This window comes from Triticum aestivum, chromosome 6B (genome assembly GCF_018294505.1).
Source record: "Triticum aestivum cultivar Chinese Spring chromosome 6B, IWGSC CS RefSeq v2.1, whole genome shotgun sequence".
NCBI classification, from domain to species: Eukaryota; Viridiplantae; Streptophyta; class Magnoliopsida; order Poales; family Poaceae; genus Triticum; species Triticum aestivum.
Genome location: NC_057810.1, coordinates 31,756,937 through 31,817,905, shown reverse-complemented (window position 1 = coordinate 31,817,905; position 60,969 = coordinate 31,756,937). Strand labels below are relative to the sequence as shown.

General features: G+C 46.7%; 2 protein-coding genes, 1 long non-coding RNA gene and 1 pseudogene across 3 annotated transcripts; 3 read left to right on the top strand and 1 right to left on the bottom strand.

The window, feature by feature from the left end:
- The first annotated feature begins 3,408 nt into the window (after nucleotides 1-3,408).
- Nucleotides 3,409-5,843, top strand: LOC123133289 (uncharacterized). The gene is made up of 3 exons (XR_006465210.1): nucleotides 3,409-3,541; nucleotides 3,656-3,762; nucleotides 5,008-5,843. It is a non-coding gene; the product is annotated as an uncharacterized lncRNA (long non-coding RNA).
- Nucleotides 5,844-22,078: 16,235 nt separating this feature from the next.
- LOC123133288 (2'-deoxymugineic-acid 2'-dioxygenase-like) lies at nucleotides 22,079-23,398 on the bottom strand. The gene has a single exon (XM_044552800.1). It carries the CDS (start codon nucleotides 23,361-23,363, stop codon nucleotides 22,317-22,319), a length of 1,047 nt encoding a protein of 348 aa, XP_044408735.1. The 5' UTR covers nucleotides 23,364-23,398; the 3' UTR covers nucleotides 22,079-22,316.
- Nucleotides 23,399-35,635: 12,237 nt separating this feature from the next.
- On the top strand, nucleotides 35,636-38,212 carry LOC123138713 (2-hydroxyisoflavanone dehydratase-like; annotated as a pseudogene).
- A 5,986-nt stretch (nucleotides 38,213-44,198) lies between these two features.
- On the top strand, nucleotides 44,199-45,599 carry LOC123133287 (2'-deoxymugineic-acid 2'-dioxygenase). Its single transcript, XM_044552798.1, has 2 exons — nucleotides 44,199-44,491; nucleotides 44,626-45,599. Exons 1-2 carry the CDS (start codon nucleotides 44,276-44,278, stop codon nucleotides 45,448-45,450), a joined length of 1,041 nt encoding a protein of 346 aa, XP_044408733.1. The 5' UTR covers nucleotides 44,199-44,275; the 3' UTR covers nucleotides 45,451-45,599.
- The last annotated feature ends 15,370 nt before the right edge of the window (nucleotides 45,600-60,969 follow it).

Here is a 60,969-nt window from a genome sequence, read left to right as displayed (position 1 = left end):
ACTTAGTAATAAACTGGCAAGAATTGCTAGAATAAAATTTAAATTGTTGTAATGAATAGAATAATACATCGATGTATGTGTGGAGTTTCTGGCCTTGTTTGCAATAAATAACTGTTCACATTTCCAGGATCTCAATCTTCCCACTTATAAATAGAGAGCTTCATTATGCTTGTTAATGACTAACACAAGAATTGAACATTTATGGGGCATTTGCACCAGGCAGCATTACAGAAATCAACAAATAATGCACCAGTATCTTCCAGTGAAATATACTGTTTTCTGCTAGTACCTTTGGATTATCCAAAAGACATATTCTCATTCTTTCTTACACAAACATAGAGGTCTGACAAAGAGTATTCTAGAACATTTCATTATGTTTCAAGGGATCCCATGTTTCAAAAATCCAACCAAGGCAGAGCTGCACCTGTCTCTTTCTTTTGTACGGATGGCGCTCAGTAATTCCCCTTTAGTGAGAACAGAGCATCACTCTGTTGGCATGGCACATGCGTGCGCGGCCTGCCCGCCTGTGTTCGAGTTTTGGCTCGCTCGCCTTGTGCTCAAGGATGCCCCTTCTATTAAATATAGCCCCCAAAGGCTAGACGTGGTTAGTCTGGTTTTTTATTATCAAGGAAATCTTAGAAGTACAATGATGGCAAAGTATATTGGATAAGAAAAATGTGCATTCCATTTTCATCTATTTAATACGATGTTCATGAAGTGGTCGGACCCTTCCCCGGACCCTGCGCAAGCGGGAGCTACATGCACCGGGCTGCCCTTTTTTTAATACGATGTTCATGGTGATATATTTGCTCAGATTTGTGTCTGAGTGAATGCATTCTAGGGTGTACTTTTTACTAGACCAAATGCTTAATAGTGGTATAAAATTGACGAAGTTTTCTAATTCTGCAGACTATTCGAAGGATCTTCACTCATATCTCAGATATTGCAAAGATGTTGTTTTTCCTGGGATTGCGTGCTCAGTTGAAGAAGAGCACTTAATAGAGATCTTCCAGGATCTGTACAAAGGACGAGAGGTGATGCACCCAACTTAATGTTGTTGTCAACTCTTATTCCTTTTTTATTCGCAGCATATTTGAACTTCAAATTTGTACAAATGTAGCACCTCTAGGATTATCTACATGTCTTTTGGTGGCGATTGTTGTTGATTTGATGTATAAACCTGTTGCACTGTAGAATGAGAATTCAAAAGCGCACACCACAAATGGAGTGAATAAACGAGGTAGGGATGGGACTTCTGTTGGTGCAAGGTGCTTTTCCGCATCATCATCATCAGGGATACAAAGTATCAAGTCAGAAATGGAAGACCACGGATTTTGTTATATGCCACCAAGGAAGTGGCCAAGATCAGATGGTTACCTTCACTATAGAAGGAAGACAATGACTGGTCGTCTTGTTTGTGCTGGACATGCTGATTATTACCTCTTGATACGCTCATTTGCCAAGCTTGCGGAAGTTGATATTAGGGTTATGCATGCTAGTGTGTTAAAACTTGAGAGGAGACTTGGCTGGATAGAAGAAAGAATTGACAGAAGCTTGGATGCCTTGCAGAATCTACCTGGCTAAGCAAATGGTGTGAAAAGACATGTTTCAGGCTGAAGTTTTTTGATGGATTGCCAGCTTGCCAAGTCTGTAATTGGTGATGGGTTATCGTTCTATTATCAAGAAAAGAGATTATGTTTGTAGTTTGGATCTCATGATCCTGGACCATACGATGAGGATCCAAACAACGGACTCTCTTGCAAGATCTTGCTGACAAAATGACCAGGAACAGTAAACCGTATCTCTACTTGTACTAACAATTCCCATGGAGATGTCCGTAGACAGTTGTTAACTTTGGTGGCAAGCTTTGCCAAGAAGTTATAGTCATCTTCTGCGAGATTTATCAGCTCGATTGTAAAAACTGACCAAGGCAACTATGAAGTTTATTTTAGTTGACAAGTTTTCACCCTTTCTTATTTATGGACTATCCACCTCATCGTTTGTATGTAGGAATATATTGTTGTACCAGAGTTTTTCGCCTCATGTCTATGGAGCCTTGGTTGTTTCTTAGGTTATTGATTTGTTTTGTACTGCTCGATTTAGCTAGGAAAAACTATTCTTAGAAAAAATAATGTTAATTTCTACATGAAATAATTCTTCATTGTTGTTATGTATTCATATCTCCAAGCCATGGTTATTTGGTCAAATTCAAAGCAAAATATCGACTTGCAGATTAATTTGGAAAACTTCCCAAGGCCATTCTTTGCTTGATATGGCCATTTTCTTTATCATTGATTGCAATTTTTTGTACGTAGCTTACCAAGCTGGCCATGATATATGCTAAACTGTTTCTTAACGCATGATTATATGCTAAAATATGTTGCCCCATCATTGAATCCACAAGTATAAAGCACACGAAAAGTCGTTTTCCTCGTTCCCACGAGGGGCTCCAGGTGAAGGGCCCCTGCTCTTTTTTAAGTGAATGTATTTGGTGCACCGTATGCCGTATTGCATTGTAAAATGTTTTAAAAAATCTAAAAACAATTTAGCACATTAAGACAACATCAATGTATGTTGTCACAAAATTCCATATCAGAATTCAAAATATTCTATGAGATACAAAAATGAATTTTTGACATCAATGTCATAACGGACCAAATCCAAAGCCCTTATGTTATGTACTATCTAGTGTTGAAATTGTTATTTTGTAGCTCAAGTAATGTTTTAGTTTTTTAATTTAAAATTTTGCGACAACATACATGAATGTGCTAAATATATTTTTTCAAATTTTTTGAACATTTTAAAACGCTCTACGGGCGCCGGTACCAGATACATTCCCCCCTTTGGTGTGTTTTTTTAGCTTGTTTAGGGTTTGTGTTTTGCTCAAAAGGATGAGGCGGCGGCTACTCCCTGAAAGATGGAATAAGATTCACCCACCCGCAACTAACATCATCAGAGGGCATGGAGGTGTTGCTTTAGCGGGTCTCGCAGGATTCAGTCGGGGTTTCTTTTCGGTGGATCTGTTTGAATCCAGTTCACGTGTCTATAGGTTGGGCCCTTTCAATTAATGCCTTTTTTTCATTGGCAAAGGTTGTTGTTCTGATGCGTTTGTCACTCGAGGCCTTACATGATGACTTCCCAACTATCTATTACAATAAGATTTGCCCCACTCCGACGAGAAAGGGGAGATGGCGGCGGTGTGATTTTGCCTCGCTTCCGTGTTTGTAGTTGTGATTAGGTGGTCTACGGTGACGGATGTAATTTATTTTACTCTTGGTGTCCTTTGTACCGTCATATGAAAAAATCAGAAGACCACCAGGGAAAAAAAGATCCTGTTACGCTGACCCGTGGGCCACAGGACTGTTTTTTTTACTGTTCTTTCTAATCGCCGTCTCCTCCCGCTCAGCTCAGGCGCCAATCCCCCACCAAAACCTTCCTTCCCCACCGCCGCCGCACGTGCGATCCCTCCCGCCGGCGAGAGCTCCCGCACCGGCGACCCGCTCCGCCAGCCTCTCCTCCCGTCACCGTCGCGCCCCCTGAGGTAAGGCTCGCTCACCCGCGCTCTCCCGCATTCCTCCGCCCCGCACGTGCGCACGCGTGAACCCTCGCCGCCGCGGAACCTAACCCTAGCTCGTCCCTCCTCCTCCTCCGCCAGCTCCAGGTCCACGCGAAGGCGTCCCCGACCTCAAGCCGCAGCGCCGCCACCGCCGGGCGCCCGCCGGCCTCGTCTCGACGTCCCTTCAACCACCGATGCATCAGGAGGTAATACCACCTACATGCCTTCCCCTCCCCTTGAGGCTTAGGATTTTTCGCCTGATCCATTTGGTAGGATTCGCCGATCCGATTCCCCTTACCGGTGCTCTGGATTGATGGCTCGATCCAGTCTAGAATGGTGCGGGTGATCGAATTTTCGAGCTCAATTTGTCACGGCAACCAAAGTGTATCCTGTCTGCGTCTGTGCTTTTGTGCATTTCGCGCTGAGAAATGTCGAGCTGTGCGGGGAAGTGGGGGATTCACAGGTTGCTAGCTGAATTATCGACTTCAGATTGATTGGGGGGCTGCACTGCGAGATGTATGGCAAGCACTTGGGGAGAAAGGCTTTACGCGTTGTATCTCCACATGTTGATTGCATAGGAACTGCGTAAGAGTGTCAAGATGTCTTACAAAAGGAACATTCAGCCCTTATTATTCACTACATGCATGTGCAATGAACTGTACCTTGTGATCAGGATTCAGGCATACTGCTATTTGGCACAGCAGCAGCTTCACTTTCAGTATCGGTAGAATCAGATAGAGATTCCAACTTTCCTACACCGCTGAGAACTTGGTTCTTCTTCAAACTGCATCCGGCTGCAGAGTTAAAAATTAGAGCAATGTTAGTACAGAAATAAGACATCTCTAGAAGTAGACGCCAGGTAGCCAACTTCCTGAAAGTTCATAATATTACATTGTCCCAGACCAAATACTTACAGTCAACTGAAGGAATAATCATGGAAAATAATTTGCCAAAAGTGAGATGGTGTGTGAAAAGGTACTCGTGCATAAATAAAAATTGTTTGGACTACAAGAAAACTGACAAATGGCAATATACAGGTTGGATGTCTGACAATAAATATAGAGTATTTATCTTTGCCTCTCTATCCAACTTCTCAATTCTCATCAACTACTCCCTCCGTTCCAAATTACTCGTCGTGGTTTTAGTTCAAATTTTAACTAAAACCACGACGAGTAATTTGGAACGGAGGGAGTATGTGATAACTTAATACTACAAGTGAAGTTGCATCATAACACAAAACAGTTGTAGAAGGGGGAGGGAAACTTTACCAGGTTTCTGCTTTTTGGACGAAGAGGTAATTAGATCATTGACTTTCTTTTCAGCAGTTACAGTCTCAGTTGATTTTGTAAGGTTGTCTACTATTTTCCTTGTTAACATGCTCATCTTTTTGTCATCAATTTGTTTGGTTGACCTAGTAGAGGAATCTGATTTCAGTTATTGTGTTTCTCCAGATATGTTTCCAGGACCGCCACCACCTCTTCTTATGGGATATCCCTCTGTGCCGAGCTCGTCACCCTCAGCTGCACCGTCATCATCCATAGGTGCCAGCATCGCCATCATCGCTATCCGCGCCATGTGCCATCTGCGCCCTCTCTACCAGAGGTGGAGCTGGTGATCTTGGGGTTGCTCTCGCAACCCCCCGTGCTGTTGCAGCAGGGGATGTTCTGCTGCGTCTGTGCCCAAGACTTTACGCCTACCGATACGATCCTGGCCCTTCCAGCATGCTTGCATAAATTCCATGAGCTGTGCATTATCCCATGGATTCGTGGACACACACCTTCTGCGATGCTTCCATCACCATTCCCTGCCCTGACCCTGACAAGACCCACAGCTCAGATCGCTATGACGTCGAGGCACAGACAATGGTTGTGCCAGCTCCGCCTGGAGAGGAGGTGGCAGAGGCTGTGGGGGGCTCTCGTGGGTGGCTGCGCTCTTCAGTGGACAGACTCTCAGGCAGCTGGAGGGGATGCTCCAGCAGTCATGCCACTGCAGTTGTACTACCGGTGTCCTCACGGCGTACCACGGGGAGCTGGAGAGTCAACGACTCTGACAAGGATGACACAGAGGCTGTTGGTGGCTCTCGTGGGTGGCTGCACTCTTATCTGGCTACACTCTCGAGCACCTGGAGTGGACGCTCAGAGAGCCATTCCACTAGAATGGTGTCATCGGTGTCCTCAGGGTGCACAACTGGAAGGCTGAGCCTGGTACTGAGTGGCTGCGGCAGTACTGATTTGTGTTCCAGGAGCTGGGATCCTGAGGCAGCCATGCAGAAGACGTAGTTCTTCGAAATCGATCATGTCAGAAGCCAGGCAAGTTTGTTCTGAAAACTCTTTGCTGCAGCACCAAATACTTGTTTTTAAACCTGCTAGGCAATTGCCCCTTGTGCCAATTCAGTTACCTAAGAAGTGTTTCCAGTTTTATGTCTGGTCTCTTCTCATTTCAAGTTCTGATCCAAGTTCTACTTTCGTCTTTGCAGGCTGAAATGCTGTCATACCCCCTACCAAGAAGTAGAAAAGATGAAAAAAGATAGAGGAAAGTCTGTGTAGGACACACGAAATATATCACGAAAAGAGCATCATATCTCCCCATCAGAAAATAGAGATATCTGACAAAGGGTTCTGTCAACTGTATGCCGTCCACGAAAAATCAAAGGTATATATAGGTGTTATTGTACCTGTTTTCCTCCACATTAACTTGGACTCGACCGTTGTTTGTACCCATCGGCACCGCACGATGATTTTGTGTCATTGCGATGTTGCTATTAGAACACATTAAAATGTTTTTTTTTGTAAATGCTGCTTCAGTGAGTGTACTGTGCAACCAAGTAGTATGTCTCATCCATCCTGTTGATAGCCATTACTTTCCTGGTTGACGCTATGGCTTCGATATGGTAACTTGCGCTCTTCTGTACATGCTGTCGCTATGGTGTGTTTACTGTAAGATCATGATGGATGATAGTTTGTGGTGTTTACTGAAGGGTGAAGGCTTGGTCAAACTTGCTCTTTGGATCTTGCCTATGTTCCGTCTGGTGAGAATTATTGGCCTGGAGCCCAATCGTGTTGCTGGCTTCTGTTCTCAGTCGAGGAACTGCTCTAGGGTTGGTTGCTTCTTGTACTAAGAACATCACAGCTCACTGATGGACCCCTCTATCTAGTACTCCCTCCGTCCGTAAATACTTGTCCTAGAAATGGCGACAAGTATTTACGGACGGAGGGAGTACTGAGAACTTTACGGAAGGGGAGCCTTGGCGCAGTGGTAAAGCTGCTGCCTTGTGACCATGAGGTCATGGGTTCAAGTCCTGGAAACAGCCTCTTATAGAAATGTAGGGAAAGGCTGCGTACTATAGACCTAAAGTAGTCGGACCCTTCCCTGGACCCTGCGCAAGCGGGAGCTACATGCACCAGGTTGCCCTTTAGGGAGTACTGAGAACTGATAAGTAGAGCTAGTCTGCAATTTATAGTTTACATATCAACCTGCGTCTTCACTTGTACCGTTGTACATAAGGCTGGGTTAATTCTAATCTGGTGTTGTGTGTTCATCTTGATGCTTCTCTGTAACCTGACGGACCATTCCAGACCGAAATGCATGTAGATACTATTACATGTATTGCTCTACAATCACAGTATTGTGGACCGAAAGGCATGCAGATGCTGTTAAATTCGGTTTATAATCTGTCATGAAGATGCGTTCTTCTGCTTTGTATCTATTGGCATCGAATTCGGTTTATAGTACAAGCAGAAGTACATGAACGGACACCAATAGATGCGGGTGTCTCGAAGAAGATAATCATAAATTTTACAATCTGTCATGTAAGATGTGTCCTTCTGCTTCGTGTAAACCGAATCAGCGCCCGACGCAGGGCCATCCTGAGGGGGTCCATGGTCAAGGAGGTTATCGTTCTGTATTAGCCTCCTTGGATTCTTGGTCGTTGTGGATATGCACAAGCGACTTGTTCAAGCATAGATATTAATTTGATCCTGCCGTCCAACATACATACATATATACATATGCGTAGCAGGCTGTCCAGATCTAAGCACACGCTCTGCAGGCTGCCCACATCACAAGACTTGTTCCTACCCAACCCATGTATGCATATACATGGCACTATGTATAACTTGTTTGGCTGTGTTCATCATAGTTATACGGGTGTAATGCTTAAACCTTTTAAGTAATAAAGCGCCCCTTCTCGAAAAAAAATATACCACTAGTAGAAAAAGGGTCAAACGTGAAGCACATTAGTGCCGGTTTGTATTAGAGCCGGCACAAATGTATACATTAGTGCCGGTTCCAACGGCTAGCCGGGCCGCTCTCATTAGTACCGGTTCGTGGCTAACCTTTAGCACCGGTTCGTGCCACGAACCGGTACTAATGAGGGTGGTGGCAGGATGTTGTCAGTCTGGGCCCCCTCCAGCACCTTTAGTACCGGTTCGTGCCACGAACCGGTACTATAGGTCCTCCTGCATATAAACCCTTCGTCCAGCTCGCTCTGTTCTTCCCCCTTTTCCCTCTCCTCTGCTCTCTGTTCTTCCTCTTCTCCCCTCGAGCTCATCACACATTTTGCCCAAAATTTGTCAAGATTTGAAGGCCCCCATCCATTCAAGTGATCACAAAGGTTAGCAACTTTGTCCTTTCATCTCTCATTGCTAGATTAGCTCTTGCAATGCTTTATATAGTTATTAATTTGTGAGTTTAGTAATTTGGGAGGAAATATATATATGTGCTACTATTTGATTTATATGCAATTTGAGGTCAAAATAACACTTAGTTTGCATATGTAGGTGTGGTTTACTTAGTGCCTTCTAAATCTCTGTCGTAACCACCGTCGATCGCCCGCACCGTCCCGTCGCCGGCAACACCTTGTGGTGAGCCTCTTGTTCATGAAATTTTATATAAAAAATTGATGTTTGTGTGATTTGGATATAGAGTTACTCGTATAATAATTATCTTACCCGTACGTTGTTTGTTATACATAGTGCCATGGTTTTGATATCCGTCCCCGTCGGCCCTCGTCCATGTTATGATTCGGATGTGGTATATTCTCTTTTAAAACTATTTGTTGCATTTCGTGTTTATGACAAATTATGCCCATCAAGTTGACATAGATATTTTTATCTAGGAGGTATGTGAACCGGAAATTCCAACCGACCCTATTGTCGAGAGGTTAAATTTAGTTGAAAGAGAAAACGACTACTTGAAAGAAAAATTGAAAAGAATTGAGGGGGAGAAGATGGAATTGGAGTTGCATGTTGCCGATGTCGTCGATGATCACAAGATCAAGATGCAGAAAATGCGCTTGAAGATTAGAAAGATTAGAAAATATGCCATCGATAGTGAAGCTTTGTATCATTATGCTGTTGGATCAATTGTTACCTTAGTTGCAATCTTGATCGCATTTGTTGTTGCATTTAAATGCTTTAGCTAGAGAGTTATTTGTTTGTTGCATTTAAGTGTTGTATGAACTTTATGTATGAACTTGTATTAATTTGGTCTCTTCGGTGTTGTGTAATGAAGATGAGCCGGCAATGGATGTACGATGACCGATGCTCTCCCCAGTTCGTTGAGGGCGTGCATACTTTTCTGCTTGCGGCTGAGGCAAACAAGCGGGCGGATGGTTTTATGCCTTGTCCATGTGCTGGCTGTAAGAATGGTCGCAATTACTCTACGTCAAGAACCATTCACGTCCACCTGTTTGAGTCCGGTTTCATGCCCCACTATAATGTTTGGACCAAGCACGGAGAAAGAGGGGTTATGATGGAAGACAATGAAGAAGAAGAGGACGACGACAGCTATCCTGGCCATGGGTCCCCTGAATACGATAATACAACAATGGGGGAAGAAGCTGAGCCGGTAATGCGGGAAGAAACTGGGCCGGCAATGCGGGAAGAAGCTGAAGAAGAGGCATCAGATGAGCCCGTTGATGATCTAGGTCGGACCATTGCCGATGCAAAGAGAAACTGCGCAAGTGATTTGGAGAAGAAGAAGTTGCAGCGCATGTTAGAGGATCACAAAAAATTTGTGTACCCGAATTGCATAGGTGACAAGAAAAAGCTGGGCACCACACTGGAATTGCTGCAATGGAAGGCAGAGAATGGTATATCTGACAAGGGATTTGGAAAGTTGCTGGTAATGATAAAGGATATGCTTCCAAAGGACAACGAATTGCCCGAGAGTACGTACGAAGCAAAGAAGGCTGTCTTCCCTCTAGGGTTAGAGGTGCAGAAGATACATGCATGCCCTAATGATTGCATCCTCTACCGCGGTGAGTACGAGGATTTGAACGCTTGCCCGGTATGTGGTGCATTGCGCTATAAGATCAGCCGCGATGAGCATGGTGATGTCGAGGGCGAGCGCCCCAGGAAGAAGATTCCTGCCAAGGTGATGTGGTATTCTCCTATAATACCACGGTTGAAACGTTTGTTCCAAAACAAAGAGCATGCCAAGGCGATGCGATGGCACAGAGAAGACCGTAAGAAAGACGGAAAGTTGAGAGTACCAGCTGACGGGTCGCAGTGGAGAAAAATCGAAAGAAAGTACGGGAAGGAGTTTGCAGATGACGCAAGGAGCGTATGGTTTGGTCTAAGCGCAGATGGCATTAATCCTTTTGGGGAGCAGAGCAGCAACCATAGCACCTGGCCTGTGACTCTATGTTTGTATAACCTTCCTCCTTGGTTGTACATGAAGCGGAAGTTCATTATGATGCCAGTGCTCATCCAAGGCCCTAAGCAACCCGACAACGACATTGATGTGTACCTAAGGCCATTAGTTGAAGAACTCTTACAACTGTGGAATGGAACAGGTGTACGTGCGTGGGATGAGCACATGGGGGAAGAATTTGACCTAAAGGCGTTGCTGTTCGTGACCATCAATGATTGGCCTGCTCTCAGCAACCTTTCAAGACAGACAAACAAGGGATACCGCGGATGCACGCACTGTTTGGATGATACCGACAGTATATATTTGAATAGTTGTATGAAGAATGTGTACCTGGGACATCGTCGATTTCTTCCGAGAAGGCATCCCGTAAGAAAGAAAGGCAAGCATTTCAAAGGTGAGGCGGATCACCGGACGAAGCCTCGCCACCGTACTGGTGCTGATGTACATGATATGGTCAAGGATTTGAAGGTGATATTTGGAAAGGGTCCTGGCAGACAACCTGTTCCAAAGGACGCTGACGGACGCGCACCCATGTGGAAGAAGAAATCTATATTTTGGGACCTGCCATATTGGAAAGACCTAGAGGTCCACTCCGCAATCGACGTGATGCACGTGACGAAGAATCTTTGCGTGACCCTGCTTGGCTTCTTGGGCGTGTATGGGAAGACAAAAGATACACCTGAGGCACGGGAGGACCAGCAATGTATGCACGGAGAAGACGGCATATATCAGGGTCATGCAAGCTACGCTCTTACCAAAAAAGAGAAGGAAATCTTCTTTGAATGCCTGCTCAGTATTAAGGTACCGTCTGGCTTCTCGTCGAATATAAAGGGAATAATAAATATGGCAGAGAAAAAGTTTCAGAACCTAAAGTCTCATGACTGCCACGTGATTATGACACAACTGCTTCCGGTTGCATTGAGGGGGCTTCTACCGGAAAACGTTCGATTAGCCATTGTGAAGCTATGTGCATTTCTCAATGCAATCTCTCAGAAGGTAATCGATCCAGAAATCATACCAAGGTTACAGAATGATTTGGTGCAATGTCTTGTCAGTTTTGAGTTGGTGTTCCCACCATCCTTCTTCAACATCATGACGCACATCCTAGTTCATCTATGCGAAGAGATTAACATTTTGGGTCCTGTATTTCTACATAATGTGTTCCCCTTTGAGAGGTTCATGGGAGTCTTAAAGAAATATGTTCATAACCGTGCTAGGCCAGAAGGAAGCATCTCCAAGGGCCATCAAAATGAGGAGGTCATTGAGTTTTGTATTGACTTTATTCCTGACCTTAAGCCGATTGGTGTTCCTGAATCGCGGCATAAGGGCAGACTGGATGGAAAAGGCACGCTAGGAGAGGAACAAATAATATGTATGGACGGACATTCTCTCACTGAAGCACACTACACAGTTCTACAGAATTCCGCCTTGGTGGCTCCGTATATGGATGAACACAAGAATTTGCTACGCTCCAAACACCCGGAGCGGTCTGATGACTGGATTACACATGAACAAACCAGGAGTTTCGCCAGCTGGTTGCAGACACGTACCATGCATGACACCTCTATTGAAGATGACCTGTACTTGCTGTCCCAGTTACCATCTTCGAATATAATGACTTTCAAAGGGTACGAGATAAATGGTAATACATTTTACACGATCGCCCAAGATAAGAAGAGCACCAACCAAAACAGTGGTGTCCGTTTTGATGCAGAAACCAAGACGGGAAAGGAAACATATTATGGTTATATACAAGACATATGGGAACTTGACTATCGACGTGGTTTAAAGGTCCCTTTGTTTCGGTGCAAATGGGTCAATATGACACGAGGCGGGGTAACGGAAGACCCGCAGTACGGAATGACAACAGTGGATCTCAACAATCTTGCGTATGCAGACGAACCATTCGTCCTAGCCAATGATGTGGCACAGGTTTTCCATGTGAAGGACATGTCTACCAAGCCAAGAAAAAGAAAAGATAAGGAAGCGAATGCATCGTACGATGAGCCAAAGCGGCACATAGTTCTTTCTGGGAAAAGAAACATCGTGGGAGTGGATGACAAGACAGACAAGTCAGAAGATTATGAAAAGTTTGATGAAATTTCTCCATTCACAGTGAATATTGACCTGAGCATCCTGTTAAATGATGAAGATTTTCCATGGTTACGGCGCAAAGGGACACACGCGAAGAAAAAGTTTCACACCCAAAGATCTGGGATGTGATCGGCTTCACTATCATCACTTTCTTCTGTGTTTCACACCCAGAGGGGAATCTCTGTAATAGTTAGGGTAGTTATGTGTTTTGGCATTTGAAACGCGAAGAAATTTTATGTGCAAACAAATTCTTTCGTGCCTTTACTAATTTTTAAAGTTAAATTATTCACAAACTAGTGATTCACACTAATTTCAAATAATTCAAAATTTAAACTATTCAAATTTGAAAACTACGGGCACTAACAGAAAGTTTGTAATTTTTTGTACCTAAAGCAAAAATATTCACAAAGAAACTCTAAATACACAAAAAAACAACACAAAAATAAATAAAGCAAAAAAAAAGCCCGCCTACTAGGCCAGAGCGGCCTGCATACGACTAGAAACCCAACCTGTTGTTGGGCCAGGATGCAGGCCCGCAAAGGCCAAGTGGGCCCACAGGGCAGCAAAGAACACGTAGGCCCAGTAGGCCTGCTTTGGAGAGGAGCTCGAGAGAGCGATCGCACGGGGGTTTATAAACCAGTGCGGTCGCCCCTTGGCTAGCGAGGTGGGACTAAACTTGCCGCACAGCACTTGCGCCAGCGCACCCCCTTTAGTACCGGGTGGTGGCACAAACCGGTACTAAAGGGGGGCCTTTAGTACCAGTTTGTGCCACCACCCGGTACTAAAGGGGGTCGCTTCCCGCTGCTTGGGCTGGCCAAAACAGACCTTTAGTATCGGTTGGTGGCTCCAACCGGTACTAAAGGTGCCTTCTATATATACAACACTTCGAAAAATTTCATTCTCCCTCTGTTTCTTTCTCTGTTTCTCCATTGAACTGCCCGCCTTGATCGATCGACGCCGTCACCGACCCCGTCGCCGTCGCTGCCCCCGTCCCGTCGCCGCCCCCGTCGCCGTCGCCGCCCCCGTCCCCGTCGCCGTCGCCGCCCCCATCCCCGTCGCCGCCCTCGTCTCCGTCGCCGCCCCGGGCCCGTCGCCGTCGCGCCATCCCTGCGTCGCAGCCCCCGCGCGTCACGCCCGGCCCGTCGCTGCCCCCGGCCGTCGCCTTGCCGTCGCCGTCGCCGCTCTGGGAGCTCTCCCCCTCTAACCCCTCTCCCTCGCCCCCGACGGCCACCATGGGCGCCGCCCCTCCCCGAGCCCATACACACACACACAAGCATGATGAACACACACACACATACACGTATATATGTATGAATGCATGTATATATTAGTATATATGTATTTTGTATGTTTAATTAGTTTAGATTTTTTAGATTATTGTTTTTTCACTAGTATATATGTATGAATGCATGTTAGATGGATATAATTAGTGTTTAATTAGTATGGAATTTTTTATATAATGTTGTTTTTCTGTTTTTAATGGATGTATAGAAATTGTTTTTCTGTTTTTAGTGTTAGATGCTTAATTAGTATGAAATAGTATATAGATTTTTGAAATAGTAGAAATGTTAGAAATTTTAGTTATCAAAATCCAATCATTAAAAAAATATTATTTTTTGCGGGCATATAGCTAGTATTTGTTCTCGATGATGCCCGGGCCGCATCCTCGCCGTCGACCCGTCTGCGACGACGTCCAGCCGGCCCATGTCCGGGACTGGGCTCCGCCGGGCTGGCACTGGGAGGTGCTGCCTGGAGGGGCGCGCCGCTTGATGAGGAACCCGGCCCCGGGTCTCGTCGTCGACCCTGATCTTGTTTGGTGGCATTCGCGTGGGCCAGTTTCGGTGCGGAGGGACCCGGCCCCGCCGGAGGAGGTACGCCGCCGTGTCAGGGAGGAGGACGAGCACGTCCATCGCTACATGGTTGCGTTAGAGGGCGGCAGGTTCTCCAATACCTGGCAGTATCTTCAGGGATCTCACTTCAGCTATGATCCTGTGAGGGTTCCTTCTCTTTGGGTGTCCACCGCCCGCGACGCAGGAACCGCGAGTGTCCAAGATTCTTCTGTAGTATTCGATCTTTAATTAGCTAGCCAGTGATGTACTATTCAATATTATATATTATTCGAGACGATGTATTCAAGATTGTATCTATTATTCTAGACGAAGTATTCGAGATTATATCTATTATTCGAGACGATGTAATATGAATACTAAATTGTTTTATATTTCTTTTGAATTAGTTAAATAAAAGCTATGGCAGACAATATCGACAGAGAGGGAGAACAGACCATGTTCGATATGATACGCGGGCCAGATGATAATCAGAATGAAGAAGATTATGACGGCTCCGAATTTCTAAACAACACCGGAGAGGGTGATATGATATTCGATCGCGACGACCGAATTAATGAAGTCATGAACTACGATTATGACGATGACGAAGAACATGTTGATCCTGAAACAACAAACACCGGCGAGGTATATATATTTATATAAGCAGGTTTCTGGTGATCATCACATGTTTTAAATAACTTGAAGATATATTAACGAATCGATCTTTGTTCTTTCAGCCATCCGGATCGAGCAAATCTTCAGGCAAAAGGACGAAACGAGGCCCGAACAAAAAGTTGAAGGAGGGCGTAAAGTACAATATCGAGGCAGTCAGACCTAATGGCGAACCATTAGCGCCTAAGAAGATTGCAGACAAGTTCATTCGTCAGTGCGGAGTTCTTGTGAAGGACCAACTCCCGATCTCCCTTCAAGAATGGAGAGAGCCAGCAAAAGAAAAAGGACAAAAAGGCAAAGAGGACGCTGCTCCACGTCCAGATGTTACTTTTGTCGACAAGAATCAAAAAGATCTGCTTTGTGATACTCTCATGGAACATTTCACCCTACCAGATCATTTCACAGAAGCAGATGTGCAGAAAGTCAAGGACGCTGCTCTTAGGAAGATGGCGGTTGCATTCAAGAACCACAAGAATCGTGAATGGGACAAGTACGTCAAGGGAGGAAGGAAGACTCCAGTATTCGAGGGAACACTAGAGAACCAACGTGCTCATTGGGACGATTTCGTGAAATTCAAGGATTCGGAATTAGCTAAGGAACGGTCGAGAATAAATAAGAAGAATGCCGAAAAAAAGGATAAGTTCCATAAGCTGGGGCCAGGTGGCTATGCGGTGGCAATGCCTAAGTGGGATAAGTCTGAGAAAGAGATGGAGAATGGAGGTGTCACTCCGGATACTAAGAGCTGGCCCCCAGGTGCAGGACTTGGTTCTATGCGCATGGGGGGGAGTTGGACCCGAAGACAGGCAAAGTTTCGATGAAGGCATGTCTGAACGGAGCCGACGATGCGATACTTGTTGCAATAGAAGAGGCACGATCGGGGGTGTTCCAGCCCAACAGAGAGAACGACGAGCTTACGCGTGCCCTGGGAAATCCTGAACACCGGGAAGAACATGAGGCAAGGGCGCTATTCCGTGGTATGAGGGGTTTTCAGACTGGAACACCGACTACAGAACCCGTGCGAGAAAGAAGATTGCGGAGGATAAAAAGAGGAAGATGGAGGAGGAGTAGAGGAAGCGGGACTATGAACGCCTTCAAGGCCTAGAAGCAAGTCAAGTGGAATTGGCAGTCAAATTCCAGCGGCAGTAGGAGCAGATCGACTCACTTAGCCAGCAAAGGGGGTCTCAGCAGCTGCAGCAGCTAGCGGATGATCCAGCATTGGATAGCACCGTCCCATCCATGCAGAGAAGCAGCGTGGGTTCCGCCCCGGATGATGCAATGCTGGGTAGATACCCCGTGGATGACATCACGGAGAACACTAGCTGCGAGCTACACGTCAAAATGAAGAACATATCCATGAAGGTGGCGGACAGCGTTGCTTTTCCAGTTACCCCCAAAGCAACCTACCATTGCATCCCGATTCCAGAGGGCTATGCTTGTGTCATGGTTGACGAGGTGGTGCAGCCATATTCGGGGCTAGAGCTTGACATTTCTGGAGGTGAGGACGAGCGCTTTCTCGGAGACGCCAACCATCGTATCATCCTATGGAAAAAGGATTGCATCATCTTTCGAAGGCCACCGACCCCGCGTCATCCGACTCCTCGTCGAAGTCCGCCACCGAGTCAGCAGTCTCCCGCTCCTGCAAGTCCACCAAGTCCGGCAAAGTGTCAGGCCACTCCTCCTCCAAGTCCGGCAAAGTGTCAGGCCACTCCTCCTCCTCCAAGTCCGCCACAGCGTCAGACGTCCACTCCTCCTCCAAGTCCGGCACAACCTCAGGCCACTCCTCCTCCAAGTCCGGCACAGCTTCAGGCGGCCACTCCTCCTCGTCCAACTCAGCCCGTCAGCCGGCGTCTCCGCCGCCTCAGCAATCGCAGAAGAGACACCCCGCAGCTATGGTGCGTAGCGGTACGATTCGAGGTAGTACAGGAAGTACAGGCGGAGGCAAGCGATATAAATATGGTCCAAGCCTCACGCATCTTCCGCAGAGGTCTTATGACAGGTCCGAGGAGGAAATCGCAGCCATATCGAAGTCCGAGGTGGAAGCCCATTTTGCACCGAAACCGCCACCGCCGCCAAGGGAGAAAGTGTCTGAGGAAACGATTGACCACTTCATTTGTATGGCTCAACCACCAGCTCCCAAGCCTGTTGACACAGACTATGAGCGCCACATCAGGAAGTTAAATCGAGCACGTCTACGTAAGGAGGCGAGCTCAGGATCGAGCAAACAAGAAGCAGCTGTCAAAAATGCGGGAAAACCATTCCCCAGCTGGAAGAACAGGTGGCGCAATCGATCCCCTCGCTTGTTGTGCCAACAACACGTGAAAGTACGCGCGCCCAATATTATTGTGGGCAAACAGTTTACGTTCCTGAGGTGGGCAATGTGGTAATAACGGAGGACCATATAATGCAGGCTGAAGTTCTCAAAATCACTGTTGGACAACTCCTCGAGATCGAGCCCATGCCTGTGCTTAGAGAGGATGAAATAAAACAGAAATATGTCCGGGGCCAACCTTTGGTCGAGCCAGACAAGGTCAAGAACCTCCCAACGAGAATGTATGAATTGCATCAATGGTACATGAACATTACCAAGATTTCCGATCGATTGTCCCTCATGGTGAATGTCAAGGAGGAGCATTACTTCCATGAGAAAGCTGTGTCCGTTGAGTATTCTGAACTGTTTCAGTTATACAATCAAGACGCACTCGACAAATCTATCGTCAGTTGCTATTGTCTGTAAGTGATTTCTTTCTGTAATTTAAGTCTCAAGCTAGCTGTACTGATCCTTTTGATCAATCATTACCTGTAATTATCCTTACTATATTCTTTTCTGTGGTATTATATGCAGGATGAAGATATATGAAATGAGAAACGGTGGACGCTTTGGCATTGGGTTCATTGACCCAAACACCGTTAATGAATACACATGGAAACTAAATCCACGTTATCAAAAGGACGTAGAGGACAACATGCTAGAGTTCTTGAAGCGCCTCAAATACAATGAAGATATACTATTTTTTTACAACTTCCAGTGAGTCACACTGTCTTGTACTACAAATTCTATGTTTTTTCCTACTAGCTAGCTAATGTTTTTGCTTTACATATGCCCGCTTAATTAAGACATGCAAACGTGTGTGCATGCAGATTTCACTGGGTCTTGTGTATCATTAAAGTTGACGCCGGAACAGTTGAAATACTGGACTCACTACTCAAAGAAAAAACTGATTATAACATCTTGTTTGGGATAGTCAACATGTAATTTCAATCATTATTAACTATATATCTCGGCCTATTTAGTTCGTCATTTTTCATGATATGAACTATTTAATAACCCCTTTATTCATTTTCTTTGTCGGCGGGCAGGGCTTGGGCAAGGTTCATCAGCGTGATCCCAAGAGAATGGAAACAAAAGCTTAAATGGTTTCGACCCAAGGTAAGTAATTAAGCAGTACTAGCTAGCTAGCTAGCTGCCATCTCTTTAATTATCATGCTTGATTAATTATTATCTGATCAAATTCCATTCTCGTAAAGGCCCTCAAGCAGGCGCAGGGGACTGATCTGTGTGCATTCTGCGTTTGCGAGAACATTCGCATGATGGCGTCCGAAAGGGGCAGATCTCAAAGACAGGAATGAGTACGCTTGTCAAAACACTATTCACAATTTTTACACCATTATCGATATCTAGTCACACAACTAATACAAATGCATATTGATCTCCTTTTTAACAGTTCACAGAGGTGCGGGAGAAGCTCCTAGAAACGGAGCGCGTAGAAGCACTTCAAGAGGAAATAACGGGAATTTTGCTCGACCAGGTCATAAATCCGAAGGGAGAATACTATTACCCGCTACCGCCTCCATCGTGCTCCGAAGGCACCAATTAGGCTAATACCACTGGCTCCGAAGGCAACATGCATATGTAGAAGAAATTGTATATAGCTATACATGTGTGTATGTGTGAATTAATTAATATGATAATTTGTGAGACATTGATGATATATATATATATATATATATATATATATATATATATATATGCATGATTGGTTCTACTAGAAATTATCATATTAATTAATTCACACATACACACATGTATAGCTATATATATATGTGCATAACGTGTACAATGTGTAGTATCGTAAAATACCAGCAAACGAAAAAGAATTAAATTGATAACACAAATTTAATTGAAAAATAAAAAATAAAATAAAAACCCACAAACATTTAGTACCGGTTGGTGTTACCAACCGGTACTAAAGGGCTCCCGGCCCCCGGAACTGCCTCGTGCCACGTGGTTGGCCTTTAGCACCGGTTCGTGTTGAACCGGTACTAAAGGGGGGGGGGGGCTTTAGTGACCACACTTTAGTGCGGGTTGTGGAACCGGTACTAAAGGGCCTTACGAATCGGTGCTATTGCCCGGTTCTACACTAGTGTACATGGCACTATGTCAGGATCTCCCTATAAATACTAACCTCCATTGTTGTTTAGAGATCACAGTTCAAGCAGCACAGCAACCATTTCCCAAAGCTTGACAGAGGGCACGTTCCTGCCAGTATCAACACTGCTTGGTAAATTGTTTCAGTGAGGTGAAAACAAAGAGACATGGTGGCCATTCGTGTGCTGCTCCTTGCAGGTGCTCTCTTGGCCTTTGCATGCTCACAGCATGGCGTCGCCGCCTCCGACCCCAGCCTTCTCCAGGACTTCTGCGTCGCTGACAAGACGTCTCAAGGTAATGTCAATGCACACTGACTGATGTACTCTCATGGAATTGTAGTTAACCGATCACTCGTCTCTCACATCTTCGATGAATGCATCCAATCACCGCAGTGCGTGTCAATGGGCTGCCTTGCAAAGCTGCGAACGAAGTCGTCGCCGAGGACTTCTTCTTTTCTGGCATCCATCTGTCCGGCAACACGGCGAACAAGCAGGGCTCCGCGGTGACCGCCGTCAACGTCGCGCAGATTGGCGGCCTTAACACCATGGGCATCTCTGTCGTCCGCATTGACTATGCGCCAAACGGCCTCAACCCTCCTCACAGCCACCCGCGCTCCACCGAGATCTTGACCGTGCTAGAGGGTTGTCTCCACGTCGGCTTCGTCACCTCGAACCCTGACAATAGGCACTTCACCAAGGTTCTCGCCAAGGGAGACGTGTTTGTGTTCCCCAAGGGCCTCGTCCATTACCAGTTCAATAATGGGAATACTCATGCGGTGGCCATCGCGGCGCTGAGCAGCCAGAACCCCGGAGTGATCACGGTAGCCAACGTGGTGTTTGGATCGGAGCCTGCCATCTCAGATGATGTTATCACCAAGGCATTCCAGGTGGAGAAGAACACTGTAGATTGGATTCAAGCACAGTTCTAAAAAGTCTTGTGTTGCGGTGTTTGTTTGTTTGTTTGTTTAATTGTTTGTTGAAGTACTATTTTGTCTTTACCTTCATTCGGATTGCATTGCATTTTCTTTATAGTATTTTAAGTTGAGGTTATTTAATCCTCATGTGTATGTCTTTTTACCCATGTATCATTGATGTGTTGTGGTACACACCTCTATTCGTTTATTGCAAAGGTAAATTATTTGTTAAATTTGTCATTATTTTCCTTTGTTTGGTTTGGTACTTCTTATGTAAACTAATATAAGGCCGCTTAGATCACTACTAGTAAATATCTACTGCCGCTGATTCGTGTACTTTACACTGCCCACATGTAGTTGTGGGACCTCACAAATCCAAGTGCACCATGAGGTCAGCCTGGACAAGTTTGGACCGGCCGCCGGCGGTCCGGACCGGACCGGACCGAGCTTGCCTGCGGTCTGTATTTTCAGGACCGGACCGAAGTGATGCCAGCTCGGTCAAGCTTTTCCGGCTCGTTGGGACCGAGCCAACTTGTCCTTCCAGCTTCTGTTTAGTGCCTATTTAGCTGCAGTTCTGGTCTTAGTTACACACAAAGAGCGCCATGTTCACCACGGAGAGCAGCAGCAGGAACACGTAGTAGTAGTCGAGGTGCGAGTCGTTCAGGTTGTCACCGATCCAGCTCTTGCCGGCGCTCGCCCTGGTGGCCCGGTCGACGAACGTCACGAGCAGGCTGTTGAGGAAGTTCCCGACGCCGAGCCCGCTCGTGTAGAAGGTGGTTCACATGCTCTGCATCCCCTCCGGCGACTGCCCGAGCTGCCCGCGAGGCGGCGCAACACGTCGGGGTCGCCGAGCTGCATGAGGCTGCTGGCGATCTCGGCGCAAAAATGGAATCGCGAGTGGATGGTGATCGCCGGAGACACGACCGGAGGGGAGGGAGACAAACACAGAAGTTGTTCCGGCGCTCGAACACCATGGACGGTGAACTGGCATGGTCGAGAACTCGCGAACGGCTTCAGTGCACGCACGGCAGCGACGGCGAGCGGAAAAAACAGGCTATGGGGCACAGGGAGGAGAGGAAGGAAGGTGAGGGGAAGCTCCTGGACATGATGGTTCACTCAGGGGACGCCGGTGGCCACGACGACGAAGCACGGCGGCGGCGGTGAATGCGCTTTCTCGGTCCGCCGAGCGGTCCCGGTCAAAGACCGGACCGGACCGAGTGCTGAGCGGGCCTAATTTCCTGGACCGGACCGGCCAATTTTGCTAGCGGGCTGGGACCGAGCGGTCCGGTCCTTCTCGGGCCACGAGCGGGCCAAAAAGCCCGATCGCTGCGTCCACCCTGACCATGAGGTGGAGCTTCTTGCTAGAGCTAACCTTGCTGTATGCTGTTCATCATCTGTGTTGCTGAAATAGGCAAACGAATGATGCGAGGTGCAGCTGCCGCCTCCTAGGGTGCTGCATGTGACGAGAACCACAACCAATGGGAGGTTTGGGGCAGGGGCACAATGTGCGCCGGAGAGGGGCCGATAGGAGTGGCGGTAGGGGCACTGGAGGGCGGCAGTGCAACCGGAGTTGGGGAAAGTTGTGGCGGAGCAGCAGGATGGAGGACGAGCAAGCAGAACCTCAATTTCGATCTATTTCATCTAGCTGCGGTGTGCACGTTGTTGATATGATTAGCGCATGAACAGAAAGGAAATATGGAGGATGATCTAGGCAGGCGGTTGGCAAATGAATCAATGGTGTCGGAAGAGGCAAAAACGGCGTTGGCGTCGCGAATAGATCGAGGGGTCGTCGCTCCTTCACCACGATTACGAGGCATCGATCGTAGGGTTTTTTTTGGCATGGTTTTTTTTCGCGGGAGATTTGCGAGTTAACGGAGGTTGGAGGATGACGAAAAAAACCGAGGGTGGGAGAATGACAAAAAAACCCAGCGAAATTAAACCGCGGAGACTATTCATCAAGTCGTCCATTAGGAGTAGAGATGCGACGAATTTACAAATACACTTCTTCTATCCCATAATATGGGACGTTTTTTGACACTACACTGTCTTACATTATGGGAAGGAGGGAGCAGTAGTTAATCAAACAAGTAACAGGCTAATAGCACGTTCATATCGATTCAGTCATTCCCAATCACCATCTGTACCCATCTCCTCTCCTCCCCTCGATGGATCTCATAGCTTGTAGCTGCGCATGAAGTCGCGGAACGCGATGCTCCGGTACCTCGCCGGTCTGCCCTCTCCGAGGAGCTCCTTGGCGGGCCTCACCACGCAGTCCATGGTTGGCATGATGAAGGCCGCCACCGACGTCCTCCCCACGGCGACGTTGGCCACGGCCCGGTGCTCCACGCTCCGGAGCAGCCCGTTGGTGGCGATCTCCAGCTGATGGCCGAAGTTGATGACGAGCGCCTCCGGGATGGGCTCGACGTCGATCCACCCGCCGTCGTACGACACCTGGAGGCCGCACACGTACCCGGGCTGGAGCAGCACGGTGATGAGGTTCCTGTCGCAGTGCGGCGGCAGGCCGAGGGTGACGCCCGGGTCCGGGCACGCCGGGTAGTGGTTGGCGTTGAGGATCACCTCGCCGCCGCTCAGGTCGCCCTCGAAGTAGTCCGGCGGGAGCCCGATCCCCTCGCAGAGGAGGCGGAGGAGCTCCATCCCGACGCTGCGCGCGGGGACGATGAAGTCCTCGAGGGCGGGCTGGAGCGCGGCCGGCTTCTCGGGCCAGCCGGGCTTGGTGCTCTCCACGGGGTAGCAGGCGAGGCGGAGGCAGTGGCGCCAGTAGCTCTGGCCGCCGGACACGCACATGGTGCTGGAGAAGAGCCGGTTGGTTCGCTCCGTGTCCTCCGACTCCGAGTACAAGGCCACCTTGTCCGCCAGGGGAAGGCGGAAGAACTCGCCGCACGCCGTCCCCAGCTCACGCATGGTCCGCTCCGGCACCCCGTGGTTGACCACCTGGAAGAAGCCGAACTCCTTGCCGGCGCGGAGCACGGCCCGGCGGACCTCGTCGCGGCCGCCCGAGAGGTCGATGACGGGCAGCGACACGGGCGGCGCCGGCGGTAGGAGGAACCGCCCCGGGACCGTCTCGTGATCGTGAGACGCCACGCCGAGGACAGCAGCTTCTCCATCGCCACAAACCGTCACTAGCTCCGACTCAGCCCAGGTTGAGCAGAGCTGCACCTGCGATTTCCATGGCCATAAATAGATGAGCAGAGCTGCCATAAATAGATGAGCTGCATGCGCCTGGGGCTGGAAGTGGAACTGAAAGCAACGTCGCACTCCACTGAGATCGCTCCTAGCGCGCGCAGGAAACTATTGCATGGGTGAAAAAAGGCGGCAGCTCGCACGTTAAATTTGACGCACAGCGCCCGGCGCGTCTATAAAATTACAGCGCCCTCTGCAGCTCTCTCGTCGCTCCCTTTACCGCATTCTTTCCTCGCCGCCGACACGCCACCACCGCGCTACCATGCCGCCTCGTCGCCGGGGAGCTTCGGGCTACTGCGGCGTTCGTGTGCGTTCGTCCGGCACCTACTCCGCCGAGATTCGGTCGGGCGGCGTGCGCCTCGGTCTTGGAACCTTCGACATCGCCCAGGTTGGCGCCCGCACGTACGACGCTGCGGCGTGGCGCCATCGGCGGTCCCGTTGGGACATGAACTTCACGGACGTGGCGACGCGGGAGCGGGCATAGGAGTTGGCGCCTCCCCCGCGGCTTATCACCGACGAGGATCGTAGCGAGAACCGAAGGTGGGAGCGCCGTCTCAGCCTGGCCGAGATAGACGAGGAAGCCATGGCGCTGTGGCGCCAACGTTTCCCGCAAGACATCATCAACGAGGAACAATTTTTTGCCGAGAGGAGGGCGGAGAGGGAGGAGAGGAGGGAGGAGCGAGCCGCCTATCACGAGGACAAGCGAACGCGGAAAGGCGGTCGCTAAATTCAACATCGCGCTAGGAGATGCGTCGTCCTGGGTCTCCAGCGACAAGCGGTTCGTTGACGCCTACGCTCAGACGTCGGAGGAGGACATCACCGAGGCAGAGTCCGAGTCGGAGAATGACGAGTAGTAGTAGTTTTTCGTTTTATCTATCTATCGTAGGAGAAGACTATGAACTATCTATGCACTATTTTGTATCGTAGAAGCAGGCTATGTGACGAACTATCTCACATTTGTACTATCGGAACCAAATGTGTATCGAATCGTCGTTCACATAGTATGCGCCAAGGGAAAAAAAGATGAAATATAGTGCGCCTTCTGGAGCGGCTCGGGCGTGTTTTATTACGGCGGTCGCTGGAGCCAGCGCACCGCCGCGCGCGAAAGCTGGCTCACCCGGCGATGTATTCTGATTTTTAACGTGCCACGCGTTAGACGGCTGTTGGAGATGCTCTCAGTCAGAAACCCAAGCACCAGCTGTGAATCAGCAAAGAGGTGGGTTGCGGATTCGAGGCCAATTCTGCAGAGGGGGCAGACCGGGTCATGGGGCATTTGAAAGAAGGAGCGGATTCGAGCCCAATTCTGCAGAGGGGGCGGAACGGATGGATGGATGTGTCATGTCGCGTATATCTTGGTGTCGGTGCAACGCCACGCAACGCAACTTGCACACGATTGCTCTGTCTCCTCCGTGTCGGTCGTCCAAGTAAACCATATATACAAAATGCTCACTTCAGGTCCATGACGTTGCTACGAGTAGAATTATTGCTGCAAACAGAGAAATGTACCCCCCGCAAAAAAAGAAAGAGAGAAATGTAGCTACAAAATCGACTCATAAACATCCTCGTAGAAGAGAGAGTCCACAAATTATTTGTACCTGTCTCAAACAATTGTTCCAATTCAAAAAAGTGGGTGAGGCCTTGTGGTGGGTCCTTGTGGCGGCGGATCTTGGGAACCCTCTCCCGGGGATGTTACAGGACGCGCGTGGCGGCTGGAGCTTCCTTTGGCGTCGATGACGCTGGATGCGGGATCGCGGGGCGGCTATTGACGTTGCGTGGGCGACGATAGCTGCTGGCACGACGGTGGGTGCTCCCTGTACTGCTCGGAATCGGGGCGGCTGACCCTCTTCATCGACGGCGGCAGACTCCAGGGTTGTGTGGGTGACTCGGAGTCTGGATCTCGAGGTGGCGACGGCCTTTCTGAGGCTGATGGCGGTATGGGACGTCCCCTTCATCAACAGATCAGATTTGATGCGGCTCGGCAGGTGACACATGCGTCTCTTTCGGAGTTGTCGTGTAGTGCATGTCGCCGACAGGTGAAGGCATCTGTGGATGCGCTACCGGCAGATGCTACGCACGACGTCTTATACGAAGACGTCAAATCATGTCTGCTACCGGCAGGTGATGCACGGTGGCTCTGGCGGAGGTGCCATGTTTAGCCTGTTGTTCTTGGATCGAAGGTTGTGCGACAGTTGCGGGAGGCAGGTGGTATGCGGCGTCTTTGTCTTCCGTTGTCTTCTCCAGAGGTATCCGGCTTTCGAGGAGTCGTTAGACAGATATGGGTAGATGGTACAGACGGCTTCAACGACGAGTTTATGCACTCTGGTGGAAACACATGATCTCTGATCGGGCTATGTTGACGCGCGGCTGCGTCGTGTCTTTGCTAAAGGTGGTGGATTGAAGCTTGGCTTTGGGGATCAGAATCCGGAGGTTAACCTTGTGGTGGACTGTCATCATCGGCGTACGTGCGGCGATTCCTTCTTGAAGGTGTAGCCTGTGAGTTGTGTATTTTTCGTTTCTGATATCTCTTGTAACATAGGGTTAGTGGCTATCTGAGGGAGTTACCGTCGCGAGGTATACGGCCTTAGGGTTTGTTTTTCGCTTTATCTTCTGGTTGAGATCGTTCGGCTGCTGGATTTTGCTTTATTAATAATATATGGCTGCATGCATCGTTCTGATTCTGATGCAGAAGCCCGGGTTATCCTCCTCCAAAAAAACAAAAAAGTGGGTGAGGCATGGTTTCCATTCACACAGAAAAAAATGCACATTTTTACTAGATTCTTTTGATTTTACTGTTCATCGGGGTGCATTTGACTTCAGATTCATGGACTTTCGTACTCTCTTCTACTTCTTTGCTCATTGAGAGTCGTGGTCAGTTTCCTTAACCACCACTTACATGCAAAGACAAATCAACATCTTTCACACTACCCTCCCCTTCATTTCCTATCTTTTCGTCCGCCCTTTATCTAACAAATTGCCATTACTTCAAAAATCTGTGATCTGAACTTACAACTGTTTTTGGGCACCTTTTTAAACTTTAGGAAATCTATGTAATAGTCATCACATATCGCGAGAAAATGATAGTATATTATATGCCTGATATCCAAATGAACTAAATGGATGGAAGAGATGGCGGAGTATTAAGTAAATGAGTACAAAGCTAATAAGTGCAATCATGTGGAAAAAATCATACATGTATTGAACAATGATTATTTTTCAGAAATGATAAAAATCCGAACTTCAGATTTTTGACCATGGCAAATTAAACATTTTGAAGGCACTTTTAGTTGATGTGAGGATGGCAAGTTTAGTTCGCGTGGATGACAATTTCCTGACAAAAAAACTGGCGAGGGATTTCCATGCTTGCCAACTAAACTTACCATGGTCAACAAATATAAATTGCCACAAAAAAAGTTCGATTTCCCGTGGTCAAATCCCAAATGTTCGGGACTTATTGGTGTCCTCATTTTTTGTCGGCCTACCCCTTCGTCTCTCCTCCCAAGCGAGCATGCGACGAGGGTTCCTGCCTCCTGTCGGCGGCCCGCCAATGTTCCTCGTCTCGGGGCCGCATTGGTCCCGACCCTTGGCGCCGACAGGGCTCCGTTTTTAGATGTTTCATTGAGTTTTGTTAGGATTTGTGTTATGTTCGAGGAGGCGAGACGACAACGGCTCCCTGAAGAAGGAATAAGGTACTCCCTGCCTAGAGCCCATCCAGGTGATGTGTTTAGCATAATCGAAGGGCATGTGGAGGTATGTCTTTGGTGGATCTCGCTGGATTTAGTTAGTGGTTGTCTTTGGTGGATCTGATCGGATCCGCCCTTCGTTTTGTCTATGTTTGTGTGTCTTCAGGTTGGATCCTTCCAATCAACGCTTCTCTTCATCAGTGACGGTTGTTGTTCTGATGTGTTAGTCCTATGTGGTGTTAAGTCTTATCACGACAACTTTCTGACTGTCTATTACAACAAGTTTGGCCTGGCTCCAGCGATGTGAGGGCCGATGATGGCAGTGCATCTTCAGCTCACTTCAGTGCTTGTAGTCGTCGTCAGGTGGTCTACGCATCTGGATGTAATATTTATTATTTTCGGTGTTTGTCGTACTGTCATGATTGAAAATGAATAGATTGGAAGTTTTTCCAAAAAGATTCTTTTTTTAAACCCATCACAATTTTCAGACAAGGCAAACACCATCTTCTCTCTCTCTCTCATGACTGGTCAACCACGCTATCTCTCTCTCTCTCTCTCTTGGATGATAGCAATCTATGGGAAGTTGATCTTGATAATTTTGTCTCTGAGTTGAAAGTGTTGCAGGTAACTTTGCCAGATGGTTTGATGTCGGAACTTGAGATTCTTGAGTTTGTTATGGCTGTAGGTTGCTATCCAAATGTCTCTGTTTCCTATTGGATCCTCTTAACAATGCCTGTGAGTGTAGCCTCAGCTGAAAGAAATTTCTCTAAACTGCAACTACTGAAAAATTATTTGAGGTCAACTATGTTGCAAGATAGATTGAATGACTTGGCTATGTGCTGCATTGAGAAGGATATCTTGGACAATGTTGATCTTGATATTGCCCTTTTAATGACTTTGCATCAAGGAACGTCTGAAAAAACTTTTTCTGAAGCAGTGAAGTATTATTGTTGTAGATGGAGTCAGTCGAATTTGGTTCTTATTTGAGGTAATCATGTCATGTTAGTTCATTTTTGCTATCTTTTTATTACTTCTTTGGTAATATGGCATTGTCCAACAATTATTATAGTCAAATCTCAAACTAAAGGTGTGTGGTTGAAAGTTTAGTCTTAATATCATTCAAATGAAGTTACACACAAAATATGTTTACATATCACGCACACGCATACATATATGGTCTTAGGACATAGGGGCCCATATCGTCGAGTTCGCCTAGGGCCTCCCGAAACCTAGGGCCGGCCATGTGTCGCGTGCTGCCACCTCACCGCCCCACCATTTGGTCGCCACTTCCGCCGCTCGTTGCGCCAGCCCCCGAACAGCAGCGCATTGCCAGATCTTGCTTTACTGACGACTCGAGGGGACGGATGAAACCCTGGATCCAGCATCAGCCAAAGGAGCTCTCCGCGCCTACATTGCTACTAGCGACTGGAAGAGGTGGGTCTGTAAGGTATAAGCTTGATTGTGATGCCATTTGCGAATCATACCTTGCTTCTTGTTCTGAAATACAAATCATACCTTACTTCCAAGCAGGGAGTGTTTTATCTTTGCACGGTTTTCTAATGTTTTGCTGCAGCAGAAGCAAGAGAGGAAAGGATCCAAAGGCCAAGGTCCCGCACCTACAACTTTCTCTTTTCGTCATGGCAGATTTTGTCTATTTAGTTTGTGCTAAGAAAGACATTAGCTGGCCTTGCTTTATCTTTTCTGTGGGCTTTAATACTTTGTTTGGCACATAACAAAATCTAGGGATGGTCACCCACCTAATTACGGATAGAGTAAGCAGGGTCAGTGAATGCCTTTTCCTTCAGAGACAAAAAGGCTGCTGTGGGTCGTTGTTTAGGGTAGGGGCAGGGCAAGGAACCTGGTTCCTCAACTTCCTTTGACATATAATATGTAGCCCCTGGAGACCAAGTTTTTGATGGATCAAAACATCCAAAGGTCTGCCCGGTCTTCTGTTTCGTAGATGCATAGCCAGCCAATTAGAACTGGAGTCCCTCTGCATATACAGGGAGTAAATCTCGCTCGTGTCTCGTGCGGTTAAGGTTAGTTTCTCTTACATGCTTAAGATCTACATAGACTGCAAATTAGGTGCTCCACCGAACCAAAAAATGATGTTCCCTGTCTTATATTCGAATTTTAAAATGTGTCAGTAGTAGCTTGTGCATGTATAATAATAATAATAACTTTTTTGCGGCGTGCATGTATAATAAATATTGAGAGGGCAATACCTGTATGTTTTTTTCCTTCTGAAATTTCGTATTGGGAAAACTGTATTATCAATGGAGCATTTCTCTGAAGCATTGTAGATAATCTTTTTTAGCTTAGACATCAATTTTTCCTAAAATGTAGGCAAATTTTAACATGCTCCCTCTTACCCCCAGAGGGAGCATGTTAAAACTGCTCTAAAATGTATGTAGTAGGTTATAGTGCTGGAACCATCGCGTGTCTTTTTTTCCTCACTTGTGTTCACTCACTGAATTAGACAGGTGGTTTTCGTAGTTTATTTGGCGCCCAGAGGTTACAACAGTGCATATTATGTCAAATGTATCATTTGGTTGGTCTAGCCTACCACAAGAATATTATATAGAGTGCGCTCATGTCAAAACAGGCTCGCGCCCCTCTTTATATTATATAGGTAAAGCAACAACCAAGGTACAAGGCTGAACAATATATACATGGTACCGAGGAGGCCCTCTTACAAGCAGATCCCGGGATAACCAGACATCATAAACACACACGATTACATTGCCGAGAAAGAAAACAATTAAGCTAAAATACAACACCATGACACACCCTAGGTCACCTAAGCTCCACAAGGAGGGGGAACGACGCTAAGCATCGCCGGTGCAGAGCCTGATAACGGACTAATGTCTTCACCTGGACCTATGCCACCGAGAGGAAAACCACGACGACGTCTTCATGTAATCAGCTCAGACAACGCCATGTCCGCAGCCTAAAGCATAGATTCGATACTTACAGAGCTCTGCCTCGGCTCCACAAGCAGAGCTCTGTAAGACTGTAACCGTAGTCCAACTTAAAGGCCACCACCAACCGACCAGTGCCCCGCCTACACGCCCGTGAGAAGAGACCGCCGGACACCACCGCCATCATCATCCGCTGCCCCCAACCCTCACCTCAGGAACCCGTTGGGCGCCAGATCCACCACCACCATAGCTCACCCCTACATGAACCTCCATCAACCATGCCGCCCAAAGCGCTGCCCACTGCACCTGCATGCGCCTATCAGCACACCCGCGCATTGTTCCGCCAAGGCTCCCAGCGCCTGCCCCACGTCATAGCCCCAGGAGGCAGACCTGCGCCAGCCCCTACACGCAGGGAACGAGGGAGCCCCGCTGGCTCCGGTGGAGCTTTGCCTGGCCGAGTTCTCTGGCGGCGGCGGTATAGGGTTTCCTCCCCGCCAGCGCGGGAGGTCAATGCGGTAGGAAGAGGAGGAGGACACCGTCGTGTTGCTGGACCTTCTGCATCTTATCTCAGAGTGCATCGATATACTATGTACTTATGCAAAGATGCTCAAGTGTGTGAACTACGTAGACAAATTCGTAGAAAAATCAAGGAAGTAGAAAATCATAGATACATGTACATATATTCGACGTTTTACTGTGTTGCGTATCATTGTAAGATTTTCTTTGTCATTGTGTGTACTTTTTCAAGGAGTTTGCGTATCTTTAACTAATTTATTTTTGGTATATATGATGATTGCCATGTGGATTTCAGTGGTCGCTGATGGCTGGAGTGGTGCGCCTGTGGAATGATTGGGAGGTCCAAGTCCTAGTGCTTTTTAGCTTTGTGTTGCAAGTGTTCTTGCTCATGTTTGCTAGAACGCGACGGCGGAACATCTCCATCGTCCCAAGGACCCTGCTCTGGCTAGCATACCTGCTGGCTGACTCCATAGAGATATACATCCTTGGCCACATGTCCTTCTGTAGTAAGTCCCATGAGTACCAACAGCTTGCGGCGTTCTGGACGCCGTTCCTGTTGGTGCATCTCGGTGGCCAGGACACTGTCACTGCCTATGCCATGGAAGACAACCATCTATGGCCACGCCACCTACTCTCTCTGGTTGTGCAGGCCTTTGGAGTAGCTTATGTCTTGTACAAGTATACGGCAGGCAGCTGGACCATGGTCACAGGCGGGGTGTTGATATTTGTCGCTGGTATTCTCAAGTATGGGGAGAGAGTATGGGCGCTTAAGTCAGCTAACCTGGAGAACATCAGTAACCTCCTTGAAAGTAGGAAGTTTAGAGAGGCTCAACAACAAGATCAAATAGCGCCTTACCGCCCGCATGAATTGTGGGACCAGGCAGAGGGGTTGGGTTTTGAAGAGGTTCTACAGGGAGCTCATGACCTGCTCCCCATTTGCATGGGTCAGTTCATGGATTATAAGTTCTGGCCGTCCCCATTCCAGAGTAAAGCCATAAGGGTAGTAGTTGATAAGGGATGTGCGTGTGAGTTGATTGAGATGCAGCTGTCTTTGATGCATGATGTTTTGTACACCAAGGCAACCGTGATCCACACATGGCGGGGATGCTTCATCCGTGTTGTTTCATTGGTTGCCATCATCACCACATTCTTCCTCTTTCGATCCAGCAATGGTACAAATGATTTCGGAAGAGTTGATGTCATCGTCACGTACATCTTACTGGGTGGGGCTTTCCTCCTAGAGACAGCATCAGTGTTGAGGGCGATTGGATCAACATGGATGTGTGCATTGTTGCGTGCTGGAAGATGGGATTGGCTCCATAGCATAATCATATCTGCTCGGCGGCATGTCAAGGCAGCAGAAAGAAGTAGAAGATGGTTAGGTTCCATTGGACAGTACAAGTTAATGCTGCTGGAGGTGGATGGGTCAACCGTTCAAGTTACGATTGGACTCGAGCAGCGTAATTTGTTTGTGTGCGGGGACTTGTGGAAGAAGATGCACCCTTCCTTAACTGTGATTTCAGATGCTACTAAGAAGTTGGTGCTAAAAGAGATTCAAAGAATGGTGGAGGCGTGTGCAGGTAAAGAGGAAATCATGATGAGTTACAGTGGCCAGTGCGCGTTGAATCCATGGCATGGATTCTTTGAGGATCCCACCTTGAACACGGGCATTGATTTTGATAATAAAATCTTTACCTGGCATTTTGCCACGGAAATTTTCATCTATACCTGGCATGCAGGTCCCCTTGTGGAGGCAATCAGGGAGCTGTCTAACTACATGTTATTCCTCCTTGTTGAACGGCCTTACATGCTTCCCAGCCCTGTTCGGCCAGGATTGTATGCCACTGCTGAAGTAGGATATGTGGGATTGGGTAAGCCAGGTGCGAAGAATCTCATTGAACGCATCCAAAGAAAGGAGCTTGGCTCTGGAGCTCCGCCTGCCTTAGCCCATGGAGCAGAGCTTGCCAGAAGGCTGCTAGATATGGAGGAGCGGGGCGTGCCGGAGGTGCTGAAGGTGGTACTTGGGGTGTGGGTGGAGATGTTGTGCTATGCGTCCCACCACTGCAGCAGGGATTCCCACGCCAGGCAGCTCAACAGCGGCGGTGAGTTCATTACCGTCGTGTGGCTTCTATCAACTGCCATGTTCAATCGCATGTACTGTGGCGAACCATGGTTTAAGGAGGACGTGGATAAATACTTCAGTCCACTATTCGAGACTAAACCTGGGTGCTTACAGCGACTCGTGGACTGGTACAACAAGTTCAAGCTGTAGTCACAATCTTACAAGGATCATCTTCATTATCATCGTAAATTAAATAAAATGGTTCCCTATTGATTATTTGTATATATATATATATATATATATATATATATATATATATATATATATATATATATATATAAATGTGTGTGTGTATAAGTGAGAATCAGATTGAATTTCGTCCATCCGTAAGTAAAGTGGCACGTTATTCATTGTATGTACTCCCTCCGTTCCTAAATAATTGTCTTTCCAGAGATTTCAACAAGTGACTACATACGAAGCAAAATAAGTGAATCTACACTTTAAAACATGTCTACATACATCCGTATGTTGTATTTCATTTGAGATGGCTAGAAAAACAAATATTTGAGAACGGAGGGAGTATATGTATACCTGATAATCAGATTGAGCAGTAAAAGGAGGCAACACCCTGATGCCACCTGCTTTGTCTCCAAACGTGGTATTAGGACCACCGGATCAGTTTTTGGCGATGTTGGAGCAAGTCCAGGTGAGCCCGAAAACTTCTGGCTGCCAAAGATGACCGTAGTGTTCTGAATGCTAGGTTTTTATGGAGTACGATCTGCCAATTTTGCACACTGTGGACGGCAGTACAGGAGCAACGACAGTCGCAGTACCAGAATTTACGTAGTTGCCGACGGCCTCATCTATGCCGACGGGGGCCGTCGGCATAGATGGACATATCCCGGTGGCCTAGGGCAGGCCGTAGGCGTAGAAAAGCCGTCGGCATATGTCAATCTACGCCGACGGGGGCCGTTGGCATACCGCGGCCGTCGGGACCGCTCGAGATACGCCTACGGTGGCCGTCGGCATAGCCCGGGCCAGGCTACCCGGTCAGCGGCGACCATTTGACGGCGTCGTAACTACGCCGATGGGGGCTAACGGCGGCCGTCGGCATAGATTTGCTGACATCACTGATCCGCGCCGTCTCCACATCATCGATCCGAGGTGAAAGGGGTCCGTGGTGTGGCAGAGGTATGCTGATGGCATAGCCGTCAACGTAGGCCTGGCCCATGGCCTCTGCCACGTCATCAATCCGCGTGCTTCGCCATCTCATCGATCCAGGGCATCGTCGCACCGTGTGCGCAGCTATGCCGACGGCCGCATAGAATTTGTTCAAATTTTCCCTATTTTATTTATAATTTTATTTTTTTCACAACACAAATGTGCCTTATCTAAACAAAGAACATACCCCAATGGTATATCAGTTGCCCCCCTCACGGACGTCGCAGCCGACGTGTCACGGGGGGCGCAAACGGTCGACACGAAGGGAATCTGGTTAGAGGGGGGAATCGGAGTGTAGCTATGCCACCGAAACATCGCACGGGTCCTGATGCATGTGTGAAAGTGTTGTGGCATGCGTAGACGCCCGCTTTGGGTTCCTTGGTTAGGCTCCCCCCTCCACGGACGGCAGTGCCGCCGTCACTTGGAGGGGGGAATCGTGCGAGTACGGTAGAACCGGAGGGAATCTAGTGGTGGGTTGGGTCCAGACCGTGTTCCGCGATGTTTGCTATGGGCTGACCTATCGCAACCAGGTGGAAGAGTCCACTGGTCAAAGCCCGTCCGGCGATAGTCAAAGGGCTAGATCTCCTGGTCAACTGGGATTCGGGGTGGCCTTTGGGGTGTAGCTATGCCACCGAAACATCGCACGGGTCCTGATGCATGTGTGAAAGTGATGTGGCATGCGCAAACGCCCGTCTTGGGGCTCCTTGGTTAGCCCCCCCTCCACGGACGGTAGTGCCGCCGTCACTCGGAGGGGGGAATCGTGCGGGTATGGTAGAGCCAGAGGGAATCTAGTGGTGGGTAGGGTCTAGACCGTGTTCGGGGATGTTGCTATGGGCTGACCTATCACAACCAGGTGGAAGAGTACACTGGTCAAAGCCCATCCGGCGATAGTCAAAGGGCTACATATCCTAGTCAACGGGGATTCGGGGTGGCCTTCGGGGTGTAGCTATGCCACCGAAACATTGCACGGGTCATGTGTGAAAGTGTTGTGGCATGCATAGATGCCCTTCTTGGGCTCCTGGGTGTGGCCCCCCTCCATGGACGGCAATGTCGTCGTCACTTGGACGGGGAAATGGTCGACACGGAGGGAATCTGGTTAGAGGGGGGAATCGTGCGCGTTGGGTCGAGCCGGAGCGAATCTAGTGGCGGGTTGGGTCCACGCCCCACCGACACAAGATTTGGGTCCACGTCGTGTAAAAAACTCTTGATTTTATCGCGCTCCGAGTGTTCAATAATATTTACGCGGTATAGACGCCACGTGGCGCACACCTGTAGTTCCTGGGGCAGGGCTATGCCGACGACCTAGCCAGAAGCCCTTCCCCAGGAACAACAGATGCGCGCCACGTGGCATACGTATGCCGACGGCCTCGCCGTCGGCATAGTTTTGAAACTATGCCGACGGCCAGGCCGTCGGCATACGTATGCCACGTGGCGCGCAGCCGTTGGGCAGCACTTGACGGTGGCGCCGACAACCACCGTTAGGGGGGGGGGCGTTGCCGACGGTCAAGGCCGTCGGCATAGATATACGGACACCGTCGGGGTAGCATCTATGCCGCGGCCTCCCGGGCTACGCCGATGGATATGTTGCCGACGGGGCCCGTCGGCATAGGCCTGTCCCGATGGGAATCAGGGCTATGCCGACAGCCTGGACCGTCGGCATAGTTTTGAAACCAGGCCGTCGGCATACGTATGCCACATGGCGCGCAACCGTTGGGCAGCACTTGACGGTGGCGCCGATAGGCACCGTTAGGGGGGTGCGTTGCCAACGGTCGAGGCCGTCGCATAGATGTATGGACACCGTCGGGGTAGCATCTATGCCGACGGCCTCCCGGGCTACACCGACGGATATGTTGTCGACTGCATAGGCCTGCCCCGACGGGAATCAGGGCTATGCCGACGGCCTGGACCGTCGGCATAGGGGTCGATTCCGGTATTGGTCGATATACAATCGGCCGGACAACTTCAGGACAACTTCAGATGTATCCCGCGTTCTTCATAGGATCAATAAGCATTGATGCTAGGCATGGAGGCTCTGAAGTTTTTTTTCTTTTTTTGGTTTTTATCATTTATCACTAGTTGTGTCTCATTAATCAGTTTTGCCACTAGAAATTTCAACGGCTCAAAAATGCCATTGGTCGTTAGGCTCTTGCTAAAAAATGACACTGGACATCATTACGGTCAGCTCCAAGCCCGTTTACAATGTTATAATCGCCAAAATACACTTGGACCAACATGTCAGCTTTCCCTCTATCTCACTGTGATAAAGTATGGGTCCCACTTGATCCCAACAATGTTTTAATTTTCCTCTAGAATTATTTGCTTGCTTACTCCTGACGAGCGAGGCTCACACTTATCATTAAGTGATAGAGAAAACTGACAAGTGTGTCTAGGGGTATTTTGGTCATACGGCCTGGTCAACGGGGTTGACATGACAATAACGACGCCTAATGGCATTTTCGAGGAAACATCTAATAGAACGATGGCATTTTTGCGGTATCTAGTGACATTTTTGTTAAAGCACCCATGGAACGGAATGGTGGCGTTTTTTAGCAGTTGTAACTTCTGATGACAAAACTAAGTAGTCGGACACAATCAATGACATAAATGATTAAAACCTTTCCTATTTTATTTTTTTGAAATGGCGGGGCTCTGGAGTTGGCGGGCACCTCTCAAGTTTGATCTTTCATTTTTTGGATGGCTGGTGCTCAGAGACATGTGTTGGGCATCTGGTCTCGTACGTCTTCAACATCCGCAGTCTTGCCTGGCTAGCATCCACCTACTCCTTTTCCAGGACAGTTTTGCCTGCGCCGGCGGCGATTCTGGCACTAGGTTGCTGGACAAAAAGCTCTGAGCTCCTTGGTCATGCGCGCATCGTCCCCACGATGAACTCCATGCATGTGGCGGGAGCGGAACCGGACGAGGACAGCATCGCCGTACGTCACGGCGGCTACACCGTATGAAAGTGAAAGGATATGATATCTGAGGTTTGGTAGGTGTGCAAAGAAAGACGAAGATATATGAAGCAACAATAGACAGGTCTCATATGGAAACCCAAGGCACAGATGGAAAGCTACTGGGATACGCGTGCAATAGTCGTCGGTCCCTTTTACTCTTGTCCATCTCTTGATCGGGCAGGGACAACGGCCGGCTTGTACTTTGGCTTGACTGGTCAGCGATGATGGCGTGTCAGCAGGTGAACCGAAGCTTCGGCAGCTGCGATCACGAGGAAGATAGCGTGCGAAGACCATCATCTACTCCAAGTCCTTGAGCTAATCAATGGCGGAGCAGTATTAATTAGGGCCCGTGTCTCATCTCTCGGCCACCGTCTGACGATCCACCTTGCATGCGTGCGATGGATCCAGCTCCAGCAGCCAGCCTTCCGCGTCCACGAGGACGGCCGCGTGGAGCGCTTCTTCGGCACGGACACCACCCAGCCGGGCTTCGACGCGGCCACCGGGGTCACCTCAGGACGTCGTCCTCGACGGCGCCACCGGCGTCTTCGCCCGCCTCTACCTACCGGCTGCGCTCCCCGACGGCCCCGACCGCGGGAAGAGGCTGCCCATCCTCGTCTACTTCCACGGCGGCGGCCTGGTCCTCGGCTCGGCCGCCTCCCAGATGTACCACGGCTACCTCAACTCCCTCGCCTCCCGGGCCGGCATCCTGGCCGTGTCCGTCGACTACCGCCTCGCGCCGGAGCACCCCATCCCGGCCGCCTACGAGGACTCCTGGATGGCGCTCAGCTGGGCCGCGTCGGGGGCCGACCCGTGGCTCTCGGAGCACGGCGACGCCGGCCGCATCTTCCTGGCCGGCGACAGCGGCGGGGCCAACATCGTCCACAACATGGCGATCATGGCCGGCACCCGGAGCACTGATCAGGACGGTTTGCCCGTGGGGGCGGTGGTGGAGCGGGCGATCCTGCTGCACCCCATGTTCGGCGGGAAGGAGCCGGTGGACGGCGAGGCGGCGGACACGGGATATCACATGGAGAAGCTCTGGGCGCTGATATGCCCGGACGGCGACGGTCTAGGGGTGGACGACCCGAGGCTGAACCCGATGGCTCCTGGGGCGCCGAGCTTGCGCGCGCTGGCTGGCCGGAGGCTGCTCGTCTGCTCCGCCGAGAGGGACTTCGCGCGGGCGAGGGCTGCCACGTACTACCGGGCCGTCAAGGGGAGCGGGTGGCCCGGCATGGCCGAGTGGCTGGAGTCCCCCGGGGAGGAGCATGGGTTCTTCCTCCTTCAGCCGGAGCGCGACGAGTCGTCGGCTCTCTTGGATCGTGTGGCCGCCTTCCTCTCCGGCGAATGATCTACACAAGATCGACTTTTGTGGTCAATAATAGATATCTTTTTACCTGTCAAACAGGCCGATGAGAGAAAAAGGGATGTTGTTTGTGATTGTGGCCGATCGGAGGATCTCAGCAGCCATTGATATGCCCTTCTTTGAATATTCAACGACCCACATCTTGTTTCATTCTTCAACAAAGCATCGTACTTTTCTGCAGCAGTGCAAAGCCACGCAATGCACAAAGCCTGCTCTGTCTCTCGTGCAAATCACACAAAATGCTCACTCCACGATATTGCTCGGACTAGGATTAGTTGTGTAAGATGAATAGAGAGGAAGATTGATGGAATCAATGATGTACTGCTTGAGTCTCATGGCCATATACTGGGGTACATGAATATTTTAGAGTACAAGACAAGGTAGAATCAATCCTATCTTATCCTATATTTCATATCTAATCATACTCAACAAATTGTTTTTTAGAGAACATCGTGGACTAACTAAATAAAATAAAACTCTAGCTAACATAATAAGCAAAATAATGATCAATGGAAAAAGAAAAAAAATCCTTTAACTGAGCAACAACATTCAAATACCGATAGACGTGCTTGAAGATCGCTGAACTGAAGGCACAAGTCGCATTTTTAATATCAGAACCCACAACACGAATAGTAGAATGACCAGTCGCTGAAGAATGGTCATGTGCGCTAAAGATAGGCAATCTATAATATCAGCTATGTTCTTTTCTGGTGCCAAATGAACAGCTCGCCGAAGAGCTAAGGCCTTGGTCATCCCCGGCTCGATGTGCGACTATCTGAAATCTGTATGAACCTTCTATTATAGCACAAAGGGAGCTAGCTTAGTTGGTTGCATCTTGAGGTGACGAGTTCGATTTTGCGCGCCAACCACTATTATTTCCGGAAACACTAACGCCCACACGTGTGGGCGTTTGCATCTCGCCCACACGCGTGGATCCGCGTTCGTTTGTAGGTGCACGAATCTTGGCATGTTTGTGGTGCCACGTAGGACTGGGCTGGTGTGTGGGCATTTACCCGGTCGCCCACACGACCGTTTCATCACACGAAGGGGCCGGTGTGTGGGCGTTTGTCAGTTCGCCCACACGCCAGTTTTCATTCTTGCACAAGGACTGGTGTGTGGGCATTTGCCATCTCGCCCACACGCCCGTCTCCTCTCTCCACACCAAGCTGCCAGTTGCCATGTGTTTTGCAGTGTACATGGCAACTGCCCTAGCGTGTTTGTAAGCAGATGACAACTCTTTTTTTTACCCGAACATGTCAGTTGCCATGTGTTTTGCGGGGTACACGGCAACTGCCCTAGTGTGCTTGTAAGCAAATGGCAACTCTCTCTTTTACCCGAACATATTGTTTTGCCATGTCCCTTTGTAGCGCTACACGGCAACTGCCTAGTGTTCGTAGGTGACAACTCCTGAGGTTTTCAAATCATGGCAATTGTAGCAAACCAGACTATACATGGCAACTGCTTAGTGTTAGTAGGTGGCAACCTCTAAAGTTTTTAAATCATGGCAACTATAGTAAACCAGACCATACATGGCAACAACTGCAGTTGTCCTAAATGATATCTGGCACTGGACCTGAGATGGCAACTGCCCAGTGTTAGTAGGTGACAACTCCTGAGGTTTTCAAATCATGACAATTGTAGTAAACCAGACTATATATACATGTCAACTGCTCAGTGTTAGTAGGTGGCAACCTCTAAAGTTTTCAAATCATGACAACTATAGTAAATCAGATCATACATGGCGACAACTGCAGTTGTCCTAAATGGCATCTGGCACTTGACCTGAGATGGCAACTGCCTAGTGTTAGTATGTGACAACTCCTGAGGTTTTCAAATCATGGCAATTGTAGTAAACCAGACTATACATGGCAACTGCTTAGTGTTAGTAGGTGGCAGCCTCTAAAGTTTTCAAATCATGACAACTATAGTAAACCAGACCATACATGGCAACAACTCCAGTTGTCCTAAATGGCATCTGGCACTTGACCTGAGATGGCAGCTGCAGTTGAGCAACCATGGCAACTGTAGTTGTCCGACATGGCAACTGTAGTTCAGTGACATGTCAACTGTAGTTAAACGGACATTGAAGAGAGTCCGGACCATGGCAACTGCGGGGACGCATGGCGACTGTCACGCGGGGGCGTGCGGGACCGTGAGGTAGGTGGCTGAGAGAGGTGTGTGGGCGTTATGCATTTTGCCCACACGTAGGCGTGTGAGAGGGACCGCAAGGGAAAAAAAGAAGCGTGTGGGCGCTAATTGTTTTGCCCACACGTAGGCGTGTAGGCTGGTCCTCTTATACACCACATAAAACGTGTGGGCAGACCCCTTAACGCCCACACGTGTGGCAGTTATCGTCGTCCATTATTTTTGCACTGTTGGGCTGAGTGGGCCAGAAAAATAGGTAGGTTGTTCACCTTCAAGTGGGCTTGGAAAACCAGGACGTGGATTTAAAAGATCAAGCGACTCAATCGAGTCTGAAGTACGACAGAAGAAAAAATCGAATGTACGAAATAGATAAAAATTTAGGAGGAAGAAGCGTTTATCCTTTTTTAATTATTATTATTATTACCACATTATTATTATTATTATTATTATTATTATTATTATTATTATTATTATTATTATTATTATTATTATTATTATTATTATTATTATTATTATTATTATTATTATTATTATCCCACACATCCCTAACAAAATAATCATGACTGAAAACCTCAATGGGTTCATGTGCATCCCATCTATGTTGCCGCTTACCCTCCTTCCCACCCTTGTCGATGGTGGCCTCAGTGCTCAAAATCACAAACTCACTTCAATGTGGCCAATTCTAAGGTGTCTCTCTTTCTCTCCACATAAGATGAGAAATCTGTTTTTTCTCAACCGGGGGTTTTACCGAGTCGTGCATACGTGGTTATAGATGGTTTCTTTCTTCCCAAACTAATTTTGCCGAGGTGTTGATTTCTAACCCCATTTACACAGGTACAAAAGAAAGATGGATCATGCGCTATTTATTAATATTGTCCCCTAAAAAGCATTTAAAAATTGTTTAACTGGTAAAAGAACATCATATTCAGATTGTACACATTTTTTCTAATCAATTTCCATATATAAAATGTCAAAATTGGAGTGAGGGTTTAGAAGATATGAATATTTTAAAAAAGCATTTGAATCATTTAATATTTAAGATGTAAAATAACATCATATTTAGATTCTCGACATTTTTCTAATCACTTTTCATATATGACATGTCAAAATTGGAGTTACGTCTAAAAGATATGGATATTTAAAATAATAATTTGAACTTATTCAATAAAAAATAATTTAGAACTGTGGGTTAATTAACTAAAAGATGGGGGGGGGGGGTCAGAAAAAAAGCGAATCATTTTTTCACTTAAATTTATAACTGCGGGTTAATTTCTCAGAATCTGGGGGACTTGATTTTGGAAAATTGAGGACGACATACGACTGGAAGCAATATGCACTTTATTATTAGGTAGAGACATATATAGGTAATAGAAATGGGGATTGTTTCTTTCTTTATTTTTGTTTTTTGATCCTTTCGTACGTCATGATCGCGTGTACATGCTTTTCTAGGTTTCAATATTGTCTTGGCATAAAAAAAATCATTCATGCAACCTACCTCAAATACAGACTACCAAACATAGTCTTAGCACAACATGTCTCGTCTGATGCAGCCTGCCAAATACAGTCTGATCTTAGCATGCGTCAGTGCATACATTGCTACCAAACAACTGCAATTGCATGTAGTAAGCATGTCTCAAAAGGAAACAACTATGCTAGGGTGGGAATAGCTACCAAACACACCCTAAGAGCATCTATAGTCGGGCACCCCAAACTCCTCTCAAACACCCGGGCAGACGATCCGGTCGTGACCAGCCAAAACAACTTGATCCAGACAGGCGCCTGAAATGCTCGGGCTGACCGCCACCCCTCATGTCTAGCCCAAATGTAGGATGGATATGGTGAGGCCCGAGCGCGCCCGGGCTCGTCGGCAACGTCGGACTGACGATGGGGCCCCATAAGAAAACATCCGGAAACCCGACGGTCCGACGACCATATTCTCCGGTGGGGTGTGAATGCCGTGTGGCGTCGCTCCAGCTCGTCGCCTGAGGGCCAAAGTTCGGCTATTTAAGTAGCCGGACGACACCCCCGTTGTTGGAATATGCCCTAGAGGCAATAATATTGTATCATTGTCTATCTATGTTTATAATTAAGAGTTTATATTCTATGCTATTACTGCTATGATCCTGAAATATGCAATTCAGTGAAAACTCATATGCACATGTGGAATGGTAAATGGTAAAATATGATTCCTAGCCTCACCTCAAACACTAGCTCAAATGTTGTTAGCGATCAGGTTTTTTGGATCTTCGGATATCGTTAAGTGTAACGATAGTCGTAGAACAACTTTGAGAATATGGCGTTAAAAGAACGATCATATTGAATCGACCCAAGTCTTGTTTGTTATACTTTGTGATGCAATCGTCAGAAGTCAATTGTTATAACATGTGAATTAGTTTCTTGCATTTCAAATTCCAGTAGGAATATACAAGACATGCTTTGAAATTCTTGCAATTTCCCTAGCCATGTGTTTTTCCTACCATGCATTCCAAACATGTCCTTAAGTATTGCACAAGTGGCTGGGGCCATTGGACCCTGAATGTTTGGTTTGATTGGATGCCATGTGGAAGTATAATAGATCGGAAGCTCTAGTTTTATATATTTAGGGATTTTTAGTTGAAGATTTGCATTTAGTGGTTTGATGTTCAGGAAAGTTTCTTGGAATTGTGGTCAAAGTTGTAAGAAGTTTTGTGGCAGCTAGTTGAAAGTTCGTAGAAGTTGAGAGCCTTAGAAATCTTGTTGAAAGTTTGTATTAGATATTTAGATTAGTTGGCAACATATGAAATCTAGTTGAAAGTTTGTAGAAGTTTAGTTGAAAGCATGTGAAGTCTCGCTAGAAATTTCCGATCATATTGTTGGAAGTCACGTGAGATGCCGAAAGGATCAAAAGTGCTTTGTTTGGGACCAGGAAAGTGTATTTGGTCGATTTTGACAACTTTGTGGTGTCACCAAAGTGAACAGCGATACTACATGCATGCATACAACCCATAACTAGCCATCTCCGATTGGCTATCCTACTCCATGTACACGGGTGTCACTCGAGCTAGAAAAGAGACCATATAGCGCAGCTTCGTGTGCGTCTCGGCTACTTTTGTACATTAGATATTGGGCATGTTGTTTTGTTCGCTCGTCACAGTCGATTTCTGACAATGCCGCGGTTGACTCAAGGTGGAGTCGTTGTCGATGGGGGATCAGCTAGAGGCAAAACTAAGAGCATCCCATCAGGCGCACAAAAACTGCTCCACGCGCTAAAATTCGAGTTTTCTGGGCGCCGGACAGATGTAGCAGAACCTGTAAAATAGTGCACGTGCAAAAAAGGTTTGGGCACGCGCTATCAAAAGCTGCAAATTTGGGGCGCCGAATTGCGCACGCCTAACAATTTGCACCGCGTGTTTTTTTGGGTGCTCGTTTTTGGCATATGCTATAAATTAATGTTGGGTCCGGCACGCTAAAAGTGCTACGATGGGGCGCGCTAAAACTATTTTAGCATGCAAAATTTTTTGTGCGCCTGTTGTGTTGGAGATACTCTAATGGAGACCGGTAGAAGCTACAGTCAGTCAACAGTATATGATTTGGTTGTGCTACACATTCACTCATTTTGGATATATTCGGACAGGTAGGGGATAACGGTTGGTAATGATAGGATCCAATATAGCCCTAGTCCCAACGATGTACACGCATGTGATGATGTATCGGACAGGTAGGAGATACCTCGTCAGTGATTGCACGTTTGGATCTTGCGTAGGAACCAACAGGCAGCCGACTAGCACGTAGATCCCAGATCCCACAAGGAACCTCGCAGGCACCGCTTGTGTGCATGCTAGCTCCCATTGTCTTCTACGCAAGCACACAAGAGTGAATCGGTCCAATTTGCTACGTACGCAAAGCTGCCTCGTGAACATCGACCATCTTCTCGCCAGAACCATCCACGGCCACGTTATTACTACCTAGCCAAGCTCTCCACTCCACTAGGTAGAATAGATTGGCTAGATATAAATAGATCCATACGGCCGTGTCGTCCAGGTGAGAAGAGATAAGCCGCATTGATTCATCTATCGATCAGGGTCAGGTATGGAGCTGCTGTCCAACCGCCCGCTGCACGCCTCCGTGCCGGACAAGTACGTCTTCCCGCCGGAGAAGCGTGCCGCCCTGCTCCACGACGCGCCCAGCTCCGACGTCGCGCTCCCGGTCGTCGACCTCCAGCGTGCCTACCTCTCCGACGCGGGCCGCCGCCGCCTTGTAGCCGAGGAGATCATCAAGGCCGGCAAGGAGTTCGGCTTCTTCCAGGTAGGCATGCACGCATGCACTAACGACTTGTTCAATTTCACTCGCACTTGTTATCTACGTAGCACGATTGCTTGAGCCTCTGTTCTGAACTTCTGATCGATCATGCATGCGTACGTGTACGTGATTGCTTGCAGGTGGTGAACCATGGCGTGGCGGAGGACGCGGTGCGGGCGTTCCGGAAGGCGTCGGCGGAGTTCTTCGCGATGCCGGCGGAGGAGAAGCTGCCCTACTGCTCCGACGACCAGAGCAAGCCCTTCCGCGTCGCCTCCAGCACCTCCTACGACCGGAACCAGACGCGCTACTGGCGTGACTACCTCAAGCTCCGCTGCCACCCGGTCTCCGACGAGCTCGTCGGCCACTGGCCGGCCAAGCCGGAGAGCTTCCGGAGCTCCCTCGCGGAGTTCTCCGCACAGGTGCACGAGCTGGCGCAGACGCTGCTCCTGCTCATCGCGGAGGGCCTTGGCCTTGACGAGGGATTCTTCGCCGGAGACCTGAGCGGCGGGGACACCCAGATGAACGTGAACTACTACCCACCGTGCCCGGACCCGAGCGTCACGCTGGGCCTGCTCCCGCACTGCGACCGCCACCTCCTCACCGTGCTCTCCCAGGGTGACGTCGCCGGGCTCCAGGCGAGCTACCGCGGGCGGTGGCTCCTCGTCCGTCCGGTCCCCGGCGCCTTCGTCATCAACTTTGGGCACCAGATGGAGATCGTCACCAACGGCGTGCTGGCGAGCGTGGAGCACCGCGCCCTCACCAACTCCGCGGTGGCGAGGATGTCGGTGGCGACCCTCATCATGCCGAAGATGGATTGCCGTATTGGTCCGGCGCCGGACATGGTGAGCGAGGAGAATCCGGCCAAGTTTAGGGAGTTCGTGTTCAGGGAGTTCATGGCGGCGTACGACACCGCCGCTGCGAACCGGGAGGACGTGCTGGAGTACTTCAGGATCGAACAGCACTAGATCGATGCTGATGGATCTACATCTATGCCTAGACTTTCTTCCTAGCAGCTTGATGTACCAAATAAACAGAGCTCCGCTCCGGAGCGTCGAACTTTCTCGTGTGGTTGCATCCTCTTGATGCCATGCCACAAACTAATGAAGCTTTCGTATGTGGTTGTGTCTATGGTTATGTGCATCAGTCCATGAAGAATCCAAGGGTGATCCTCCCTTTCGAGGAAAAGAAATGTGGACCTGTGGTTGCGTACGTAGAGATGGTGCTAAAAATCAATAAAGCTTTCATCATCTTTTTTCTTCTTCAAAAGACCAAATAAAACAAAGGGAAATGGCACATTGTATGGAGTGTCTTGCAATGGTGCCTTCAACTTTGGGAATGCACTCGATAATGCTCGTGAATTCTTTGGCTCATAGTTACCCAGATTTTTTTGGGTCTCGAGGTTGGCACCATGGGGTATTTCGTTTCCAGTGATGGCCATACCCGGCAAGAAACATTCAGGTGTCCCAGGTGTGAACCATATTTTGCGCCTCTAGAGTGATGAGGTAGCGGGTTCTGATGTGATCCGATTTTTCCTTTGTGTAAACAAGGATGTTATGTGCACTTGTAGAATGCCCGTGCGTTGCCACGGGCAATGGATATTTCTTTTTTCAGTTAAAATGTAAGATATTGCATGTCAACTTTCATATGTATAGAAAATGATCTTGCATTATTCAACAGAAATTTGAAAAAGAAATATTTTGGACATTACGAACAAAATTTTAAAACACGTTTTTTTCGAAAAACCTGAACATTTTGAGACATAAACAATTATTTACTTATGAGCAACATTTGAAACCACAAACATTTTTCGAAATCCCTGAATACATTTTTCGAATTTATGAATTCATTTAACCTCGAATGTTTTCTGAAAGAGAGATTTTTTTTTGAATTTGTGAACAAATTTTGAAACCATGAACATGTTTTAAAATTGGTGAATATTTTATGAATTTAAAAAAAAATGTAACCTAAAATAGTTATTTAATTGCTGAACAATATTTGAAAAACACAATATTTTTTGAAATCCCAACAAATTTCAGAAAATGTGACGTTTTTTTGTATTTAAGAACGAAACTTTAATCACAATCCCTTTTTGAACTTTTGAAAAATTCAAAAAATAAACATTTTTTTAAATTTCAACAACATTTTTTGAAAAGGAATAGTATATCTTGATAATTATTTTTTTATAAAGGAACAAAAAAGGAAAAAAGGAAAATGAACAGAAAAACAAGAAGAATAAAGAAAAACAAAAAAAGAACTAGAAAACTGGTAAAGGAAACAAAACTGGCTCGCTCCCTGAAGTTAAATGGACTGGCCCACTACTCGGGAAGGAACGGTTCGTGTGTGCGTGCTCTCGACATTTTTGCGCAGAGAGCGTCAAATAGGGTTAGCAACCAGCGACTCCCCCCGAAATTGGATTCCACTCCTATATGACGCCAAAATCATTAGTCAAAGGTTACTCCTTGCAAAGGTCGCTCACCTTCTCAGTCGTCACTTGTCGCAACCAGAGATTTTTTTTTTCATTGATTTATTTATTCGAAATGTATTATCTCTTGAACCGTGCGCCAAATTCTGAACCATTTTCAACGTTGGATTTCTAACACCGAGATCTTCAAAACTGGATCCCATGTAATTGGTTTTATCAAAAGAAAAATCACGAAAAAGGGAAGAAATCAAAAAGAAGTAATGAAGGAAAAAGGGAAAAGGAACAAAAAAGCAAGAAGAATAAAGAAAAAAAACTGAAAAACCGGTAGAGGAAACAAAACTGGCTCGCTCCCTAAAGTTAAATGGACTGGCCCACTACTCGGGATGGAACGGTTCGCCTATGCGTGCTCTCGACATTTCTGCGCATAGAGCGTCAAATACGGTTAACAAACCAGCGACTCCCCGCCAAATTGGATTCCCCTCCTATATGATGCCAAAATCACTAGTCAGGGGTTACTCCTTGCAAAGGTCACTCTCACCTTCTCAGTCGCCACTTGTCGCAACCTGAGAGTTTTTCTTTTTTCATTGATTTATTTATTCAAAATGTTTTATCTCTTAAACCATGCGTCAAAATTCTGAACTGTTTTCAATGTTGGATTTCTAACACTAAGGATCTTCAAAACTAGATTCCATGTAATTGGTTTTGTGGAAAAATATTTCACAAAAAACCCCAAAAGAAAAAAAAATGGAGCCAAAAGAACTATTTTTTCTTTACTTTTTTCCATTTTCGAGAAACACTGCTGTGTTTCTCGTGGAAGCTAATCTGTGCCTTCAAGAGAAGCAAATATGTGCTTCTCGCAGAGAAACAAATATGTGCTTCTCATACAAAGTTTTTTCCCTTTCCACTTTGCCTCCATGAGAAGCAAATACGTGCTTCCTGTGGAAGCACAAATTTTATTTCCCTCTTCGAGAAGTATAGTTGTACCTCTTCGCGGAAGTAAATATGTGCCTACACAAGAAGCAAATATGTGCTTGTGGAAGCATATACTTTTTCCCTTCCGAGAAGTGCTTTCTCGTGGAAGCAAATCTATGCCTCCAGGAGAAGCAAATATGTGATTCTCATGAAAGCATATATATTTTTTTCAGAGAAGTGCAGCTGTGCTTCTCGTATAAGGAAATCCGTGCCACCACGAGAAGCAAATTTGTGCTTCTCATGGAAGCACGCATTTTCCCATGCAAAAAAGCCCGCAAATAGAATTCTCAAAAACCTAGGGAAACCGGGTGAAAAATGTAAAGGTGGCAAAATTGAAAAACATCAATCTAAAACCCGAAAATGCGTACAGAAAAATAAAACAAAATAATTCATAGGGAGCACTCAGCAACTTGAGATGTGACAGTGGTTAGAGACACCACTTGGCGTGCTCCCTGGGCACCGACCACTGGAGGTTTTGCGTTATACAAGCTGGCGACGCACACGCGGAGTCCTGATTGGCCTGGCCCATTGCGATCGAATCCAGAATGTCTCGCTACCAAGGCAGTGGTACCAATACCACGACCTAACACAGTAAAAAATTGCAAAAGCTAATCGCCCATGCTAGGAGTGGGGTGTGCAGGTGACTACTAAGTAGCGCGAGTTATCAAGTAGCGGTAGATCCAAAACTGTTTTTAATTTTCGAACATTTGCTGGAAAATTGTGAACAATTTTTTAAAAGGAAAAGAATGTTTCAGAATTTGAACGTTTGCTGGAAAGTTGTGAACAAACATTATCTAGATGATCATTGTTTGAATTTCTATTTTTTTGAAAGAATTGATATATTTTTTAAAATTCTAAACAAAAGTTTTTAACGGCGTACAATTTTTTTAAATTTCTGACAATTTTTGAAACCAAGAACATTTTTCAAAAATGTGCAATTTTTTGAAGTTGGAAGGCATTTCTAAAACCATGAACAATTTTTGAGTTTGTGAACAAACTTTGGAAAACATGAACATTTTTTGAAATTCTGCCCAAATTTTGGAACCGCAAAATCTTGTTGAATTCATGAACATGTTTAAAAAACATCTTTTGAAATTTCAAACAATATTTGAATTTTTTGAACATTTTTAAAAGAAAAAACATGAAATAGAAAAAACAAAAAACAAAAAACAATTTTTTTGGAAAAGAAAGAGAAAATATAATAAGACAAGGAAAACCAAATGAAGAAAAAAAAACAAGAAAAAAACGGTTGCAGATAAAAACTGCGTTATAACTTTGACATGTGCGAAACCAGGTACACATTTAAATGGGCCAGCCCAACTGATCGCTAGCTTGGCTTGGTCTGTGCCAAGGTCCGACATTTCGATACTTAATGTGTTAGGGCATCTCTAAAGCGGACCCGTAAACCTTCCACAATCGTCCGGATCATGCTGTTCGGATCGTGGAAGCCATCCAACGTCGACCTGCATCGATCCGCGGAGCGGTCCGGATGCGATTTTTCTCGCAAATTGGAGACAAAAGTATGGGTGGTTTGCGGCAGTCCGGACATCTGAAAAGTTCGACTCCGACACCCGGGCCCACGCAATTCCTCCTCCCGGTCCCATTTCCTTCCACTCCGCCCCTTCTCCCCCTTGCTTTGCATCCGCACCCTCCACCTTTGCCATCATTGATGTTCGTCTATGGCCGCCACAGATGCATTACCGGACGTCCGCAACTAGTACCAATGCACTCGCTCGCCATTTCGACAAAACATTCAGCCCTGAAGCCGTTTGTACCCAGGTACACTCCGCCCCTTGTCGACGACCTCCATGGTAGACACCACGCCTTGCAGGTGTTCGGTCAAATGTTATGGAGCTTATTTTCAAATGGTATGTCGTTTTTAGAGTACGTAGGATGGTGAGCTACTCAACCATGAAGGATGAACTGTTGTGCGATGCGTGGCTGGCCGTATCCACGGATTTCATAGACAGGACCAGAGGGTTGTCCTTCTGGGAGCAAGTGCATAAAAAGTTTCATGCATGAAAGCACGTTGCGCCTTATAATATGTACATCATTCGATGCAACTTGAGGTCGTTGTCGTATCGCTGGCACGCTATCCAGATCAGCGTCATCAAGTTTTGCAACTTGGTTAGTTAGCTCAAGGCAAGGTGGCCGTTGCACGCGGACATGGACAACGTAAGTTTTACTCCCTCTTGCTCAACTTGTTGATTGATTTATTCACTCAATGTTGGTCTACACATTATATGTAGCACGCACGCGCCGCCGTGGTATACCACAGGACAGAGGGACTGTCATTTACGTGCACACACTTTTAGATGAAGCTGGAGGGGTAGTTTGTGTGGAACGACATGATACGTTCATGAAAAACTTGCTGGACATCCGGGATCTAGTCGAATTGGAGATATTGTTGTACTTAGACTTAATTTGCATGTTATGTATGGATCTAGTTGAATTGGAGACATTGTTGTACTTAGACTTAATTTGCATGTTATGTATGGATCTAGTCTTATTGGAAACATTGTTGTACTTAGACTAAATTTGCATGTTATGTATGGATGATTTATGCTATTTTCTATCTGAACATTGATGAATATCAGTAGGTGTGCATGAATTTTGTCCGGTAAATTAAAAATGTGTTTTGAAATGTATACGGCTAGTGTTGGATGGCTATCTCCCTCATACATGCCTTCGGACTGGTCCTTTTGTTCGCGAACAGATGGGGGAGGATTTTGGCCACGTACGTCCACCCCGCCACGCCGCGTCCCGCATCCTCATGTATATATATACCTAACCTAACCCCCACTCACCAAACCAAGCAAGGCATCGTCATCTATCACACATAAAATAAAATGGCCCCTGAGCAGTGCCTTGTTTGGATAGCACTCCTCGCGGTGCCTCTCCTGTGCTACATGATGATGTACACTAGAAGAGGTGCCTGCCGGTGGCCGCCGGGCCCCCGGCCGTGGCCCATAGTCGGCAACCTGCTCGACGTGCGCGGCGGTAACCTCCACCACAACCTCGCGCGCCTGGCGCACACCCATGGCCCTGTGATGACACTCAAGCTCGGCGTGGTGAGCACCGTGATTGTGTCCTCCAGGGACGCGGCGTGGGAGGCATTCGCTAAGCTTGACCGCCGCATTGCGGCGCGCACTGTCCCGGACATGAGGCGCGCCGTGGCCCACGCCGACCGCTCCATGGTGTGGCTGCCGAGCTCTGACCCGCTGTGGAAGACGCTGCGTGGCATTGCCGCCACACACATCTTCTCGCCGCGCAGCGCAGGGCGCCCGGGAGCGCACCATGAACCACATCCTTTACTGTTGTTTGTTTTTCTAAAACACGCCGAACATGCCTTAGTTTGACTTTTGAATAAACTAATACATTTTAGAGTCATTCCATGGTTCCCTTCAACAAATACATAGACTTGCAAGGCTATGCCTCAACCCATGATCTTACCAAATTAGTCCCACATGGCGATCGGATTACAAGAAAAAATCATTGGAAAACACATCAGGTGAATCCTTTATTAATAATATGTCTTACAATGGTTTCCAGACGCGAGACATAATTACAAAGAATGAAAAATTAGGGATGAATGTTCCGGTGATGGTGATGGTGATGGTGATGGTGGTGGCTATGGAGATGGAGATGGGAAGTGTGGCGGCTAGGGTTGGATGATACTTGTGACGAAGATAGATGTTCTGCGGTTGCTCTGATCTGATTCTGGCATTGGCCATTTAACGGAAGTAGGAGCATTGGACGCCAAGGTGCCGTGGGCATATGGTACGAGCACGTGCGCTCGTACCAGACGTCGTCTTGCGCTCTTGATTTAGTCCATGTACTACCATTTTCCCGTGGAGACATCATTAAGATAAGATTTTGATATCCTTTGCATTTATTAGTCATTAGTACGAATATTGAAGCAGATATCTCAGTTTTTATGAAATAAACCAGTTTAAACTTAGATGTGATGAGTGTAAAAGTAACACTCATCAACTCCCTAAATCTTAAACTTGATAATCCTCCAGCAACATAGATAGAAATCCAAACCATAAGGAACTCAGTTGTTTAAAGCGAAATAGCGAGAAGGTTTTGGTTCACTTGCAGTTAGTACACCTAGATAGCTCTCCACTTCTTTACTGGAAACATAATATAGATGTACTGGTGGCATGGTTATCATGCAAGTGTTAGTGAAGGAAAGATAATCAACACAGACACTTGCTCAACTAGACAAAATAATAAAGTAGTTTATGTTCTATTTTCTCTGGTTAACACTTTGCTTGCCGAAAACGCACAGAAGAGAATTTTCTTTTTTGAGCAATGAAAACATAAATTAGGGAGTAAAAGGTATGTAAAGACAACATGATTCTAGAGTAACTCGCTAATACACCCACAAGTGTCTCATCATCAAGGCTCTCAAGAACTTTACTTCAATCATTGTTTGCTAAGTCTTGCTTGTCTGGATTAAACAGAATAAATGGTACTAAATTATTTTATCTACAAGAACAAAACATATGTTTTAACTATTAAGACTTACTCTAACTGGAATAGATCACACAAACTATTACTACAACTATTCTAAGTAATTCAAGTGCAAACTTCGTAGGACATACCTTCAAGATCATGAATTGCCACACTTCTCTTCCTTAAAGATGCATACCTCGTTGTTCGGCGTAGATCAACTCCTCTGAAAATATAAACAAGAATGCAAACAAATTCCAGGGCATAAGAAAGAGCAAAGCAAAGATTATTCTATTTTTGGTTTTTGGGTGTTTGAAAGCTAACTCTACAAACGAAAAATAGCAATCCGCGGACAAATTTTGTGGGCCGTAGAACACCATTTTTGGGGTCGTAGTTTATTTTTCTACTCTGTGAACAAGTTGCATGGTGATGGCGATGTCTCGAAAACTCGTTGTTTACATCATTTTTTGGGTATGTTTGGTGAGCTAAGCACACTGTTTTGTGTGTTTGGGATCGATTTTTCCGCTCTGTGAGCCCGACGCATGGTTATCGAGATGTCATGAAATCTCATTGCTTTTTTCGTTTCGTCGACCATAGAATATTTTTTTGTGGTCTGGGGTTAACTTTTCCGCTCCTGATGCACAATTACCAAGAAATCGCGAAAACTTGTTGTTTATGCCATTTCGGAATCGTTCGTGGGATATAGCACATTATTTTGGCAGTAGTGGTCGACTGGTCCGGTCCATGAACCCGGTGCACGGTTATCGAGAGATGTCGTGAAAACTCTAATCTCTTTGTGATATAAGTTCAGACAAGCAGGATTAGAGTCATTACTCATCACGAGAGGGCCTGGACCTCGGCAAAATACATGCCTCGGGTCCATGTGGTAACATGAGGTTACGTTCATTTGTCATACAAATAAAGTGGGGTTTGCCAACTTCACGAAAAATGTCTTGGGGGTTAGTACACGTGGTCTCGGCAATTAACCACACAATGTCAAAATATGATGCTGACACAACAAAATTATTAGAAGAAAAGGAAAAAAAACGGAAGCACTCAACAACAATGGATGGCGTACAGCAATGACCCTTGGCTCCAACCATCGCACATGTTCGAGACGTAGGTAATGTCACGCAGTTGATAACCATAACGATGAAGACTTTAATGTGGGAGGAAAGTTACCGGATACAGAACCACAACAATCATGTCATCATTAGAGAAAAATCACCATTTTACAAGACGTGGCAAAAATCACCGCAACGCGAAATTGACAGTAGCAAAAACACTTACAGGAAATGCTGAGTGCTTTGCTGACGTCACTAATTGATTAGGCCCACATGCCGGGCTGAGTTTGCAAAAAAAGGTGCCACAAGGGCATGTTGACTCCGTCTTCTTCTTCGCCCCCCCCCCCCCTCTTTCTTTCATGCATTACATCAAACACGTGACGGGTGCCCACATCTGCGGCACTCCCGTTTGCTAGTACTCTCGCCGGTCGCCCATGCAGGCACTCAGGTCATGCAACTCCTCCTTGAGCACCTCACACGTGTGTCGCCAGTCGCCCCTGACACGGACGCGCTCCTTCCCTACACCGCCTTTGGCTAGCTAACCGTATGGGGCCCTGCATGGTGACCCGCAGCGGCGCCACGGGCCGCTATGCCTCTAGCTTCTCCACCGCCGCCAGCGGGTTGCCCATGACCACCACCTTCACCTCCCTCTGCTCATGCGCCCTCCCTCGCCCCCCTACGTACGGTTGCTACCCCTACCGCCACGCCTGCGCATAAACAACACGCAAACATAGGTACCACCACCAGATCCCACGAGATCGGGCCTCCTCTGTTCGGCCATGGCCCGCGCCTACGCCTGCGCTCCTGGTCATCAGTTGACTAACTCACCGGCACCTGCCACATCCGACCGTGCTGGTGTCCTCCTGGGCGCAGCATGACACCAACCTTGCGGCCCCCTGTGACGCCCCTTGAGCCTTGACATCGGCCACTGCAGGCCACCATGCCCAGCCCCCGGTCTCGTGCTCTAGCTATGCGTGGAAGAGTGAGGGGAAAGAGAGGGAGAGGAAGAAGAAGAGGACCAAGTCAACATGCCCTTGTGGCTATTTTTTGCCAACTTAGCCCGATAGGCGGGCCCAGTCAATTAGTGACATCAGCAAAGCACTCAACATTTCCCGTAAGTGTTTTTTGCCACAATCAGTTTCACGGTGCGGTGCTTTTGCCACGGTTTGTAAAGTGGTGTGTTTTTGCTAATATGTTACATGATTGTGGTGGTGCTGTGGATTTTAGTCTCTGGCAGGCCCTCATTAAGTCATGATTGATGGAAAACCTACACCGCACAACACCACTATACTCCTCTTGCTCTATTTTTCTCGATTGCCTCAACAGAACACATATTATCAAGGAAAAAAATCTAAAAAACGGAGTAGACACTCTTCCGCCAGGTCTCCATGACCCTAAGGCCATATGAGACGAGGCAGATTAGCGACCCCGACGAAAGACAGGGAAATCCTAATGTGGGACTTACTCAAGGAAGGAGCAAGAGGAGAACGTCTCGTGGTTGATCACTTTGGTTGTCGATAACTGTTTAAATGTCTAGGCAGTTAGTACAGCTGGCCTTTGCAACCACACGACACAACGAAACTATTTAGAAGGAAAAAAAAGAATGAAAGACCCTTGACTTCAAGCATCGCACAGGCGTCTAGATCACTACTGAGAGAGTTGTTGATAACCTAGCTCGCATAACGACAAAGACACGTGGGCGAAATTTTTCCTAAAACCGAAATGCTCCGGCAACCCTTCCTCAAGTCATGATTGATGGCAAATCACCATCAGACGCCACCACTATACGCCTCCTCTTGACCTTTTGTTCTTGAATAAGAGCATCTCTAGCCGTTGGCCCACTAGGGGCGCGTAAAATCACCGCCCGAGGGCGAGCCAGCGCGAACAAACAGCCTGGAGGCGAGTTGGTGTCCAGTCGCCGGTCCCAGGGCCGCCCCGAGAGGCGTTAAATTTTTTTTTTAAAACATTCGGCGAAGTTCGGTTGAAACACGGCTAAAATTCGGTAAACTTTGGCATATATTAGACATGTTCGCGGCTTACATAGAAAATTTATCAACAAAAAAAAAATAGAATTCGCCGAACGCGGAGTAGTCGCCGCCATCCTCGCCGCAGTCGTCGTCGGCCTTCTCCTCCTTGAAGCGGCCGTCCCTGCTGGACCCCTGCCCGGCGTCGCCATTACGGACTGGTGGCGACGGCGGCGCGTCGTCGTCGTCGCTGTCGTTGAGGACGACGATGCCTCCTTCATCGCGGCCCCGACGGCGCTGCTCGAACTGCTACAGGACGGTGCACTGGCGCTCCATCTCCATCTTCAGGTAGTCCTTGCGCGTCCATTTCAGGGCCGCCTCGTCGTCGAGCTCCACGTCGTCGTGCTCCATCTTCACGGTGGGGAGCCCCGGCTCGGTTTTCACGGCCGCGAGCCCCGGCTCCGTCTTTGGCTTGACGAAGCGTGGAGGAGCCGACGAGGAGGCGTGCCGGCCGTACTCGTTGATGACGATGCCGGCGAAAGGGGGAACGGGCACTCCCTTGTTGCTGAGCCTCCACCCCGTCGGCCCGGCGCGCATGTCCGGCGGCGCCGGGATGTTGGCCTTGAACAGGAGCCACGACTCCTGTTCGTGGAGCGAGCGGCGGCCGAAGCCGTTGGCCGCCGCCGCGTCGCCGGGGAAACGTGCGGCCATCGGGTGTCGGAGTGAGGGCGAGGGAGGGAGAGGGAGGGCTCGGCGGCGGCGCACGGGGGAGGAAGAGCTCGGCGGCTAGGGCGGGTGTGGCCAGAGGCGAGGGAGGCCACCGGCTTATATTAGCCGCGCCCGTGTGTACGCGTGGCGGGAGGGGAGGCGTCGCCGTGCAGCCCCGTGACGCGTCGCCCGTGATGAGGAATCAATAGCAAAGCTGACCGGCGGCGGCAGCGCAACAGCCTTGGTATTGATTCCCGCGGGAACCGAGGCGATGAGGACGACGAATCGCCCGTCTCTCTGACTCGGCGGGCCGGCAGCTGTTTCACGCCAAAACCACTCGCCCCGGCGCCCCCGGGCGCCCCCTAGCGTGCCGGGTTCGGCCTGGATCCGCCGGCGCTGATTTCGGCCCAAGCCGGCGAAAAATGGGATCCTCGGGGCGTGACTGGGCAGTTTTTTCGATGCCGGCCAAAAAAAATAAAATCGTCCGGGGAGGCTGTTGTGGGGGCGCGGCATGTATGAGCGGCATGTATGAGCTATGCTTTTCAGACCAGCAACCTGTCATCGTGCTGAGGAAGAGGACAAGAATGATCATGAGCTATGCTTTTCAGATCTCCCCATGAATCTGGTAGACACGGACCGCGTGGATCACGCGCGAACGTGTTGCGCTACTATGGTACATCAATCGATTGAGTTGGAGGGTAATATCATCCGTGTACTACTATGACTCTTTCCGCCATAGAATCATATAGTACGTACAAGGCATGTCTGTGCGAGTAGCGACGATCTTCAAGAGTGTCTTTTTTTTTTTTTTTTTTTTTTTTTTGCGGGGTGAACTTCAAGGTTGTTGTTGACAGTGATATATAGGTGTTCCGATTTTTCAGATTACATGATTGAGGTACGATTTGGACCACCATCTTATACAAAAAATAAATCATAGTACTAGTAAGCAAGCATACAAGTAGTATTATGGTGATTGGCAGGGTGCTCCGAGACTCGGTCTGCAACTACTGATGAGAACTATTTATTATGTAACAGTATGATCCATTTTCTATTGATCGTGGTTGAAAGGAACACCATCTGTGAACAACACCTGAGGTCACAAGGTAAGGAAAATAGAAAGATATTACTTCATTTTTGCCTCCCATTTTCTGTGTGACCGTGTTGAGATGTCTACATATCACATGTAGCTTTATATAGAAATTCCAAAAATTACTTCGGCTGGTATGATTAGCTAGAGATGCTTCCTAAAGTATATGCATTGTAGTCCGTAGCAACACACGGGCATTCCCCTAGTCTGTAGGTAAAGTACCAACTATCACATCCTGTTTTTGGAACGTTCCTAGGAAAGTTCCCTAAAACGGTTATTTGTTTCTTTTACCACTTTCCCCCTTTTTTATGGTTGCTTCTCGTTTTTTGTTTTCCATTTCATTTTCTTCTTAATTTTCTTTTTCTTTTTATATTTCCTTTCACTTTTTTCCTTTTTCATTCTTTTGCTTTTAAAATTGCCTTTCCTTTCCACAAATGCTTTCATTTTTCAAAAGTTTCGGAGTTTCAGAAAATTCGATTATCAAAAAACAAATTAGCATTTAATTTATTGTTCAAGCTTCTTAAATAAATAGCAATTTTCAAAAAAAGATTTCCCAAATTTTTAAAAAGGGTTGGAATTTTAAAAAACATTCATGTCTTCACATTTTGTTCCCTTTTTTCAAAAAATGTTTGCACTTTTAGAATTTGTTGGTGTTTTCAGAAATTATTCAGATTTATAAAATTGTTTGAAATTTAAATAACATGGAGATATTAAAAATGTTTGCATTTTCAAAAAAAATGTGTTTCCAAAAACTGTTCAGAATTTCAAATTTAGTTCACATTTTTCCAAAAATGTTTGATCATCTTTTAGAAAATTGGAATTACAAAGTTTGTTATCATTTTTAAAATTGTTTGGAAATTTGAATTCTTAAATTGTTTGCATTTGTAGAAATACTCCGCCTTTCGAAAAAGTTCACAATTCTCAAGAAATGTTACATTTTTTTATGTCATTGAATCTTGGCGCTGCCATGTTTTCCTAATGTTTCTATTATTCCTATATAGTTCTACTGGCTAGGAGTAGGCGTTTAGCAGTACAAGAGCATCGATACCTTCCCAGAGCAGTTCGTCTTTGGTAATATTTTGCCGCGCTAAAAGTCCAACTTGCACACACGCCCCTGGGCCAACCCATACCTGGGGCAGGCAGCCCTATTTTGTTTTCATTTTTCTGTATTTGTTGCTTCTATAATACCGTCGTTGTTTAAAAACAGTTCTGAATTTCAAATAATGATCGACATTTAAAAAAAATCAAAATTAAAGAAAATATTCATCAGTTTGAAAAACTGTTGTCAATTTCAAAAAATGTTGCGAGTTCAAAAAGTGTCTTGAATTAAAAAAATCTCGGCGTTGAAAAAAATGTGTGTGAATTAAAAATATATTCATGATTTTGAAAAATGGTCACTAATTCAAAAAATCATTATTTTGAACAAATGCTCACGGATTAAAAATCTTCACAACAATAGAAAATTCACTAATTGCTAAAAAATCTTCAATTAAAAAATGTTCACAGATTTGTATAAATTTTTCATGAATTTCAGAAATATTGAGGATTAGAAGAAAATGTTCGCGAATCTGAAAAAAATAATGGTTTCAATTTTTTTTTGAAAATTTGAAAAAGATGTTCAAGAATTAAGATGTAAAAACAAATAAAAAGGAAAAACAAAAATGAAGATGAAAAAAATATAAAATAAAATTAAAAATGGAAAGATGAAGATGGAAAAATAAAGGAAGGAACGAAAATAGAAAAAGAAGAGAACCCGAAAAGAAAAGAAAAAATCTTGTAAAACAACTAGTTAGGTCAGCCTAAAAATGTACACGGGAGAATTAGGGGTGCGTGCGTGGACGCTAACCAGCAAGAGAGCTCCTATTTGACGCTCGTTCCATCAAATAGACGCACAGGAGGCATACCGACTGGGCCGGCCCATTTGGCGGCATCAATCCGAGATATGTTGTGGGAGGAAATAAATGGCAAAACGTGTGACGCACTAGCAAGGAATCATACAGGCGTCTAGCCGCTCGTGCATGCATGTGCCTTGCCACACGTGCTAACCAACACGGTTGAACCGGAATGCGCCACTATAGCGAACCTGCTCATGGTGTGGTCGCAAACAATATTTTGCTACTGATGCGAACCTTTTTAAAAAGAATTGAGGAACATATTGGAAAAAGGTGTGCATTTTTAAGTAAATGTATATTTTGAACAAATTTATGAAAAATCAGAACAATTTTTGGAAGCACGAATATTTTTCAAAAGAATGGTAATATTCTGAATTTGTGATTTTTTTAAAATTCTGATCAATCTTAAAATCATGAAAGTTTTTTGCATTATTCACCAAAAACTGAAAAAAAATATGGAATCACGAATAAAAATTTAGAACACATTTTTTTTGAAATACCTGAACCTTTTTTGAGACACAAACATTTTTTCCTTTTGACCAACTTTTGAACCACGAATATTTTTTAGAATTCCTGAATACATTTTTCAAATTTATGAATTTTTTAAACTTGAATGTTTTCTGAAAACGAACATTTTTTTGAATTGGTGAACAAATTTTAAAACCATGACCATGTTTTAAATTTTGTCAATATTTTATAAATTTTTGAACAAAATTTGGAAACTAAAATAGTTTTTGACTTGCTGAACAATATTTGAAAAACACAATATTTTTTGAAATCTCAACAAAGTTTAGAAAATGTGATCATTTTTCATATATAAGAACGAAATTTTAAACACAATCATTTTTTCAACGTTTGGAATTTTTTTAAAAAACTAAAACATTTTTTGAAACTTCACCAACATTTTTTGAAAAGGAAAAATATATCATGAAAATAAAAAAAATTATAGAGTAACAAAAAAGGAGAAAAAAGAAACAAAGAAAAAAATAAGGCAAAAGGGAAAAGGAACAAAAAAGCAAGAAGAATAAAGAAAAAAAAGAACTGGAAACCGATGGAAACAAAACGGGCTCGTCCTTGTAGGTAAATGGATTGGCCCACTACTCGGGTTGGAATGGTTCGGCTGTGTCTGCTCTTGCAATTTCTACGCAGAGAGCATCAAATAGGGTTAGCAAACCACCGACTCCCCGCCAAATTGGATTCCCCTCCTATATGACGTCAAAATCACTAGTCAAGGGCTACTCCTTGCAAAGGTCACTCTCACCTTCTTAGCCGCCACTTGTCATAACCTGAGAGTTTTTTTTCATTAATTTATTTATTTGAAATGTTTTATCTCTTGAACCGTGTTCAAATTTTGAACCATTTTCAACATTGGATTTCTAACACCAAGATCTTTGTAAGTGCATCTAGTGCCCCTTAGTGATTTTGGTGTATTGAAGACTTATAGGTTAAGGGACTATGTGTTTATGAGTGTACACAGGTCAATAAGTCTATGAGGAGCTTGATATTTATAGAGAAAGTCGACCCCTAAAAATGAATACCTTCGATTGAAGATTTTGGTATTCCTGAAGACTTTCATGAAGACTTTGAAAGTGAAGAAATTGGTGTGTCCGTGAAGACTTGATATTCATGCAAGGAATATGAAGCTTGAAGACTTTCGTTTTCATAGTTTTGTTTTTCTCTTTCTTGAGTCATAGGAAACATCGTACTGTTAAAGGGGGTCGAGGAAATACTAAGGAAAAATTTCCATGTGATGCTCAACTCAAAATCCTACACCTACCAATCCCTTCGAGTGAAGCCATTGGAAATCTCATACAGTTCAGTCAATTTCTTCAGTGATAGAGACGAAGTCCTTCTGGTCGCTGAGGAATTTGTTCTGACTGGGGAGTTAGGAATTCGCTAGTGCGGATTGCCTACACA

What these genes read in the sequence shown, in the direction of transcription:
- LOC123133288 (XM_044552800.1), bottom strand. Translation starts at nt 23,363, where the DNA reads ATGGCAGCTCTGCTCATCTATTTATGGCCATGGAAATCGCAGGTGCAG.
- LOC123133287 (XM_044552798.1), top strand. Translation starts at nt 44,276, where the DNA reads ATGGAGCTGCTGTCCAACCGCCCGCTGCACGCCTCCGTGCCGGACAAG. An exon ending in AGGAGTTCGGCTTCTTCCAG is followed by an intron (nt 44,492 to 44,625) that starts GTAGGCATGCAC and finishes GATTGCTTGCAG; the next exon opens with GTGGTGAACCATGGCGTGGC.